At 44.3% G+C, this 72,089-nt stretch overlaps 1 protein-coding gene across 1 annotated transcript; it reads right to left on the bottom strand.

Moving 5' to 3' along the window:
• Positions 1 to 5,073: 5,073 nt before the first annotated feature.
• Positions 5,074 to 44,618, bottom strand: LOC139255776 (EF-hand calcium-binding domain-containing protein 6-like). Its single transcript, XM_070873988.1, has 17 exons — positions 44,300 to 44,618; positions 41,491 to 41,588; positions 33,004 to 33,104; positions 28,985 to 29,062; positions 27,958 to 28,131; positions 26,415 to 26,543; positions 26,115 to 26,266; positions 24,982 to 25,118; positions 23,444 to 23,640; positions 22,523 to 22,588; positions 18,827 to 18,937; positions 14,746 to 14,848; positions 13,258 to 13,382; positions 11,466 to 11,709; positions 8,923 to 9,092; positions 7,324 to 7,489; positions 5,074 to 5,292 (listed from the first exon to the last, which is right to left on the bottom strand). The coding sequence occupies exons 1-17, from the start codon at positions 44,616 to 44,618 to the stop codon at positions 5,074 to 5,076; spliced, it is 2,589 nt and encodes an 862-aa protein (XP_070730089.1).
• Between the last annotated feature and the right edge of the window lie 27,471 nt (positions 44,619 to 72,089).

A 72,089-nucleotide genomic window follows, 5' to 3' on the forward strand; every position in this document is an offset into this window, starting at 1 on the left:
ACCTCAGTAAAGCCCCAACACTGCACGAGGTAGGAAAAGCCATAAGGCAGCTTAAGAACAACAAGACTTCGGGAATGGATGGAATCCCTGCTGAGGCACTGAAGTATGGCCAAGGGGCACTACTGGCACGAATACATGACTTCATCTCTCTCATCTGGAGGGAGGAGAGCATGCCGGGAGATCTGAGAGATGCAGTGATCGTGACCATCTTTAAAAAAGGGGACAAGTCCAACTGTGGCAGCTACAGAGGAATCTCCCTGTTATCAGCCACTGGGAAGGTCGTCGCCAGAGTCCTCCTCAACCGTCTTCTCCTGGTGGCTGAGAAGCTCCTCCCGGAGTCACAGTACGGATTTCGTCCCGTATGGGGCACAACGGACGTGATCTTTGCAGCACGACAGCTGCAGGAAAAATGCAGGGAACAGCGCCAGCCCTTATACATGGCCTCCTTCGACCTTACAAAAGCCTTTGACACTGTCAACCGCGAGGGTCAATGGAGCGTCCTCCTCCGTTTCAGATGCCCCCAAAAGTTCGGCACCATCCTCCGCCTGCTCCACGACGAAATGCAGGCCGTGATCTTTACCAACGGATCCATTTCAGACCCAATCCATGTCCGGACTGGGGTCAAACAGGGCTGCTTCATCACCCCAACCCTCTTCTCAATCTACCTTGCTGCCATGCTCCACCTTACAGTTGACAAGCTCCCCGCTAGAGTGGAACTAAACTACAGGGAAGCTGTTTAACCTTTGCCGTCTCCAGGCCAGTTCCAAGACCACCCCAACCTCTGTCGTCGAGCTACAGTACACGGACGACGCCTATGTCTGCGCACATACAGAGACTGAACTCCAGGACATAATCGACATATTTACTGAGGCTTACGAAAGCATGGGCCTTACGCTAAACATCAGCAAGACAAAGGTCCTCCACCAGCCGGCCCTTATTGCTCAGCACTGTCCCCTCGTCATCAAGATCTATGGCGCGGCCCTGGACAACATGGACCACTTCCCATATCTCGGGAGCTTCCTATCAACATGAGCAGGCATTGACGACGAGATCCAACACTGCCTCCAGTTCGCCAGTGCAGCCTTCGGCCGCCTGAGGAAAAGAGTGTTTGAAGATTAGGCCCTCAAAACTGCCACCGTGTTCATTGTCTACAGGGCTATAATAATACCTAGCCTCCTGTATGGCTCAGAAACATGGACCATGTACAGTAGACACCTCAAGTCGCTGGAGAAATAGCACCAACGATGTCTCCGCAAGATCCTACAAATCCCCTGGGAGGAAAGACGCACCGACATTAGCGTCCTCGACCAGACCAACATCCCCAGCATTGAAGCACTGACCACACTTGATCAGCTCCGCTGGGCAGGCCACATAGTTCGCATGCCAGACACGAGACTCCCAAAGCAAGCGCTCTACTCGGAACTCCTTCACGGCAAACGAGCCAAAGGCGGGCAGCGGAAAAGTTACAAGGACACCCTCAAAGCCTCCCTGATAAAGTGCAACATCCCCACTGACACCTGGGAGTCCCTGGCCAAAGATCGCCCTAAGTGGAGAAAGCGCATCCAGGAGGGCGCAAGCACATCGGGTCTCGTTGCCAAGAGCAAGCAGAAATCAAGTGCAGGCAGCAGAAGGAGCGTGCAGCATAGAAACATAGAAACAAAGAAAATAGGTGCAGGAGTAGGCCATTCGGCCCTTCGAGCCTGCATCACCATTCAATAAGATCATGGCTGATCATCAGTACCCCTTTCCTGCTTTCTCGCCATACCCTTTGATCCCTTTAGCCGTAAGAGCCATATCTAACTCCCTCTTGAATATATCCAACTAACTGGCATCAACAACTCTCTGCAGTAGAGAATTCCACAGGTTAACAACTCTCTGAGTGACGAAGTTTCTCCTCATCTCGGTCCTAAATAGCTTACCTCTTATCCTTAGACTGTGTCCCCTGGTTCTGGACTTCCCCAACATTGGGAACATTCTTCCTGCATCTAACCTGTCTAAACCCGTCAGAATTTTATATGTTTCTATGAGATCCCCTCTCATCCTTCTAAATTCCAGTGAATACAGGCCCATTCGATCCAGTCTCTCTTCATATGTCAGTCCTGCCATCCCGGGAATCAGTCTGGTGAACCTTCGCTGCACTCCCTCAATAGCAAGAACGTCCGTCCTCAGATTAGGAGACCAAAACTGAACACAATATTCCAGGTGAGGCCTCACCAAGGCCTTGTACAACGGCAGCAAGACCTCCCTGCTCCTATACTCAAATCCCCTAGCTATGAAGGCCAACATGTCATTTGCCTTCTTCATCGCCTGCTGTACCTGCATCCCAACTTTCAATGATTGATGTACCATGACACCCAGGTCTCGTTGCAACTCCCCTTTTCCTAATCTGCCGCTATTCAGATAATATTCTGCCTTCGTGTTTTTGCCACCAAAGTGGATAACCTCACATTTATCCACATTATACTGCATCTGCCATGCATTTGCCCACTCACCCAACCTGTCCAAGTCAACCTGCAGCCTCTTAGCATCCTCCTCACAGCTCACACTGCCACCCAGCTGTCATCTGCAAACTTGGAGATATTACACTCAATTCCTTCATCTAAATCATTGATGTATATTGTAAATAGTTGTGGTCCCAGCACTGAGCCCTGTGGCACCCCACTAGTCACTGCCTGCCATTCTGAAAAGGACCCATTTATCCTGACTCTCTGCTTCCTGTCTGCCAACCAGTTCTCTATCCACGTCAATACATTACCCTCAATACCAGATGCTTTAATTTTGCACACCAATCTCTTGTTAAAAGCCTTTTGAAAGTCAAAATACACCACATCCACTGGTTCTCCCCTGTCCACTCTACAAGTTATATCCTCAAAAAATTCTAGAAGATTTGTCAAGCATGATTTCCCTTTCATAAATCCATGCTGACTTGCACCGATCCTGTCACTGCTTTCCAAATGCGCTGCTATTTCATCTCTAACAATTGATTCCAACATTTTCCCCACTACTGATGTCAGGCTAACCGGTCTATAATTACCTGTTTTCTCTCCCCCTCCTTTCTGGTGGTGGTGTTACATTAGCTACCCTCCAGTCCATAGGAACTGATCCAGAGTCGATAGACTGCTGGAAAATGATCACCAATGCATCCACTATTTCTAGGGCCACTTCCTTAAGTGCTCTGGGATGCAAACTATCAGGCCCGGGGGATTTATCGGCCTTCAACCCCAGCAAACCAGTTCCACCTACCCCTTCCCTCAATGACTATCTGCCCTACCTGTGATTCTCATATTGGACTTTTTAGCCACCAAAGAACTCATGTTAATAGTGGAAGGAAGTCTTTCTCGATTCCAAGGGACTACCTATGATGATGATGATGATGATGATGGGACCAGGGGGGACGATTCCCTACTTTGCGTGGCATGGGCACCTTTGCCGCTCGAGGTGCATCTCGGGCACTTGCCACAGTGGAGAGGCTGGGAATCCTAATGCAGCCTCCCGATATTTGGGGTTGGGAGGGAGGAGGGAGGGAGTGATGGACCCGATCCCATCTCTTGGTGAAAGGCGCCCGTTCAGCATTGAATAAGAAAATTGCTATTTTTTTCTTCAGTGCTCCAGACTAAAATGCTGGCCTGAACCTCCAGATGGGGCCATTTCCATCCTTTGGTAGCCAGGTCTGGCAGGTCTCACCAGATGTGCCATTGCTGATCCTACACGGAGTTCCTCTGAGGGCCAGGTTGCCAGAACTCCCAAAGTTAAGAGTCCCAGTCACAACCATCCTACCCAACGTATCCAGGTCCTGGCCTAATTTCCGGCACTGTCCTGCTGGGGTTGCGAAGAGAATGCATCGGAAGAGTCGAGGATTTTTGGCCCCAGGAAGATTATTCTTTCCTAAAGTGGGGCAAGGGTGAGGCTATATTGCACCAACAAAATACCTCAATATGCATCCTCTCCGCCATGCGCTATCACATGATCTACTTTCCCCCCATGTGCTGTCACATGATCCACCTTCCCCCTGCCATGAGCTGTCACATGATCCACCTTCCCCCTCCCCCATCTGCTGTCACATGATCCACCTTCCCCCCATGCGCTGTCACATGATCCACCTTCCCCCCATGCGCTGTCACATGATCCACCTTCCCCCTCCCCATGTGCTGTCACATGATCTACCTTCCCCTGCCATGTGCTGTCAAATGATCCACCTTCCCCCTGCCATGAGCTGTCACATGATCCACCTTCCCCCTCCCCCATCTGCTGTCACATGATCCACCTTCCCCCCATGCGCTGTCACATGATCCACCTTCCCCCCATGCGCTGTCACATGATCCACCTTCCCCCTCCCCATGTGCTGTCACATGATCTACCTTCCCCTGCCATGTGCTGTCAAATGATCCACCTTCCCCCCCATGCGCTGTCACATGATCTACTTTCCCCCCATGTGCTGTCACATGATCCACCTTCCCCCTGCCATGTGCTGTCACATGATCCACCTTCCCCCTGCCATGTGCTGTCACATGATCCACCTACCCCCCCCCATTCACTGTCACATGATCCACCCTCCCCACCATGAGCTGCCACATATACACTTTCGACGTTTCTCTTCAGCAGCACCGACTCACTTTAATTCAGAGCTGTCCTGAAGATTTCCTCCTTTGTCTTATCAACAAAAACAATTTTCTTCCTTTCAGCTGGGAAGGACTGCAACAGAGTTCTAATGAAGGGCAATCCCTGAAACAGTAATTTGTCACTTCATTCCTCAGATGTTGTACCTAACTGTTTCCTGCATTTTCTGCTGTGTGATATTCTCCATATTTACAATCCAAGAACCCTTAAATGTGAAATTCTTAATTTAAGAATGAAGTTAAGTGAAGATCTGCAGTCTGTGGTTGTCCAAATTAACTGACACATGAGCCTGGAAACTATGGTTGTCATAAACATTCATTGTCCCAGTTTTGGTATCATTTAATAAGATTAAAAATTCAAACCAAAATATAAACAGTACAAGACGATAATTTTTAATGCAGAGGAATACACCATAGTACTAACAAATCTGTATAAAGCAAGTAAAACAAGTGATATTCACGGTGCCTTGAAGGTTTTGTCGATTAGTTTTGAATACTTAATTTTGCCAACCATGTCCTGATCATATTTTGACATCACGTGATAAAATTCATCTTCATCCAAGACTATATTACAGAGTCGAAGAACAGATCGGAATTCAGGTAATGTGAGAAAGCCAGTGCTGTTACAATCCAGTTTTTTGCACACTCTGTCCAATGTATTCCAATTACCAGCCAACTATAGGAGGGGAAAAAGGAAAATGGAATCTTAGCAACAGACGGTGGATTCAATTCAGTGACAGCCAATATGACCAAATCAGTACATTTATCATCCAGTAAAAGCAGCAATTGAAATATGTTAGTGTATATCCTCACATTTGTATAATTGAATAAACCCAACTGGGATACATATCACCCTTATATGCTTCTCATTTCTATTTCCGCTTCAAACCCAGAAATTCAGTTTTAAAGCTACATAGAACATTATCAGACATATGTTAATATCAATTTACTTTATTATAATATTCTTATTGACACAATTGTTTTGTCACCTCACTCTCCAGGATTTTACTCCAAACCACTTAATCTAGCTGCCAGGGATGGACTGACCATATGGAAAAACAAAAATGGTTCCACAGCGCTGTCTTATCAGCGCCCTCCCCCACCTTTTTTTCTGAGAATTCGGTGCCCTTTCTGGAAAGCCAGTCCACCCTTGCTTGCTACTTCTGCCCCCACGTTCGATAGGCTCTTAAAAACCTATCCCTTCAGCCCCAGCTACCTCCTCCAAATTCCGGCTCTGTGTCCACCTCTTCATCTGCTCAGAGAATTTTGCCTACTTGAAGATCACTACATAAATCGTAAGTCGTTGTGATGCACTAATAAATAAAATGAAGAATCAAAATTGCTTCAAAAGAAATGGAGCTCATCAACATGAGGTTTGCAATGGTAATTTGAAACAAAGATATAAAATGCTAGAAAAAGACAGCATGCAATTCAAGATCTGAAAGAGAAATTTGTTCTGAAGAAGGGTCACACTAAAAATATCAACCTGTTTTTTTTTTAAATCACAAATTGATTGACCATATCTGAATTTTGTTTTTTTAAATTTCAGATCTCCAACATTTGCAGTTTTGCTTTTCATCTCTCCAAAGTACCTTCATGCTTTTACCTGTCTACAATGACACAAGACCACTGCAGATTCAGGTTAATGCAAGAGAAAACCAACCCCTTTTTAAAGCCAGCCTCAGGTAACCACTGGCTACATGGGTGCATGCAACCTGTAATGAGACTCGTAAAGACCAAGTAGTTTGCAGATTCTATCATCGATTTATGCTGAGTTATGAGATTTCAGTTGGGCAGTAGAGGAAGAACTACAATTGACTTCTTGCTTTCGCAAATGGACGGAACAAAATAAAATCTCAAATCACAATCTAGCAACACCTATTGAAGTTCCTCTGTGTGGATGTAAAGTGGGGACAGTGTTGCGCTCAGCTGTGTATTCCTCTCTTTCTCATGGCCAATAAATCTGCCAATGGGAAGAGTGACCACTTACTCAAAGTACTGTGAATCTCAACCACCTAGAGAACATACCCCAGTATGTAGCATTACATTCAGGTGAGACAAAGTGAAGGGAGAAAACACCATAAAAATAAATTAGTGAAATAAAATAGTAAGCTTGGGAGTAAAGGATTCTTCAGTCACTTCCAATACAGTGCTCACTAGAATATTGTACTGTCACTTTAGCAAACCTAATGGACAAAAGGGGTACTCAAGTAGTTTGATAAGCTTTTACAACACAACAATCACAGGCACCTAAATGAATGTTCCAAATTGCCTTCCATTTCACAAATTGGGGAATAAATGAAACCAATAAGGGGACTGCCCTTTAGGGAAGCAGCTGCCTTCTGCTCAACTGCTCCTCCAATTTTGAGTATATTGCTGAGATCGTAAACACACTGAGGTTACAATTGCAAGTGAGAAAATCTATCCTGCACCTTTCCATTCCATGGCATAACACATTAGCTCAGTCTCAACACATGATCAGAGTGATGAGCTTATCGGCTAGATGTGGCAGTCTTCTTGCATTTCGACTGTTGGCCAGTGTTCGCTACAATTTAGTAATTAAAACTGCATGGCTTCAACGCCAGGTAAATTGCAGCTTGAACCTGCCAATTGCTGTAAAACTGATACAAATACTTCGCTTGGCGCCAGGCAAAGCCCAATATTGGCTACAAAGTCGAGTGAAGGACTCTGCTAATCTTTCTATTACCTTCCTTCGTAGCTTCTCGGTGATAGTGCTCAGTCCTTTATGCATGGATTTTGTGTACGTTGCAAACTGTGGTTGTTGCTGCTTTTGGGTTAGAGCCTTTAAATTACCAAATCTGAGTGATTTCCTTCGATCATCAAATGGCTGAAGAAACTCGACATAAGAAATCCTAAACAAAATGCATGTCATTATCTTAAAGAAAATTCATCTCCAAATTATAACTATGCACAAGCTTAAAGCTTATTTTTGACTATGGTCTGCAATTGTGACCATTTCACTTAGTTTTAAAAAGGCAGTAGAGTGATAATGTAATCTGAGATGCAGTGGGTTATTTGCAATTGCAGATTTTGCAATCAATTAACCACCACAAATAATTTTTTTAAGTAGAAAAGTGACTTGTTGTCACACTCAAAGGAACGCTACAAACAGAACTGCGTGTGGCAAATATGGGAAGTAATTCAGCCCGCGATATTAGGAGGCTTTTAATCCACTCAACTTTAAGCCTTGAGATGTGCTCAGCAGGCTATGGAAAGCAGTTGGGTTTGTCTGGCTCTCCACTACGTTTGCCCAGGCAAAAGGAAGATTTGGCTTCCAGTGTCAACCACAAATGCGAAGAAAACATTCCCAGTTCACTCAGACATGGTGAACTCGAACCAACAGCAACATGGGCTGCACCTGATGCTTAACCAACACCTGCAGCAAAACTGGTGTGTTCTTGCAGAATTTTTGAATTTTTATCTTTGGGGAGCAATGCAATCGAAACCTTGCTTGCAAGAAAACTATATACACCTGTTTTGTTTACCTCCCCCTCATCCAGCTCTGTAGCTACACAGTTTAGGGCTAAATCTTAGACTTTTGGCACAAATATCTGTGTATTTCTGGTGGCCCTGATAACATCTTCCTGATGGCACTGCCTCAATTGTATGTTTTTTTAACAATTTGTCTTTGACGAGAAAGCGAAGTAATTTTTTTGCAGCATTGGCATGTCATCCTTTTGTCTCACCGTTTTTATCTTTCCTCCCCATTAGATCAGGACATGGCAAGCGCCAGGTTCACGTCCCTTTCTTTGGAGAAGTGCTGTCACTCTGGAAACTCTCTCTGCCATCAATGCTAGAGCCACGGTCATAAATTGGCTCTGTGTGAACCTTACATAGGATATGCAGCACAGAAACAGGCCATTCGGCCCAACCAGTCCATGCCGTCGTTTATGTTCCATTCGAGCCTTTTCCTGTCTTTCCTCATCTAACTCTATCAGCATAACCCTCTATTTCCTTTTCTCTCATATGTTTGTCCAGCCTCCCTTTGAACACACCTACACTATTTGCTTCAACCACTCCCTGTGCCTAGCGAGTTGCACACTCTCACCACTCTCTGCGTAGAGAAGTTTCTTTTGAATTTCCTATTGGATTTCTTGGTGACTATCTTATATGATGGTCTGTGCATGTAAACTCTCAACCTACTGCTCCATGGGATCAGACATGAATGCATCAAGGCCATTGTTTATTGGTGACTGTATTTCTTCATTAGATCTCTGTATCAATACAATCTGAATGTATTGGTGAGGAAATCCAATTCAAAAAGGACAACTGGACGCTAACTAACCTGTTGTTTCCATGGTCAAACTTGCTGGTGATCATCTCACAGGTCTGATCATTCAGTGCCACGCATAGGTCCATGAGGATGTCTTTGAACTCTTCCTTGCTAACGAAGCCAGTATTAAATTGGTCCAACTCATGAAAGTTTGTCTGAAGGTCATCCAGCAAGAGCTGAACCTACGATAAGATAGTAGCCCAGTAATCAATAAGAGTGGAAATCTGTGATACGATAACCAGCTGCACATACAAATACCGGGGAAGAATCTTTGAAGTCTGAATGAATGTCAGATTGGGGCAGTAGGAGTATTGCGTTTCTTAAAAAGAATGCTTTTTTTTTGGTTTCTACCTTTTTTTTACCCACCTACTTGTAATGAAAAGCAAATTAGTTTAGTGATATCATGGCTAGTTTTAATACACTTCTGTGAATTTCTGCTGTCCTGCCTGCCAATCACTTTATCTCATAAACCTATAGTGAATCATGTAGTATCTCAGCTGAACCGAAAAAGATTACAATTGGAATGAAATTGTGTTTTAAACAATGAACACATATTGGGCCATAATTTGCGGCCCCTACGGGTACGTACGAGGTCCGCACGTGCCCATAGGGGCCACACAAGTTCCGGGTTTAGGCATGCGAAGCGCGTGCGCTAAAACCCGGAACTTGCATTCCCGGGAAAAGAACCTCCATGGGCGGAGAGTTGAGCTATTCGCCCAACTTCTGCCTAGCGAATGCCCGTGAAATTCTTACTCAGTGTAAAAGCAGGCGCAAGGCCCGGTTTTACCAGCGTAAGACTTTTAAGGACAGAAAAGTTTTTAAAAATCAATAATTTATACACTTAAAATCCTGTTAAATAAGGGAAGTTTATTTTTAGACCTTTTAAAATATGTAAATTTATTTTTCAAAAAATTACATTTTTGTTTTAAATATTTAATTAAATGCCATTTTGATTAATTTTAAATATGTGATGTTTTAAAAAAAAATTATTTTAAGTGTACACAAAGGCTATTCCCTTTCATACTTAAGGTGATTCCGTACATACAGAATCCCCATAAGTACGAATGGGGATCCCCCTTCTTTCATTGGTTGGGCTGGCCCACGTGATCCCTTGGCATGTGCCCCTGGAATACGTGGACCTCTACGCAGGCCTATGCCCAAGAGCGCAAGTCTCCGACATCCGGGACTATCAAGTAAGTGCATAGATTTTTGCAGGTCGAAGGCATCCGCTCGCGGGAAGCCTCCAACCGCAATTTCAGGCCCATTGTATCATTGTGGACTCAATTTAAGAACTGCTCAACAAAGAGCAAGGTCTACATGGAAGCGCTTAAAAACCAAAATAATGTTTTTGTATATTAGCTATTTGAGATCCACAACTACAGTAGACTATACTTAGTCTGTGGTAGGAAATTTTATGTAAATATATATAAAGGCATGAGCATTCTTTCAACCATTATAGTCACAAGAAATAATCGTACCACACAGGAATCGATTTATCGCATGTGCACTAACTTTTCATCACACAATTCACTTAATGAGGGCCAGCAGAAAACCACGTTACCATTAATTATTCACTGTAAAACTTATTGAATCTGCTGATGACACTGATCTGCTTCTGCCGGTGGTGGAGGGCTTGAAATCTACCCCACTGTAACTGTCCAGGGAGAGCACATACGCAGTCAGTACATGAGATCAGCTACAGATAAATAAAAAGTTGTGTTTGTGATCCAAATTCATTATTTTCCAGGAAGGATGGTTGTGGAGTGAGAAGGTTGGATAAGTCTACAATTGGCATCAAAAGAGGGGGTCAAAGATTGCAATTTTAGGCATACATAATTTATGGATTGCCCCATATTTTAGTCATGTGCAATATTTGTATTTAAATGTTTTATATATCCCAATGCACTTTGCACAATGAATTTCTATTGAGATGTAATGATTGTGATGTGTAGGTTATTATGGTAGCCAATTTGCACCAGCAATATCCCACAAACAGCAATTGAATGAACTACCAATTAATCTGTTTTGTGTTCATATAAGTGTGTCATGTTGACCACAACACCAAGAGAAACTTCTTATGTGTCTTTGACTAGAACAGTGCCATAGGATATCTTACTTCCATCTAGAACGGCCATCGGAACAGAGAGGGGGCCTGGGCTTCGCACCTCATTGGCACTTCCATCAATGCCCCACTCTAGTACTGTATTGTCAGTTTTGTTAGCTTAATTCTTTGAGTGGAGCAGCTCAAACTCACAACCTTCTGGCTTGGAGGTGAAAACACTACTAACTGAAACTGGAGGGATGAAATGCAAACTCCAATTTTCAGCAAAAGGAGTTGCATCGTTATAAAAAGACAGATGTAGTTAGCTAAACAATAAAAATGGATACTGCACCCTGACTTGTGCCATATCCATTTTGTCCTACGTCCTATGCTGGTTTTGAGTGCACTCTAACTAAATATCTAATGTAATTGATAAATAAAATTACTGTGCACAAATTTATTACTGACTATAAAAGCAATGTACATTAATTTCTTTACTGAATTGTTACTCAACCTTAGCTTGCAGATTATTCTCAATGATCTCCGTGTCACAGTTCAACTTTCTAGATCGAATCAGAAAGTCACTGTCGCCTTTAACTGGTGGACATATTTTTGCATTTGGGAAACAAGCTGATTTAGGTGAGAATCCAAAGTGTCGAACAAATTCATAGAAATCCAAAGTGTTATCCAGACTGGTAATTAAAGTGCTCCAGACTTTTCTCACTTCATCTCTAGAGATTGGCGGGCAAATGTCAAACCTGTGTAAAACAAGGGGAAAGAAACCTGCTGTGACTATGAAATGTGCAATTCTATTAATTCTAACTGTTGTGTATGCAATGACTGTTAGACTGAGAACTGTTTAACTCCAAGAGCTATGACCTTGGCTCTGCTTTATTAAGGCCCAAAGTGACTAATATACAAAATGGCTGGCCTTTTATACTTGGGCTGCACACACGTGCGTGCAGCCCAATGGCCTCCAACAGTGACGCCACCTAGTGGCTAGTGATCCCAAAAGTACATATCCCCCTCTGAGATATTAACACAGTCTTCTACAAATTGAGACGGTCCAGTGTTTTACGCTCCCAGGTTGACCGTCTCAGTTCAACTCCAGCCTTGGGTGAGTGTTCAGTCTGTTGTGACTGGTGGCTGGGTGGCTGACCTGGTGGGAGTGGCAATGGCCATGTCAGGGATTGAAAGTCCATTTTCACTGAACATGTCAGTGATTCAAAGTCCCGATTCACTGATGACCACTGAGTCCTCTGATGACTGGGGGTAGGTTGGTTGGTCATCGATTGCCTGTTCCTCGACTGTTCCGGTTCGTCTGTGTGCTGCAGCTTTGTCTGATCCATATGTTTCCTGTATGTTTGCCTATTTTTCAGCTTGACAATAAATACTCTGTTGCCCTCCTTGGCCATGACATTACCAGCGATCCACTTGGGACCCTGACCATAATTCAGAACATATACAGGATCATTTACAGAAATATCGGGTGACACAGCTGTGTGATCATGATACCCTTGCTGACTTTGTCTTCTATATTCAACATGATTATTCGAGTCAGGGTGTACAAGAGATAGTTTGGTCTTAAGACGTCTCTTCATCATTAGTTCAGCAGGCAAGACTCCGGTAAGCGTGTGTGGTTTTGTCCTGTAACTCAGCAGTATGCATGACAGGCGGGTCTGCAGTGATCCTTGGGTTACTTGCTTCATACTCTGCTTTATGATTCGGACAGCATGTTCTGCTTGCCCATTGGATGCAGGTTTGAACGGTGCTGACCTTACATGTTTGATACCATTGAGTTTCATGAACTCTTGAAACTCCTGACTGGTGAAGCACGATCCATTGTCGCTAACAACGATGTCAGGCAGACCATGTGTTGAGAACATGACACTGAGATTCTCAATGGTAGCTATGGATGTGAAGATGACATGATTATACACTCTATCCACTTTGAATATGCATCCACCACAACTAAAAACATCTTCCCCAGGAAGGGACCTGCAAAGTCGATGTGGATCCTGGACCACGGTTTGGATGGCCACGACCACAGACTCAGTGGCGATTCCGCTGGTGCTTTTCTGAGCTGCATGAAAGTGTTACACTGATGCACACATGATTCCAGCTGAGAGTCAATTCCCGGCCACCATACATGAGACCTAATATACAAAATGGCTGGCCTTTTATACTTGGACTGCACACAAGTGCGTGCAGCCCAATGGCCTCCAACAGTGATGCCATCGAGTGGCTAGTGATCCCAAAAGTACACACATGACACTAACAAGAAAAGCAGGAAACATTTCCTTAACTGCTTCAGTAGCTGGTACATAGACTCGGGAGAAAGCCGTTTCGTGTTCATTTTATCTAGTTCATTAAAATCTTGTTCCACCACTCGGTATTGCTTCTTCAAGAGATCCTGTATAATTTTTGAGATCTAGAACAAAGGAAGAGTTAGAAGTGTTGGTGAATTAAAGTGGTGTTACAATTTGAGTTACTTGCCAACGTTCCTTATTCATACTCTGCTGAAATCAGCTTCCATAGGCAACCCTGTACTTCTCAGAAACCAATACTTAATCTTATGCCCTAAATATTGAGGTTGACGTTGCCACAGGAAAGGCATCCATCAACGTATGCATCAGAAATAACACAACCTGTACAGTGCATGCTCAAGATATCTTCAAACTGGAAGAAAACATCATGCAGCCAGATTATGTAGTTTAAGATAAAAATGAATAATTTGTGTTTATTAAGTAAAACTACAGAAGCAAAAGTGATTAGCAGATTAGATAGATATCAATACTTCGCTTAACTTTATCTGATCAATTCTAAACCAGAGTCAATTTTCTGAATGTACATTCCTGGCATAGAGCCTCATCTAACAGGAGCATATACTGGGAAATTGTGAGCACACTCCGCACAATTTTCCATCCATTAATAGCTTATGGATCTCATCTAACTAATAAAAAGGATTTGGATACTGGCCACACTGGATGGGTTTCCAGTCATAATAAACTTGATGAATAAGCTCTGAATCCATCCAAGTCCTTCTGTCTAAAGAAGGTAATAAACTTGGCGAATAAGCTCTGAATCCTACAAGGCTCAGAGACATGGACCAAATACAGTAGATATCTCAAAGCGCTGGAGAAGTACCACCAACGATGCCTCTGCAAGATCCTGCAAATCCACTGGGAGGATAGATGCACCAACGTCAGTGTTCTCGCGCAGGCCAACATCCCCAGCATCGAAGCACTGACCACACTCGACCAGCTCCATTGGACGGGCCACATCGCCCGCATGCCCAACACGAGACTCCCTAAGCAAGCGCTCTACTCGGAACTCCTACACGGCAGGCGAGCCCCAGGTGGGCAGAGGAAACATTCAAGGACACCCTCAAAGCCTCCTTGATAAGGTGCAACATCCCCACCGGCACCTGGGAATCTCTGGCCCAAGACCACCCAAAATGGAGGAAGAGCATCCGGGAGGGCGCTGAGCATCTCGAGTCTCGTCATCGAGAGCATGCAGAAATCAAGCGCAGACAGTGGAAGGAGCGTGCAGCAAACTAGCTCCCCACCCACCCTTTCCTTCAACCACTGTCTGCCCCACCTGTGACCGAGACTGTAATTCCCGTATTGGACTGTACAGCCATCTGAGAACTCACTTTTAGAATGGAAGCAAGTCTTCCTCGGTTCCGAGGGACTGCCTATGATGATGATGATGATGAAAGAAGATAATATAAAACTGGCACAGCACATCAAATACAAACATTTCAAGTGGAAAATAATAGCTATAAATTCTACCTGATCTGTTGTTCTTCCTAAACTATGTTCTTTGTTTGTTGGATGTTCCTTGCTGAGGTTTGTCATCATAGACTTGTCACCCAAAAGACTCTTTGCACCTTTACTATTAAACAATCAAGACAAATGTCACTTACTACTTGATCTGTTACCGAATTTAAAAAGTTAGTGATAATCACACATAGTTATATAATATTTGTTTACTCATCTCAGAATTAACATGGGAATTCATAAAATATTACTGTTTGCTTTATTTTTCCTCACCAATTTTCCTGATACCAGTGGCTCCAGAGATACAGTCCCAATGGTGTCAGTCGCCCTATGCAAAGGATATACTTCAAGCTTAAACCAATGTTAATGTTAGCAGACAGTAGGGAACATCTGTGTCCAATATTCCCACTCGTGCACTTGCATCAAAGGTTGCTGGATAGCAGTCAGGAGTGGGAATCCTTTCTGATCAGAGAAGGTTCACTAGGTTGATTCCGGAGATGAAGGGGTTGACTTATGAAGAAAGGTTGAGTAGGTTGGGGTTCAGAAGAATGAGAGGTGACCTTAGCGAAATATAAAAGATAATGAGGGGGCTCGACAAGGTGGATGCAGAGAGGTTATTTCCACTAATAGGGGAAACTAAAACTAGGGGACATAGTCTCAGAATAAGGGGCCGCCCATTTAAAACTGAGATGAGGAGGAATTTCTTCTCTCAGAGGGTTGTAAATCTATGGAATTCTCTGCCTCAGAGAGCTGTGGAAGCTGGGTCACTGAATATATTTAAGGCAAAAGATAGACAGATTTTTGAGCGATAGGAGAATAAAGGATTATTATGGGGAGCAGGCAGGGAAGTGGAGCTGAGTCCATGATCAGATCAACCATGATCATATTAAATGGCAGAGCAAGCTTGAGGGGCCAGGTGGCCTGCTCCTAGTTCTGATGTTCCGCTCCTAACCCAGGCTTGCTTAGGCTGATTCTAACAGATCTACTATCATTCAGGATGATATTAGATAACTCAGTACAGACCAGGAGATTGAACCTGGGATTTACCTGGTCTTGCAGCTACCCAGTGCCTTAGCCAGCTGAGCTATCAGTGAAGTTTACACCTGAAGAAGTAATAATCCAGGGGAAAGACCAAATAACTCATGACTGGTTAAGTCATTCATGAGTTATGATAGCCATCTAAATGAGTTAAATAAATTATAAGAGCGGTTGTTCTCATCATCCAACACGATTGATCACCATCAACAAAATAGTGAACATAATTCCACTCTTATTTCTTCAGCATACAAAAAACTAAGTGTGACTACATAATAAGCAACTCCTCCGCAGTCTTGTGTGGAGTATTTTTATAATATACTCAACTGTGATTCCATGAGATTATCACATCTAAAGTACATTGTGTAACCTACTGCATCTAGTTTTAATAATTAGAACTCACCTTTTAGATCTTTCGTGTGTGTGTTTGTGGGGGGGGGGGGGGGGTATCAATTAAAATGCACATCTTGACTGATTTCCGTAACTACCAACCACTCTACAGTATGGCAAGTCAGTACTACTGTGTAGCCATCCTATTGTAGGAGGTAGGATTAATGCACAGGGATTTAGTGACTCTACATTTTAAAGAAAAATCTGGTGACATTTAGTGAAATCTGTGGAACATTTTTTCCTGAGCCACACATAGATAATCCATATGTTAATAATCAGAACAAGCACATGTGGCATTTGAACAATGACTACATTCATTCAGTAAACCAGCAATGCAAAAATTAAGATATTATTCAAAACAATCTAATTCTGATTTTGTATTGTATTTCTTTTTAATTTAGACACTGTAGATTACAATGGGTTTTATGGAATGCTGAAATTCAATTAATTTTATAGAGCTGGTACCTTGTGGACATCCACCAGTCTGTGCAATACACACGCACACACATATATACATTTAAAACTTAATTAAATAGATCTGTCTACTAGTGGTATACTAGCCATGGTTTAGAATTCAAAATTGGTCAGGACTCAACATTCCATGCACATTTATATTCTCATTGTTTAAATAGGGCATTTTGTAAAAAATTTTTTTTTTTCCACCAATTCTCAGTCAAAACAAATGTCAAACATACTTAAAGTACATCTTAAAATAGAAGTTGTTAGTAATTTTATTGATTTGAACCTTCACCAAACTATGTTGGAATAGCACTCCCTCCTTGATTCTCAATTTGTTCCATTTTCATCTAAGATAAAAAGTAAGACTTCAAATCACAACTAGCAGTAGTTTTAATAATGAGGAATTTCTACTTCCTGGTTACACAACACAACTTTGCAGAATATGAATCTTTTTCAGCCAAAATGGTGGCAGGGCTCCTCATCTGCACAGCTTGGAGAATGAAATGTTCTGTACTTGGAGGGGGGGGGTGGTGACTCGAAACCAGCTAATTGCTCAAATAAATAGATATTCTACCACGATGAGTTTGACAACATAACATAAAAAGAAAGATTAGGTCAGACTCCAGCCAAGCGAGGTCATCAGCACTTATCAAGCTAAATTGCCGCACCACTGTCCTTCAGGCATTTACCACTGTGTGTCATATTTTAAGACATTTTGTGTGATATTTGGCTATTAGACATGTCATATTCTAGCTTTTTTGGTCTATTAATATATTTTGTGACTAGACCAATCTTATAAAATATGTGCTTTAAAACCATGGCTTTCTGTATTAAAATGTAGTTCACCTGCAGTAAGATAAATAATGAAGCTTTGTACAAAATAACTGCTAATTTTAACCTTTTTTGCCAGGTGTAGAATGCATGTCTGCTACTAATGTTGGCATTAGAATTTCCATATATCACATTATGTAATTATTACCCTGAGATCCGATGTCTACAAAGATTATATTTAATATAACTTTTTCAAGTTTATGTTAGTTTTCTTTGGGGGGAAAATACTTTATTGCTCGGATTTTGCGGCAAGAATAACAGCGATGCTAATAATGCTCACTATTACTGATGAGTAAATCGGACAGTAACTTCCGATGACCACACGTGCGCATTTAATTGCGGAAATCCGGATGTTGCTGTCAGAGATACCCACTGCTCCACGAGCTAAACTATACCAGTACCTTGGCGATAGACTCAGCATTGAAATCCATGTAAGGGTATGAAGTTGCTGCACTTATCCACTAAACACGCCAGAAAAAGTTAGGGCTGGTGCATTCAGGTGTAAATGAATTGTAACGGCATGGTAAGTCTTAATTATTGCCAAACATCCACTCCTGAACTGAAAATTTTATTTTACACGCGTGGAGTCTCATTCCTTCAGAATTTAATTATTGTTGGGAATATTCAAAAAAATGTAAATTTTTTTAAAACTTTTTCTTTCTGTCTCTTTTATCTGTTTCTTTCCCTCTCTATTTTGCTTTTGGGTATGATTTTATAATGAATTAAATATTCTAATTTATACTTCCTGCTTTAAACTCTGCGTGGCTCAATGAGGATTCTTCAATCTGATTGGTCGAAAAGTCATGCAGTTTCTCTTGCTGACACAGGTCCTCGAGCCCCTGTAGAGGGCGCCATGCTGGAACAAACACCTGATGACAGCAAGTTGCTGCTCAAAAGCCCACAAAGTCTGCAGGCAACTGTAAGCGTAATGCAAGGAGAGCGCTATTCATTCACCCTGGACTGCAAAATCTGGGCCATCACATCACTTTTTCATATCTGCAAAGCAGCTGTGGTGAACCAAACGTGCAGCATTACTGAGTTCTCCAATCTCTTGAAGTGCACACCTCCATATCTATCCACCTATAGAGAAGGTGAACATCTAGATTAACAATGAGAGCCTCTATTTTATGAATATTCATATATGCAATGTCAAAAATGAATTATGAATGGCAGTTAACCCGACGGCCTCCATGACTTATTTATCCTTGCCAATTCAGAGCTCGGTAGGTTGTTATGGAAGAATCGACTGGTGGCTGTCAGGAACCACATTATTCGAGGATGTTTTCAACTAAGGACTGTCTCATCATACTACCTCAATCTCAAAATGGCTCCATCGGACCTACGCCCCAACAGCACACCACAGCGAAGACCTACTTACCAGCTGTCAAACATGGACATGAACTCAAGGTATTTTACATTGCCTTGGGCATCAAGTGGTATCCTCTCCTTCAGATAACTCACTTCTTCATCAAACATGTTAATGCCAAACCTTGCAGGAAAGACAAAAATCAGATAATATCCATAACCTTGCATTACTGATATAAGGTGCAATTTTATCCTCTTTAGAAAACATTAATTTCAGTAGAATACTGCAAATAATGCTATAAATGTTTAAAAGCACAGTGTGCTACTGACTTGCACAGAAATTCAGCTGCACTGGATTATTTCACCTACCTGTGGACTAAGAGAAATATCAAAATAATTAACTCATCCTCTGTTGGTCTATTCTACAATATTTCAGAACAATTTGGCTGCCACGAAAAATTATTTTTTTGTTTCAACATACTGTGGAAAATTATATGTTGCAATCCTTAGCATGCACAAAGAATGTTTCTGTCTCTAATATAGGAAGCTCATTATATGCCAGCCCAGAATTCTAAAAATATGTATATTTCTGAGGGATAACTTTTCTGTGGGAGATATCCCTAACTCTCTCAGGAATTTCCCCTTTTTGCGCATGTCACTGAGCCCAATCCCACTACTCCACAACCACCTGGTACAGTGATTCGATCAAAGGAGGAATAGAAGAGTCCTCCTGATGATAAATACAAACAATTTAATCAATTGGGTTTCTCCACAGTGCATGTGGTTTAAAAATTACATAATTATATTTAAAATCAAACTATCAAAGCATACAAACAACTAGAAAATACTCAAACAAGGTCAAGTGCTTTTAAGGCACTTACACAATAGATGGCTTTTTTTGTTAAACCTTTATCATTTGAACTTCAAAATCATTCTGAATGCAAGTTGTTTAAGCAAAATGGCTCGAGTGATTATAATGAGAGCTTGGGGCCGAAATTCAGCTCCCCAGTAAGGTCCGTTACCGCCCATTTGCGGTGGAGTCGAGCAGCTGCCGATTTCTGGTCGAATGGACGCCGCAAGCCAAATTCAGCTCGGGGGGTGTTCTGGCGGTCCCCACTCCCACCATGCTGCTGCCGAGCGGCTGTGAGTGCATCACCAGTACGCGCACTGCCGGCACCCCCCACCTCCCGCGAAATTTAGCCATAAAAATCTTATTGCCGCCGAGCAGTGCCCCTTCCGACAGCTTTTTCTGTTGGTGCACTTTTGATTCCCTCCATAAACCCTGGTTGCGCGATGGCTATTAAAGGTGAGGGCCCAATGCCGCGGCCGCCATTTTATTTTTTTTGCCGCCCGACTTCTATGTTGACTATTTTGCCCCCCTGGTTTGGCCGGGCCGCCAACAGGTAGCATGGCACGGCCAAAACCCTCCCTGGTGGTCCAGTGTCCGATCGCAACTGATGGCTGATTCTCTCCCCTTTAATGGATGCGAGATACATGGTGACGCAGATGCGCAATGACATCACCATCGCTCCACTGCTGAGTGACAGCGGTGGAGAATACGTCCCGCCTCCACTTCCGACCCTCACTAGCGCTTACCGCCGCACTTCCGTCCTCTTCATGACCGGCTTCCTGGCCAATTCAAAAAAAGGACCAAGAGCTGAATTTCGCGAAAGAGCTCTTCCAAAACGGTGGTAAAAATTCTTAAAAAAACAGTAGGTGCGCCAGCTTTCAAGCGGGACTGAATTTCGGCCCCATTGTGTCTAACTGAAGCAGATATCTGGTATCAGAAATTGTATGCACAATATTGGAGTATTTAATCCAGGAATTTCCTTGGAATCAATTTGGAAAAAAACAACCAAATATTATTTTATTTTGAACTGTTTTACTATATTGTTATGACAATGATGTCTATTATTCACATACTCTTCATGCCGTTTTACAAATCAGCTCAGCACAGTGTATTTCATCGATAATTCGAACTGCTGTTTAATTAACAAAGGATGTAGCACATATTAATTTCACTTCTTTAACAGTACATTTTAGCTGTCTATAGATCTGCTAATTATATCAATATTGTTACATCTGCCTCCCTTTTAAAAAATCGTACTAGCCCCTACATACCTGTGTGACCTTTAGTTTTTCAAATTATCTGTCCTATGGACTCTGAGTGAGACTGCAATAAATGGGTTCACGGGTATTATTTTATACTGTAGGATTGGATGCATTATAAATGGTTTGAGACAATCCAGACATATTGTCCCCAATATTTATGGGGAGGGAGTAGAGGGGGGGTGGGGGGGGGGGGGAGGTGCAAGATTTGCGTCCGTGAAACCCAGAAGAATGGATTTCCCTCAGGTCCTGCCAAATTTAACGGCAGGACCTGATTACCATTTTTGAAATCCGTTTCCCAGCCATAGCAGGCCAGTTCGAGATGCTGGCTGGCAGTGGGAGCATAGGCCTGCAGCATCAGGCTTCAGCCGGGGAGCATAGCGGAGGGAGGAAGAAGTCATGGTTCGGGGGAGACATCGATGGGGAGGGGGGGGGGGGCGGGGCGGCCGGTGAGATCAGGTGACGAGGGGAGAAGATCGCGGAAGGGGCCCAGAGAAATCGTAAGAGGAGGGAAGACGATCACAGAGGGCTGGAGGAGGGGAGACCATTGCAGAGGGACCAGGGAAGAATATTGCGGAGGGTTGGAGAGATCGTGGAGGAGGGGAGACCCTTGCAGAGGAACCAGGGGAGAAGATTGTGGAGGGCCAGAGAGATCGTGGAGGAGCGGAGAAGATTGCATAGGGACCAGGGGATTGGGGGAGGAGGGGAGAAGATTGTGGAAGGGGTCTAGAGAGATGACAGCGGGCCAGAGAAATCGGGGCAGGAGTCAAGAAGATTGCAGAGGGCCTGTGGAGGTCATGGAGGGGGGATGGGGGTGGGTGTCGGGAGGAGATCGTGAGCTGTGGAGGACGTTGGGAGGGCATCAGATAGCGGGAGTGGGGGGGTGGGGTGGGGTGGGGGGAGGGGTGTATTGTCTGATCATTGGGGAGATTAACAGGTAAGTTTGGGAAGCTCAGGAGAAGTGCTCCTGCTGCTGCTGGTCCACAATCAGTGCTGGAAAGACGTTTACGTATGCCATGCAGCAGTCGTCGCCTCCCTTTAGCTGTCGGGTTTCCCGAGGCCTGGGAACCTGGCCGACCAGTGTTAAAGCTGGAACAGGGAAAGAAATCCAAGGCACGCAGCCTCATTAAAATATTTAAATGAGCAACCCGCCTTCTGGGAACGGGTTGCCCGTCCCGCCATCCCGCCTCCGTTAAAACCGGACGTAGACAGGTTCAAGGCAGATTTGAAATTATTTACATTTTTACTTCACACCTGAAATGAACCCACCCGTTTTTGGGGGTTAAAATCCGCACCCCCCCCCGCACCCCGAATTGTACCCAATACTGTTAAGCTGTCTCTGTATTATGCAGGGGTTTTGGATTATCAGGTGTAAATCTGTAGCAAGTAGTTTGCCTGCCAATAACTGTGCACAAATTGGAACTATTAACTTGCTTTAAGTTGCTTTGCTCAACTGTATGCAAAATGGAGTTTGCGAGAGTGTGATAACCAATGGATTTCACCATTGTAAGTACAGAACCCTTTCCATAAACCTTGTCACACTACCATTAGTTCAAAAAGAAATTCTGATTTTTATATATGTTATTGGCTACCTAATATCACAGATGGTTGACTGTATTGATTATCCATGAACTATCCATGAAATAATTTTAAAATTTACCTGCTTTTTAGGATTGCCCAGAAGGCTTCTTGGCTGATCACATCCAATTTCTGGTTGTCAATTTTACTGCAAAGCAAGATAATACCAAAATGTTATCTGGTTATAATGGTACATGTTGTGTATATTTCTAATGGTTCATGTAATGTATGTGAAATTGTGCAGATTTATGATGTCACTACTCAGCTAGTAGCGCTCTCTCCTAAGTCAGAAGGTTGGAATCTAGACTGACACTTCAGTGCAGTATTGAGGGAGTGCTGCATTGTAAGGGATTCCATCCGTTGGATGAGATGTTAAACTAACATCTGCCTATTCAGGTGGATGTAAAAGATCCTATGGCACTATTCAAAGAAGCCCAGGCCAACATTCATTCCTCAACCAACACCATCAAAACAAATTAGCTGGTCATTTAACGCATTGCTGTTTCAGGATCTTGCTGTGTGCAATATTTGCCTATAACAACAGTGATTGTACTTAGAAGTTCATAAGTGGCCATGAAGCATTTTGGGATGCCATGAAGATGTTATAGATGCGACATAAATTCTTTCCATCTTATCAGTTAATGACAATTATCAGGTGCTTAAAATCTAAGGCACTTACTGAAAAATCCCCAAAAGGGAAAGGAACTCATAATGCAAGAGATTCATTAGCCTCGCCTCCAAAGCAGTTACTGAGGAACGAGAGCCAAAGCTTCTGAGTTTGTTAAATCTGTGTAGGACAATGAAGAACTATTACAAAGATTAAATTAAAGGCAGGAATTCATCTTGGAATCATTTTATAGGAATTATAGCATAAATGTACTGCATTAATTCTATAGTCAAGACAATCACTGTAGCATCAGTTCTCTACCACAGGTACTAAATGAAAAAACAATTTAAAAACAAAATACATGTTTCTGTTTGCCGGAGTTGTCAGCTACCTCACCTGTGATTTTCATCAGTTATAATCCTGTGAGGCACTCCATTTCCACTTCTATCTTGAAAATTGTGAAGAAATTCCATGTAGCTCACATTTGGTGCATCTTCTTGAACACCACAACGTACAAGGAAAATATTTAGCTGGTCTTCTTTAAGTCGAAGGTTGAATTTTTTCAGGACACGTAAAAAGTTTTCTCTGGTTACCTTGATGTAAAATAAAATCCTGGCAGTGGTTTAACTGGCTTTAGATGCTGACAGTCTTTTAGCATGATGCCCAATGCATGTTTTTATTAATTGGTGTGTGTGTTTACTAAGGTGATTGACAACATGTTGTGAATACACTTCAAACCAGTTAGCATCTCCATTTATCCTGTAATATACAGTTTACCATTGAATTCATATTTCCTCCCCCAGCCCTCATTTTCATGTTATTGCATAAATGTTTATGTATTTTAAAATGCTGACTTCACTGGAAAGTAAGATCAAGTGGAGTGCAAAACGGGCACCCACTCTAATTGTGTTGATTTTCCGCTGGACGAGTTAGGTTAAAATGACCCCCTTAGCTTTTGGACATAACTTGTATACTACAATAGTACAGTACTTAACTTTTAAAACCTCTTAAAAGTGGCCTTTGTTTTGATACAGTTTTTGGAAAGACTCAAACTCCTCTTTTCTAATGCTAATGAGAGCAATACCATTGACGACATCCATCTCCCTAAAATAAGCTGCACAATGGGTCAGACACCATACAGATGTTTCTCTCCAGTGCGCTGACGTGCAACCTCACCCTAAGCTTTTGCAAAATGCACAAGCAGCACCATTAGACTATTACCATTAACCCACTCACCAGACTCTGACTTTGTGGCCTGTCAAAGCCGAATCAGTAAATTAGTGTCTCATTTCTGGGAGTGTATTTACATTGTGGATGAATTACACTGGGAACGGAGTCAAGGCTCCACAGAATTATGTTCTTCTGTCCTATATTTACTGTTTGAACAGTATCCCTTCAGTCTAGGCTGGATTCCAGCCCGGTTTCCATTGTGCCACTCAATCCCTTAATTTGGTCATATATTTTCTTTTCAAAACTGGACTTTCATTAAATAGTATCAAAAGTGTACCGTCTTCATGAAAAATCATGATATGATGACATGTCAATGATATGACAATGAGTTTCAACACATGTCATATGCTTTCAAGCAAATGGAAAATGTTTACCAAACACTTCTTATGAAGATAGTGCCCGTTAATTGTCTCCACTATATAACACTATGAAGTTAGTCTACAGTCTGTTCCAATGTTACGTGAAAATTGGCCATCCAGCCTATTGGCACATTCCCCAAAAAACTGAAAAGAAGCCTGGACAAAAGCAAACTTGTTTCGTGCATTGGAACATTGAGGTTTTTTAGCTCCTACTCCCCAATACTGACGTACATAATTCCTTCTGAATAGAACACATACAGAAACCAAAGTAGAGAATCGCTCGAGAATAGAATGTAATTTTGAGCAATCATTTAATGTCAATAGGTCCTAAGAACACAAAGTTACCTTTCCAGAATTGTCTTGGTCATAGTAATAGAAATCAGTCAGCATACACTTGAAACCCTCTCGAAATTTTTCCTTTAACCAGTTTTCTATGTCTAGTGTTAGTTTTCTCTCCTTTTCTGCTTTTGTTTGGTTTCTTCCTGCAGTTGAACGTGGAAAATTATCCACCATGGTAAACAGAACACAAAATCCAGCTTGGGAAAGAAGCTGAGTCCCCTAAATTTGGTGCATACATCAGTACATCTTGAAATTAAAGCGAAACGTGTTTACCTATAATTTTTAAATGAGCAAAAATGGATGGAAACTTATTAATTTATCGTGTAGTTTCATTTTGTTGTGTATGGGCTGGATGGAAAATGAAAGGATGCTCATTTAATTTATTTTTGGATTTCACGTCAACCAAGCAAAGCTCCCAGCCTCCAAGCGTTCTTACGCAGACACAAACAAAAATGGGACAAAGTCAGTTGTAATTTTGAGGTACTGGAGTATGATTTTATAACATGCATTTTGTTTTACTTCTAATTCTTATTTGGAGACAAAGGGGGAGATTTTAGCTCCCGCCATTGGCAGAAATGGGGCGGTAGCCAAGTTAGAATGGAGGTGGTTGTCTTACCCTGTTCTCTGTTGTCATATTTCTCGGGGCCTTCCGCTGGGCGGGTGAGGCACCCACATGTATCAGGCAGGAGCCTCATTTATCTGTGAAAATCAGGGTCCTATTACATACATAGGACCCCAAAGGCATTAACTCCCGACTGAGCTGTGGAGGCTCTTCTTGGTAAAACCTGGCAGAACTGCAGAAGAATAGAAATTGTTTCTATGAGGCCAGGAGGAGCTCCTCCAGGCTCTACAAGAATAACATGGGCCTCAGCCACCCTGGGCTGCCCCACTCCCAATTGCAAATCCCCCTTCCCACGGACCTACCTTTTTACCACCCTGGAGCTGGAAAACTGCCTCAGGACACCCATTTATGCCCGCAGCCCACTGCATATTTGTTAATGAGACCTGACCCTCAAAATGTACTAGACCTCCAGTCAGCGATGTTGGGCGACCATCCACCGCACTCCACCAATCACCTGCCCGATAGTTAAAATCTACCCCGTGGTCTCATGAAGGATAGAGAAAGCATCTATACATACGTGGCTGATCTTCTGTTAACCTGAATCTGGTTATCTTGCCAAGTGCTGAGGGGGCCGATTTCCATCCTTCTCCATGATCACTTTTAGTTTGGAAACCCAATGCTCTCATTAAGCTGACAGCTTTAATAATTCCAAGGTCATCTGGGTCATACCTGGAGGTGGGATGAGTAAAGGATTTCTGGGCTTTAATCACATTGGAGGGAAGAATTAGCTAAGTCCTGTGGAATCACAATAATGCAATCAAACCATTTGCTATGAAGTATTTGCATATTAATATTAGTCATTCATAATATTCTGTACCTTTTCAACAGTTTTCTGAATTCTTCACGTTCCATTTCTATTCCGAGTTGATCCAAAACATTTTGAAACATGATTGGAAGCATTCTGCCATTATCCATCTTTGTAAAAAGATCTCTGAGTTCCAATGGCCTAGAATTAAGGCAAAATGGGTGTGTTATGCAAATTTATACATTTGTACATTAAAATAAACATTTATTTAAATTAGAGTAAAATGTGACAGGATGCTGAAACACACAGCAAACTGAGATGCAGGTATGACCTTTCATTACTGCTGAATTTCCCTTCTGAGCTGCACTGTAGTCCAGAGACCTGGTGCATCATAATGAGAATCATTGCATGGCCCCATTACACACATGCTAACAATCAGCTTAACGCTGACATTGACAGAGGCCTTGGAGCAGGCCACCCATCCTCTTGGCTTCAGAAATGCCGGGCTTAGAAAGAACTCCGTAGGTAAAAAGCGAGGTAAATAGAGGAATGACCTAACCAGCAGACTCTGCCCCTATCAAGTTTTAACACCACTGGAGCTTGAATTCAATGCATTTAATGTCTCTGCTTCTTTATAAGAAAGAATGTTCTATAAAATGGGTGTTTATACTTTATTGACATATCACACTGCATCGTCAAAAATACTAATTAAGCTTAGCAACATTGCTTGCTTGTGCATATATCTTAGGAAGCTATTTCAATGATACTGAATTTCTACAGTGTGATCAATGGATGCAACATTTTCTGAATAATACAACCACCGTGTTTATGAACGCATGATCCAATTGACCCCCAGAGTGGAATACCATCACATGCTCTGGACCAATTTGTGGCTTTGTTTCTGTATATATCCAATTATTCCTGTCCTCTAGCTGCCAATAAGCTCACACTAACTTCTGAAAGTAGAATTTGAGTAATTATTTGACTTGCAGCAGCTATTGCAGGAACAGAAAGGAAGGAGGCGAACAGCATGAACATGGGACAAAATGCCATTTGGTAAACATCACTGTCCAGTTCCTAAGGATTTCACATGGTGTGAGTTCAGCATCCTGTATTGCTGTGCTGGGTCACTTTACAATACGGTGCATACATTTATATTACAGAACCCCTTGGACAAAGTTATAGTTATGCAGTCTTACCACTTGTTGGGTATAAAAGTTATACAAACACACCAATTAAACATCCCACTGCCAATTAAAAATAGACAACACCAAAAGTAGAGATCATTAATGAGGCATACTTTTTAGTGAAGGCAATAGACAAAAATATTTTCTTCAAGTTTAAAGCAAATCATTAAAAAGCTTCATTTTCTGTTTGTTGTAAGTGTTATATATGTATACTTGTATTTACTCTGTGCAGCCACCAGAGGGCTCATCCCCTGGAGTCCCAAGGGATCCCATAATCCCTTGGGAGCACACGTATTTAAGGAGGCTTCACAGGTTGGAGAGGCACTCTGGAGACCTGCAATGAAAGACTACGGTCACACTTTACTTTGAGCTCACAGTGTTCAGTCTGACTCTTTCTCCATACACAACAATAAGGACATAGACGTTACCTCTCCCTAACCATTGCTTTCAGTTGTATATGAACTTGGGTTGCACTCATACTTTTGCCTTCATGGGGTCTTTTTACAGGATCCATCCAAGCTGGATAACCCTTGGTCTCTTGCTCTTTGAAGTGCGAATAAAATTTTTCAAATGTAATGACTGGCGTTTCATTAAGTCTAAGCCTGTAATGAGACAATTGATAAATATTGAACTGTACTCATCAGTAAAAGAGCTGAACAATATATTAGTGGGTCATGTAGTGGACAGGAACACTACTATTTGAATTCCAATTAAGGCGTATGTTCACATCCTAGGCTTGCCCTGGAGGGTAGGTTAGCAATGCTGTGCATGTTTATCAGGCAGTGTGTGAATCGGAGGGAAGGTAGGTAAACAAAAGAAAGGGCGCAAATCAACAAATTAACACATTGAGCTGCAGTTCGCAGAATGACCTGTGTCACTGTCCCAAAAAAAGATATTTCTTCAACATTTGTTATTTCTACTTTCTCACCATAAATATAACAAATACATTTTAGAATCATCATGTTGGGAGGAAACTAAAAGCACCAAGAGTGTCCCCCTTCATGGGAGATGCCAAATGGAGGTTAACATTCCAATATTGATTTAAAAAAATCAAATTGGCTCCATGGAAAATTATGGAAATATATATGGTTGACGTTCATCATTTCTAAATTGAATCCCACTAGCAGAAGTTTTAAGATGGTAAGTAAGGTACATTCCACATATCCAGCAACCCAAACTAAAATAAAGTTTAATAAAGTTAAAAAAAAAGTTAATTATACTGGCATCATATTTTGTATCAAACATGATTATATGCAAATAAAAATGACAATACGTGGTTAAATATACAATTTATCCCACTTATTATCAATATTTATGCAATTCATTTGAGTAATCTTGTCTAGTCACTAGTGAAGTAAAACCAGTATGCAACAGCCCACTATTGAGTATCCTATATGGAATATGTCCAACATCTAGAGTACTACTTAATCATTCAAAATATATTTTAGAACATACCTGACCAAAAGATGATAGAACTGCTTTGTAGCAATGAATCGTCTCAGAAATCTAGTTAGAACTGTCAATAATACTTCCCTGAAGCATAGAAAAATGAGTAAAAACATTGTTCCATCATGTGCTGAACCGTTTATGTTCATAAACAATCATTCTCAGCTAGAACGGTGAATTGCACTGGATTAGACATCTCTATACTAAGCTAACCACTATTGTGCGTTTGGTTACATTTATCCTATTCAAATAATTATATGATGGGCCAGAAATTGCTGCAATGGTGGATCTGACGTTTTTTCATGCTCACCACTGACATCGCATGCTATTGGTGGTGCTGGGACTTGGACCTGACAATGGCGCAGCGATGTCAATGTCACATCTGAGACCTTGTGAACGTCATGCCCAATGGTTTATCTCCTTGACCAATGAAAGAAAAGGATAGAAAAGGAAACAAAATGAAAAACTGAGAAGGAAATAGGGTGAATTAAGGTCAAACAAAATGACTGAAAGGGGAATAAAGAGGGGGAAAGGAAAAGAGTGGATTAAAGCAGAGAGAGAGAGATAAAAAGAGATAGAAAGGAAAAGAAAGAAAAGTATTCAAAAGAACAAGCAGAAGAGGAGGACATTGTAACCCAGTTGTGTTTGACAATTGTTGTATTGGTCCTTGAGAGGTTAATGTGTGAATGGCATGGTAGGTGTATGAAATGTGCAAACATTCTTGAACCATGGAGTATAGAACCAGCATGATCAGGAGCAGCGGAACACCCAGTAGATATACCATTGTACTGTTTTCATAGGAACATAGGACTTGATAGACGAATAAAGACCAAGGTCTATCTAGTTCGTCTACCATCATCCTGGTAGTCGCATTAAAAAATTATAATGGAGTTGTTGACTAATCATAGCAATCAATCCCTAACAATTAGTCTACAGCAGACACAGAAATGACATGAGGAAAACCTCCCAGTGGTGGAGAGGTTTAAGAACCATAGTTCCTAAGTCAACTTTTTCCTCTCAAGCATTCTACGCTGACCACAAATTATTTCTCAAATTACTCAGTTATTTTCTGAAAGAAACCAATCTAATTTTCATTTGAATGAGCGACCGTCTTCAGAGTGTCAGCTTTGCATCCTGAAAATGATTTCTGTCTGACACTAACAGGAGTGTGGATGGCAAGACTGGCACAAAAATACTGGCAAGACTGATAAAAAGTATTTAAAAAACCTCTCGGAACAATTCACTACCTGCTGGAGTGAGACTCCACCACTTCATTGGTCCCTTTATGGGCCTTCAAGGTTGAGTGTCTTTTAATTTACATCATTAAAAGTGTCCTCTGCGACATTAATTACCAGCTTTAAGTGGCTGCGGCAGGAATAATTTGAAACCGTGTCATTAATTAATTAAATTCGATGGGGAGCCTCATGACAAGATGTGACTTTTAATCGGCTTTGGCAAGGCCAACGGCAAATATTCCAACAATTTGCAGAGAATCAGAACTCAAGGCACATCTCTTTAATCCACAAATTGCTGCATTTTTATCAAATGATGCAACTTTCCAACAACTGCTGTCCCGATGCATGTTTTCTACTCATTGAAAAATCTTGGAGTAGGCAGGAATTCCCTGAGTGTCTAAAACACAATAAATTTATGTGAACCTTTCTTACTCTAACCCCTTAGAAACAATTTAATGTGGATAAATGCATTGATGTGTCATCATACAGAGCAGGAGTGTAGCTCTGTACAAAGAATTGAACAGGGATATTTGGGGCAATTCCTGGACTTAGAGCAAGGGACAGAGGGGATCCTATGCTATACCAAAAAGAATTGAAGGGGAGCATACGTGATTTGGCTGAAGGTTAGTATGTATAAAATTCAACTTTCACCAATGTGTGCATTTAACAAAGTATATTTATTTAACTTTTTTTGATCATCTGCTCAGTACTTGTAAACCCTAGTCATTCCTTGCTCTGTCAGTTGATCTTAGTTAGCAAGTTCGCTGATGGGAACACCACAAATGGACTCAATGTTCCAGGCTAAGTAAAAACCTCAGCCAGAGACCCCACTCCTGATCAATGTTCCCTCTTATTTTTTTTTCTGCCTGCATGGGCCCTTTAACCGGCTGCGCGGCCCGTTCAAATCTTCGCACATGCACGGTTATGTCCGTTGAAAATCCGGCGAGTGGCCTGAACGGGACATCCAGACAGGAAATGTTGCTCCTGATCAATGTCCAGTGATCTCTGTGGGAATACGCAAGCCGGTGGTCACCGCTCGAGAAAAAGATCGAGCTTGGCTGTGAGGCTCCCCATGGTAAAATAGCTGCTGATGTTCAAGCGTTGATTTTCCGATACAAGTGCAGTTTACTCCTGAAAGGTTATAAATAGGTGCAAAGCTCACCTAAAGTGTGATGTGCTGATTGCATGCAATTTTCTGTGGTCAGATCATTATCATAATTACTCACAGCTCCAGCTGCAGAGTTAGATTTGTGAAAAGAAGTAACCTTGTGACGGGACCAGAAAACGACACCAAAAGTAGGTGACATTTAGAAGGATGCAGACAATTAAAGGGAAATGGAAGAATGAGGGGCTCTGTCCTGTTCCTGCTTTTTTCCCCCTTCACAAAGTTCAGATATAGGAGGATTCCCATTGGGAAACACATTGCTGCCATTATTAGCTCTGTTGGAAAAATAGAAGCAGCAAACAATGTCCTCAAAAGCTCCTAAATAACCTAAATGCCAGTAAAAACAAAAGTACAGAAATGGCCTCAAAACTACACTCTGAAGTTTCTTGCTATACAGTACCTTTTACCTGCCTTATAGGAATATCTGAGACCTCCGTTTCACTTAGCATGCATTAATGATTGGAAATTACATGCAAGATAAAATGACTCCCTCTCCACTCCCCCACTTCAGCATCATAATGAAGCACCCACCCATTTCAGATGAAAGCGGCTTGTTCCTATTTATTTGACCCTGGAAAGGAATGTAATGCGCAAAATCAGCAGGGCCTCAGTATAACTGATCAGATTCACCCAATTTACACCTGTTAAGAAGGCAAGGACGAACAGGGAATCCGTGTTTCATATTTACAAATCCTGACAGCACTATCAGGGGAATGCAGATGAGGCCTGTCTTTGCTGCCTCTATTTCACAAGGGTGGCTGTCACTGAACTATGCCATGTCATCGATGGTAACCTGTAGACAACTTCTACCACAGAGACAGCACTTCTTGTGGGAATGAAGGGCAGTACTGTGTTATTGAGGGCGAAAAAACATAAAGTGCAGAACTATTTAAATAAAACTGAAAGTTGTGTTGAGGTTCATGCTATTTGTCTCCAGAAATCTGGCAAATTTGTTTGCCATGAGAAGCAGTGGACTGTGTATTAGACACACAAATGGCAACATCTGATTTTATTGCATGAAGTGTCAGCGAATGGCTCAGTGGGTAGCACACTTGCTTCTGAGTCAGAAGGTTGTGGGTTCAAGTCCCACTCCAGGGACTTGAGCACATAAATCTAGGCTGACACTCCAGTGCAGTGCTGGGGGAGTGCTGCACTGTCGGAGGTGCCATCTTTCGGATGAGATGTTAAACCGAGGCCCCGTCTGCTCTCTCAGGTGGATGCACAAATCTCATGGCACTATTTAGAAGAAGAGCAGAGGAGTTATCCCTGGTATCCTGGCTAATATTTATCCCTCAATCTACATAACAAAAACAGATTATCTGATCATTATCATATTGCTGTTTGTGGGAGCTTGGTGTGTGCAAATTGGATGCTGCGTTTCCCACATTGCAACAGTGACTATACTTCATAAGCTGTAATGAAATGTCCAGTGGTCATGAAAGGCGCTATATAAATGCAAGTCCTTTGTTTTATGACTTTGCAGCCAGTGAGGCTCCACACCACCAGTAATTTACCTTTAGTTATATGAACTGAAACCTGACTTGCACTGTTTAAATGATACCACAATAATGCTTGCCTAAGTTTTAAAATAATTTAGATCACAGTAAAGAAAAGGCATTGTGCTTCACCTTGTCACATGACCTCTGCCAGTAGGGTCATTTGCTTGGAAAAGCTGCTTTAGAGTGTAGAATCCACCGGATCTGATTTTTTCATGCAGAAAATATTGAAGCTGGAAAACCAATAAGGAGAAGTACATCAGATCCAACAAAGTGCCACATGTAAACCTTATTCAGTGATATACTTTCTCCCAACACTCTTTACTTTTGCTCACAGGAAAAGACAGCTCTATAAGCAAACCCACATCACCTCTGATCTGAAATTTGCTATCTTTCACATACCATGAATGTGATACCATGACACAGGACTTACAGTTATGCTTTTTAACAGTATTAAGCATTGAAGCCCACTTAATGGGCCCAAATTTGGCCCACCCATTTTTTCGGCGCACTCACGTGAGATGCGTCGACTTCCTAGGATAAAACGACGCCAAAAAGTTGTCCCCGCATTCTGGCCACTCTATGGCCTCTCCCGTGGCTTGGCGTAGCGTGGCAATTCAATTAGGGGGCAGAGCTAGGGCCCTGCGCTCAAAAGAGTGCCAGCAGCTCAACGCATGCGCACTGGAGGTTTTGCGCATGCGCAGTAGCTCCTCTGCAGCATGGGACCCGATGTCCTGTCCCTATACCAGGCTGAGTGGCCTCACAAGAGAAGTCAGAGGTCCCTCGGAGGAAAAGTCCACCAGTCCCTCGGCGGAGAAGTCCACCAGTCCCTTGGAAGAGAAACATAGAAACATAGAAAATAAGTGCAGGAGTAAGCCATTCGGCCCTTCGAGCCTGCACCACCATTCAATATGATCATGGCTGATCATGCAACTTCAGTACCACGTTCCTACTTTTTCTCCATACCCCTTGATCCCTTTAGCCGTAAGGGCCACATCTAACTCCCTTTTGAATATATCTAACGAACTGGCCTCAACAACTTTCTGTGGTAGAGAATTCCACAGGTTCACAATTCTCTGAGTGAAGAAGTTTCTCCTCATCTCGGTCCTAAATGGCTTACCCCTTATCCTTAGACTGTGACCCCTGGTTCTGGACTTCCCCAACATCGGGAACATTCTTCCTGCATCTAACCTGTCTAGTCCTGTCAGAATTTTATATGTTTCTATGAGATCCCCTCTCATTCTTCTAAATTCCAATGAATATAAGCCTAGTCTATCCAATCTTTCTACATATGTCAGTCCTGCCATCCCGGGAATCAGTCTGGTGAACCTTCGCTACACTCGCTCAATAGCAAGAATGTCCTTCCTCAGATTAGGAGACCAAAACTGTAGACAATATTCAAGGTGTGGCCTCATCAAGGCCCTGTACAACTGCAGTAAGACCTCCCTGCTCCTATACTCAAATCCTCGAGCTATGAAGGCCAACATGTCATTTGCCTTCTTCACCGCCTGCTGTACCTGCATGCCAACTTTCAATGACTGATGTACCATGACACCCTGGTCTCGTTGCACCTCCCCTTTTCCTAATCTGTCACAATCAGATAATATTCCGCCTCCCTGTTTTTGCCACCAAAGTGGATAACCTCACATTTATCCACATTATACTGCATCTGCCATGCATTTTCCCACTCACCAAACCTGTCCAAGTCACCCTGCAGCCTCTTAGCATCCTCCTCACAGCTCACACTGCCACTCAGCTTAATGTCATCTGCAAACTTGGAGATATTACATTCAATTCCTTTATCTAAATCATTAATGTATATTGTAAATAGCTGGGGCCCCAGCACTGAACCTTGCAGCACCCCACTAGTCACTGCCTGCCATTCTGAAAAGGACCTGTTTATTCCTACTCTTTGCTTCCTGTCTGCCAATCAGTTCTCTATCCACGTCAGTACATTACCCTCAATACCATGTGCTTTAATTTTGCACACCAATCTCTTGTGTGGACCTTGTCAAAAGACTTTTGAAAGTCCAAATACACCACATCCACTGGTTCTCCCTTGTCCACTCTACTAGTTACATTCTCAAAAAATTCGAGAAGATTTGTCAAGCATGATTTCCCTTTCATAAATCCATGCTGACTTGGACCGATCCTGTCACTGCGTTCCAAGTACTTTGCTATTACATCTTTAATAACTGATTCCACCAGTCCCTCGGAGAGAGAAGCCAGCAGTCTCTCGGAGGAGAAGTCCACCAGTCCCTCTGAGTTGACTCCTGCAGCCTCCATGTTCTGTGAGCCCAGCCTGCTGTGTGTTGTGTGTGGCCAGATCCCTGCGCTCTCTCTCCCCCCAGCTGTCCCACCCACCCGCACCTATCCCCAATAGAGTGGCCTCTTGCACCAACGCTGACTTCCCGGGCCGATTTATGAAGGTAGGACTTAAGTTTTATTTTTTTTAAATTTAATTTTAATGTATTATTGATGGTTTTTATGCTCCTTGAATGTTGTTGTGAAGGTGTTTAGTGCTTTGCCAGGTCCTCTCCGCTTCCCTCCCCCCCCACCCCCCACCCCCACCTATCTCTGGCTATGTGCGCTGATTACTTAACTCTCCACAAGGGTTGTCTGTGCGGGCCACAAGTGGCCACATACGCTGGCCTAAGTTAGCTTGGAGCAACTATTAGCTGTCCAAACTGATTTAAATGGCCAAAACAGACTTAGGTGGCTGGTAACGCCTCCTTTTGAAAAAAAAACTAAACTTAAAAAAACTCCGAACTAACTCACTTACACTGGCGCAAATTAAATGTGCAGAATGGGTATTTTTAAGATACTTCAAAAAAATCAAGTTGCTCCAAAAAAAACGGAGCAACTCCTGGGCAAATTTGGGCCCTGTATTCCTGCCCACACTGAAAAGCAGAAAACACCACATTATCAGATGGTACCATTCAGGCTGGAACTAATAGACAACTTATTCACAGGAATGTGATTACACAGAGGCAAAGTAATATAGTAAATAATCAGCAGTATAACATTTGATCTGCACAATGCTTAAGCTGTTCCAAAATAAAATAAGAGAGTCCAGAACCTTAGTGTCCTTTTCAGGACTGGTCATGTTGTAAATCACGTGATAATATGTATGTGCAATTTGTTGATTTATCAGTAACAGTTGAAAAATTGTTCATATTTTTGAGCTGTAATGGATACCTGAAAATGGAACATTTACTCTAGCTATCAAATTAGATTAAAAACAATAAACATTAAAATCTATAATGCTTTATTTTGAGCCAAGGTGACAGGGACTGCCCTTGATATCAAGGCAGCATTTGACCAAGTGTGGCATTAAGGATCATTAGTAAAATTGAAGTCAATGGGAATCAGGGGGAAAACTCTCCACTGACTGGAGTCATACCTAGCACAAAGGAAGATAGTTGTGGTTGTTGGAGGTCAATCATCCTAGCCCCAGGACATCACTGCAGTAGTTCTTCAGGGGAGTTCCTAGGCCCAACCATCTTCAGCTGCTTCATCAATGACCTATTCTCCATCAAAAGGTCAGAAGTGGGGATGTTCACTGATGATTGCACAGTGTTCAGTTCCATTCGCAACTTCTCAGAAAATGAAGCAGTCCATGCCTGCATGCAGCAAGACCTGGACAACATTCAGGCTTGGGCTGATGAGTGGCGAGTAACATTTGCACCACACAAGTGCCAGGCAATGACCATCTCCAACAAGCGAGAGTCTAACCACGTCCCCTTGATATTCAACAGCATTACCATTGCCAAATTCCCCACCATCAACATCCTAGGGGTCACCATTGACCAGAAACTTAACTGGACCAGCCACAAATACTCTGGCAACTTGAGCAGGTCAGAGGCTGGATATTCTGTGGATAGAGGATTGGCTAACTAACAGAGAACAGAGAGTCGGGATAAATGGTTCATTCTCTGGTTGGCAACCAGTAATTAGTGGGATGCCACAGGGATCAGTGCTGGGACCCCAACTATTTACAATCTATATTAACGACTTGGAAGAAGGGACTGAGTGTAACGTAGCCAAGTTTACTGACGATACAAAGATGGGAGGAAAAGCAATGTGTGAGGAGGACACAAAAAATCTGCACAAGGACATAGACAGGCAAAGTGAGTGGGCAAAAATTTGGCAGATGGAGTATAATGTTGGAAAGTGTGAGGTCATGCACTTTGGCAGAAAAAAATCAAAGAGCAAGTTATTATTTAAATGGAGAAAGATTGCAAAATGCCGCAGTACAGCGGGACATGGGGGTAATTGTGCATGAAACACAGAAGGATAGTATGCAGGTACAGCAAGTGATCAGGAAGGCCAATGGTATATTGGCCTTTATTGCAAAGGGGATGGAGTATAAAAGCAGGGAAGTCTTGCTCTAGTTATACAAGGTATTGGTGAGGCCACACCTGAAATACTGCGTGCAGTTTTGGTTTCCATATTACAAAAGAATATACTTGCTTTGGAGGCAGTTCAGAGAAGGTTCACTAGATTAATTCCGGGGATTGGGGGGTTGACTTATGAGGAAAGGTTGAGTAGGTTGGGCCTCTACGCCTTGGAATTCAGAAGAATGAGAGGTGATCTTATCGAAACGTATAAGATTATGAGGGGGTTTTACAGGGTGGATGCGGAGAGGATGTTTCCACTGATGGGGGAGACCAGATCTTAGAATAAGGGGCCGCCCATTTAAAACAGAGATGAGGAGGAATTTCTTCTCTCAGAGGGTTGTAAATCTGTGGAATTCGCTGCCTCAGAGAGCTGTGGAAACTGGGACATTGAATAAATTTGACAGAAATAGACAGTTTCTTAAACGATAAGGGGTTATGGGGAGCGGGCGGGGAAGTGGAGCTGAGTCCATGATCAGATCAGCCATGATCTTATTGAATGGTGGAGCAGGCTCGAGGGGCCGTATGGTCTACTTCTGTTCCTATTTCTTATTTTCTTATGTTCTTATGAGTGTCTCACCTCCTGAATCCCTAATGCCTTTCCACCATCTACAAGGCACAAGTCAGGAGTGTGATGGAATACTCTCCACTTGCCTGGATGAGTGCAGCGTCAGCAACACTCAAGTAGCTCAACGATATCCAGGACAAAGTAGCCAGTTTGATTGGCACCCCATCTACCACCTTCAACATTCACTCCCTGCACCACCGGCGCACCGTGGCTGCAGTGTGTACCATCTATAAGATGGTACTTGCCACAGCTTCTTCAGCAGCACCTCCCAAATCCGCAACCTTTACCACCTAGAAGAACAAGGGGAGCAGGCGCATGGGAGCACCATCACCTTCATCGTCGCTGGGTAAAAATCCTGGAACTACCTCCCTAACAGCACTGTGGGAATACCTTCACCACACGGACTGCAGCGGTTCAAGAAGGCAGCTCGCTACCATCTTCTTAAAGGCAATTAGGGATGGACAATAAATGCTGGCCTTGCCCACAAAGACATCCACATCCCAGAACGTAAAAAAAAACACATTTTGATTAGGTTCAGTTAATTGTTTTGAGTTTATATGAATTCACATTCAGGTACAGACTATGCAAACCTGACTTAAGCAAATTCCTGGTAAAAATAAGCAAATTGTTGCAAATGACCAATCTGTTCCTAGAATAGCTGATCATCATCACCATAGGCAGTCCCTCAGAATCGAGGAAGACTTGCTTCCACTCTTAGCATGAGTTCTTAGGTGGCTGTACAGTCCAATATGAGAACCACAGTCTCTAACAGGTGGGACAGACAGTGGTTGAAGGAAACGGTAGGCGGAGAGTCCGGTTTGCCGCACGCTCTTTCTGCTCCTGCGCATAAGTTCTGCATGCTCTCGGCGACGAGACTCAAGGAGCTCGGCGCCCTCCCGATGCACTTCCTCCACTTAGGGCGGTCTTTGGCCAGGGGCTCCCAGGTGTCAGTGGGGATGTCGCATTTTATCAGGGAGGCTTTGAGGGTGTCCTTGTAACGTTTCCTCTGCCCGCCTTTGGCTCATTGGTGTGGACAAGTTCCGAGTAGAGCGCTTGCTTTGGGAGTCTCGTCTCTGACATGCAAACTAGGTGACCTGCCCAGCGGAGCTGATCAAGTATGGTCATTGCTTCAATGCTGGGGATGTTGGCCTGGACGAAGACGCCAACGTTGGTGCATCTGTCCTCCCAGGGGATTTGTAGGGTCTTGCGGAGACATCGTTGGTGGCATTTCTCCAGCAAATTGAGGTGTCTACTGTACATGGTCCACGTCTCTGAGCCATACAGGAGGGCAGGTATTACTACGACCATGAGCTTGGTGACAGTTTTGAGGGCCTGGTCTTCAAACACTCTTTTCCTCAGGTGGCCAAAGGCTGCACTGGCGCACTGCAGGCGGTGTTGGATCTCAACGTCAATGTCTGCTCTTGTTGATAGGAGGCTCCCGAGGTATGGGAAGTGTTCCATGTTGTCCAGGGAAGAACATAAGAACACAAGAAATAGGAGCAGGAGTAGGCCATTTGGCTTTTTGAACTTGCTCAGCTATTCAACAAGATTGTGACTGATCCTCTAGTTCAACTCCATCTTCCTGCACTATACCCATATCCCTTGATTCCCTTAATGTCCAAGAATGTATTGATCTTTGTCTTCAATATATAGTTAGTCCTGTGGCCCCCCCCCATAACATGCCATCATTTTGTCTGTCCCAAATTGTTTAAAATAATATTTCATTGTCTGTAGAGACAGTTATGCAGCCTTAATAATAGCACTGGCTTCATATTCAGAAGGTCACCATGGCTTTGAACCATAAGAATGCATGTCACTTGAAGCCACCTGCTGTTCAGAGCTTTCCAGCCAGATGGAATGCCTTAAGATAGCTGCACCATTGCATCATTGGGTAAGGACAGCTGGGATCTCTATTCCACACAGCTGCCTATTGCCCAGCCTGAAAGTGAGGTCTCTGTTGAAAAGGCCCAGCCTCCACCATTTGACAGAAAAGGTATCCGCTCCCCTGATGGCTTAAGTGCTTAAATGCGCAGCGTGGTGTGGTACTGGGCTATGCAGTGAGGTCCCTGGTTTAATCCTTCATCTTTCCTGATCTCAGCTGGGGCAGCAGTGTAAATGCTGCTTTTTGCCTCAGTGATTCTAAGCTACTGAGAGGAAAGAAATCAGTTAGAGACCCTGCTCTTGATCGATACCCAGTGACCCCTCCTGGAAGTAAATGCAACAAGGCTGTAAATCTGAAATAAAAATAGAAAATCCTGGGCTGTCATTGCCATGGCCATCTTCCCTTTGTATCTTTCAGTAGATGGGATTAACTTTACCAAGTGTGGGGGCTGAATCAGATTTTGTGTGGAAGGAAAAATGATTAAATGCAACAAGGGCACAGTATATTAAACACATATTGAAAAGAAAATCTGTCTGAGATTCTGAAAAAAAAATGTAATGTAATGAATAGTTATAAAGAACCACATTAATTCACAGCTCATCGTCACATTGTCACAAATATTCTAAAAGGTATCAAAAGCGTTAGAAACACTTCCATCTATTAGGAATATGTAACCAGTTCAGCTCAATAGGAAATTTATTTGAACAGCAAAAATCATTAAAATCAGCAGGAAACTTGGAATCAATCCTGTTTTTTTCTGATGATTTCAGTTCACTTCAAAGAAAAAAACAATGATTCCGTTATACGTCAGATCCTTGACTGAAATACCACGTGACTGAAGTTTTGTGCTTTGTGACATCCCTAAATTTAAGAATCCCTTTTGCAGCTCAGATGTTTTCAGTGAGAGGTTCTCTGTTTGAATGATGTTGTAATTATCAATATGATGCTCAATCTTTCTGAAATTAAGTAATATTTTGGAACCATTCTTAATTCAATTCTGACTTTTTTTCGCACCGCACTAACAGTAACACTGGGGTGAAACACACTAGACGCATGCTCTCATCAATTTTGCAGCACTAAATTTGATTTGCACCTGATTTGAAATCTGCCCAGAAAGCTTTCTTCATTAGTGCGGAGTGAAGTACAGCAGATCAAGGTTGGGCATCCATGGTAATTGAGTTAGCGCCGAGGACACTGCTGGTGAATGTATACTGGGCCACTGCATTCTGCACATGACTCCTTAGGCATTTAGGTGAAGGTCTCATCTATCACATCCTGCCTATGACTCTCATTGTCTTGTTGTTTCAGTGGCAATCTCTTCCAAATCATTGGAACCCAGTCTCATTTTAAGATAATTTTCACATATCAACATGACACTGTCACACAGAATATGTAAAAACACTGTGGGTCACCCTAGAAGCTTGGATAGAAGATTCAGTGTTGTGTTATTTGAACGAGGATTTTGTGAAATGGATATCTGCATAATTTTCTGATCCCCATTTGCCAGTTCCATGCTGACCAGATATTTTCCCTACTGCTCCTTTAAGCACATCTGTGCCTAAATTTGATGGGCCAGGACTAAATTCTACATTCAGTGTAGTCATTTGATTTTATAAAGTAAAATTCAAACTGTGCTTTAATTGCTTATCTTACTGCAGTTTGTCCCAATCATTCAACATTTGCATTTGTTATTGCCTGTAAACTTTCCTGTACATCAGGCAATAGCAGAACACTAAATGTATATAATCTTAAAAAGCTACCAGATCCCTCACCTCATCAATTTGCAGTCTCATCTGCGTCCCAGGCCTTGACGAGATAATTGTCTCAACGTCCTGATCAGCCATTCTGGGGTCGTTGGCCCACTGTTTTTCTAATAAACAAAAAATCCATATCGTTATCACTTACAAGTGACAAAATTACAGATTTATGAGCTCAATTCCATCCATGCAGTTTCTGATCAATAACATTTAAATTTTGTTCTAAATTTTAAGCTTTCTATATATGGTTACTCTCTTGTGCAGTTTTTTCCTTAATTAGTTGTCATTTTCATCAAGCATTTGAAAAATATCTGCTTTTTCTTTCAAGATTTGCCCTCTCCCCACCCGTAAATGATTAATTCTTGACCCAAAGGGTGCATAGGCAATTAACCAATACCACTCTGCCAGCAGCCATTAGAGATGTACAAAAATGGCTCATAGTGACTCAATCACCAATTTTTCTTTCCTTCCCAATGTGAAAGAGCTAAATCCTTTGCGCAGGGGAGTAGCCATGGATGGGCCTGGGTGAATCACCAGATTAGCATCCAGGTGCACTCAAATTTGTGTAAAGACCACTCAGGCAAAATGCAGCAACAGTAGAGGAGTCTAGCGTATTACTGTGTAAAACTGACAGCAACTTCTGGGGTCCCCACATGCGCAGTTATGTGCGTAAATCTGGAAGTTGCTGTCAGTGATATTCTCCTTTGTCAGCTGTGGCTCAGTGGGAAGCACTCTCACCTCTGGGTCAGAAGGTTGTGGGTTCAAGTCCCACTCCAGGGACGAGCACATAAATCTAGGCTGACACTCCAGTGCAATACTGAGGGAGTGTTGCGCTGTTTGAGGTGTCGTCAAGTGAACGTAAAAGATCCCACGGCACTATTTCGACGAGCAGGGGAGTTATCCCTGGTGTCCTGGTCAATATTTATCCCTCAATCAACATAACAAAAACGGATTATCTGATCAATATCACAATGCTGTTTGTGGGAGCTTGCTTGTGTGCAAATTGCTGCTGCGTTTCCTACGTTACAACAGTACTTCATTGGCTATAAAGTGCTTCGAGACGTCCGGTGGCCGTGAAAGGCGCTATATAAATCCAGTCTTTCTTTTCCTTCTCCACAGGGTGTGTTGTTGCAGTCTTCCCAGATGGAATCATTTAGAAATCACTGATTTGTTGTGAAATTCAGTTAGTTACACACTATTCTCACTATAAGGAGCAATGATAAAGTTAAGCCTTGTTCAATCAGGAGTAACTGAGTTTTTAACGGTGTACAAAGTCATAATTACTGCTGAACAACCTCTCTGGCCTTGAAAAACTAATTTTACAAGTGTGGAGTCTCATTCTGTCAGAAGAATATTTAACATTTTTAATAAAATATATATATGTTAAGATTTTGTTCTGATATTTATGTTTCTCACTTAAACCCATGTGTAGGTCCCTCTTTATTTAACTTTCTGTACGATGATTTAAATGTGATTCATATTCCCTGCAATTACTTCCTGCTTTGCTGCCTGTCAGAATTCTTCAATTTGATTGGATATTCAACCTGCTTGCTGACTGCTGCCACAGGTCTCCTGTAGAAGGCGCCAAATTCAAACTGACATCAAAAATGAGGAAGTCTATGCTCTAGACCCTGTTGAATCTTTTTGTGGGCAGCTTTTTTTGAGGTCAGCGGTGAGTGCCGTTACCTCATCACAGTCCACAAAATCTGGGACAATATAAATAGTTTGCGATTGTGTCAAACCCTTGATCATTGAACCATCCACCTTAAGTTAGGGCCCACTCAAATTTACATTCCTAGCTAATCCACTGCTTCATGACACTAAGGTACAAATCTACATTGTAACATTCAATTACATTTTGCACTATCAACTCATTGCAGACTATCATTTTCGAATAATATGAGTGATACCGTGATGCAGTATTTTAGGACACTAATGCTCAGTGCTATACAGGAGCAGTGTACATAAGTTCAATTTTAATGGTTGGATAATTGTATGTAGCATCTGCCCAATTTTCGATAAGCGGCTTTTGGTGGTTGAAGTTCTTTGCTAGCACTGCAGGCGCAGAATATCAGCTCTCTGAAACCAAAGTTATACTGAGACCTTCCACGTTGATATACAGCCAAATCTGTTTCGTATCTACACAAACATGTTATTGTAACTACCCCCTAACTTATATTTTGAGAGAGACTTAGGAGATGGTAACTAGAGGTGCAGAGGGATTGTAATGAGTGGGTAATAAAGTTATATGCTGCAGTGCTGCTTTCTCCATTGAGTCTGGTTTATAGGCTCCCATTATAGTGAATGCATTAAATTCCCTCTCCCTAAAATTAATGCTAGAAAGCACAACCTACTGCTGACCACTCTAAGATTCCTGAATGCACTGTGGTGTTCCTACTTAATTTAGTTGAAGAGGAAGTGCCAGCTAAACTCAGACTGAGGAATATCAGCCAACACCAGCAGAGAATCTTGACAGCATTTCATTTTAAAATTGTTCTGTAAATGGATCATTCCTAGTGGTCCGTGCAGGAGTTCAGAAAAAGGTGAGTGGGGGGAATCACCATGTGCAGGAAGCAATGTCTCTCTGGAGAATTTGAAAACTTGACATTACAATCTGAATTTCAATGCTTCCCTGACTAATATTTTCTGAGAGATTATCCCATCCACCTCATGCATTCTTCTTGTTACTAAATGGTATATAATTCAAAGGTACTTAAAGGGCACAACTGAGCATAGTCACTTTATCTCTTTATATATTACGAGTCCATGGTGCACATTTAACCCAAGGTACCTACTTGTACACGCATTGAATATTGTCACTTACTGAGATTTATCCAACGATCCAGCTTTCTCCAGTTGTCCAGTTCATCCATTCTGTGCTCTTTGAATGCATTTTCTAAAGCAGACCTGTATTCACTCCTTCTGGTTGAAGCGTTGTGACTAAATTTTGATGCTATCCCATTATTTGCAAGTTCCTGAGAAGCAGACCTTTCACTACACAGCCCTCTGCTCGACAGCCTGGAAACTCCCAGCACTGAAATAGTTTCAGGATTGCCCAGCCTCGACAGAGGATGTTGTACTTCAGGAAACCTGGATGGCAATCCTAAATGTGAAGCTGGTCTAGTAATGCTTACCTGAGCCATTTTGGTTATCTTTATCTGAACAAATACTAAATCACCATGATTAGAAAAGCATTCCTCTCCTTGCAGCAAATGGGGACTCTAGCCACAGCAACAACTTTGCGTTGCTACAGGCAACCTCAATTCTATACCTCTGAAAGGAATTAGTTGCAGGGGAGCTCTGACTGAATGACTGTCTCTTAAAGGGTTGCACTAAATTAAACATAGGTCTGCTATTACTGAACTAATGTTGTGTCATTAGCAGAGAACTCAGTAGTTTGTGGCTATGTGTCACATCTTTGACGTTCTTTGAACAAAAGCATTTGTTTATTAATTACTCGTCCCTTTTGTATTTGAATACTACTGTTTCTGCTACTTTTATGAATGTCTGAATTTACACTGTAGTAATGATTTTAAGCCCATTTATAATTGTCCTTTCTGATGAGTTTTCCTTTTAATAGTATTACTCTTGAAGGACCACCACAGTATCTCTTCCTGCAAAACTCTGCTGCCTATACCCTATCCCACACCAGGCCCCGTTCGCCATCACCCTTGGTGCTTGACGAGCTACATTGGCTCCCGGTCTCCCAGTGCCTTAAATTAAATTCCTCCTATGGCCTCGCCCTTCCCTATCTCTGTAACTTACTCCAGTACTACTTCCCTCCAAGAACACTGCATTCTTCCAACTCCCTATGCTCTAGAATTCCATCCCTAAACCTTTCTGCAACCTCACCTCCACCTCCTTCTTTAAGACCTGCTTTAAAACCAACCTCTTTGACCAAGCTTTTGGTGACCTTGATCATCATCCCTATCATCATCATAGGCAGTCCCTCGGAATCGAGGAAGACTTGCTTCCACTCCTGAAGTGAGTTCTTTGGTGGCTGAACAGTCCAATACGAGAGCCACAGACTCTGTCACAGGTGGGACAGATAGTCGTTGAGGGAAGGGGTGGGTGGGACTGGTTTGCCGCACGCTCTTTCCGCTGCCAGCGCGATTTCTGCACGCTCTCGGCGTTGAGACTCGAAATGCTCAATGCCCTCCCAGATGCACTTTCTCCACTTAGGGCGGTCTTTGGCCAGAGACTCCCAGGTGTCAGTGGGAATGTAGCACTTTATCAGGGAAGCTTTGAGGGTGTCCTTGTAACGTTTCTGTTGTGTATCTGTAAAGCATGCACTCCCATGTTCCGCCACCAGGGAGCTCATCCCCTGAAGTCCCAAGGGATCCCAGCATCCCTTGGGAGCACTGTATATAAGCCGGCCCCTAAGGCCTGTTCCTCACTCTGGAGTGTCTTAATAAAGACTGCGGTCACTGTTACTTTAACCTCCCTGTGTGCAGTCTCATCTGTGTTAGGAACACAATAACTGGCGACGAGTATACGAATCCAACGCAAAGATGCAGCAAACTGTGGGCATCCTGGAGAAGTTCTCGGAGGGTGAGGACTGGGAAGCCTATGTCGAATGGCTAGACCAGTACTTTGTAGCCAACGAGCTGGACGGAGAAGGAAGTGCTACAAAAAGGAGAGCGGTCCTCCTCACGGTCTGCGGGGCACCGACCTACAGCCTCATGAAGAATCTTCTGGCTCTGGTGAAACCCATAGATAAGTCATATGAGGAGCTGTGTACACTGGTTTGGGAGCACCTTAACCCAAGGGAGAGCGTGCTGAATGCATGGTATCGGTTCCATACGTGCCAGCGATCTGAAGGTCAGGAAGTGGCGATCTACGTCGCCGAGCTAAGGTGACTTGCATGACAATGTGAGTTTCATGGCTACCTGGAGCAGATGCTCAGAGACTTTTTTGTACTGGGCATTGGCCATGAGACCATCCTACGAAAACGTTTGACTGTAGAGACACCGACCCTCAGTAAGGCCATTGCGATAGCACAGGCGTTTATGTCCACCAGTGATAACACTAAACAAATCTCTCAGCACACAAGTGCTAGCAATGTTCATAAATTAACTGCAACTGTGTTTGCAAGCAGAAATGAACAGGGCAGAAACTACGAGCCTGCAACTGCCAGCAGGCCTCACGTGACCCAGATGACTCAGAGTCCGCAACAAAGGATGAATGCAAGGCAATTCACACCTTGTTGTGGAGGCTTCCATTCAGCCTATTCATGCCGCTTCAAAGGGTATGTTTGCAAGAGCTGTGGAACAATGGGGCACCTGCAAAACCTGCTAACCACCACGTGGCAGAGGAAGATCGGTCTATGGTGGATCAAAGCAATTTCAAGCCTCAGAGAGAGGAAGCAGTGTCATGTATGTAACCACAATGTAATACCACTGTATTACTGTATACACTCAACCTAGATGCACACCTTGACCACAAGGGATGAACTTGTGGGAGACGCTCCTTACCTGATCACACAGGTATAAAAAGGGAGGTCCCACGCAGGGGTATCGTCTTTGGAGTCCTGAGAATAAAGAGTTAAGATCACAGAGTGACCTTGTCCCCAGAATGTGCCTCGTGTGGTTTCATACTGTAGAGTAAGGACTTTACATTGGCGACGAGAAACGGGAATTCACGACCCACGAGAATGGCCACCGGTAGCCGAGAGGAACGGTACTGTGTTGGGGAAGGCTGGGACGATTTTGTCAAGAGGCTTCAGCAAAGCTTCGTTATGAAAGAATGGCTGGGGGATGCAACGACCGACAAGCGAAGAGCTCATCTTTTGACCAGCTACGGATCAAAGACTTACGCGCTTATGAAGGACTTACTAGCACCCGAAAAGCCGGCGGACCAAACTTTGAAGAACTTAGCAAATTGATCGGGGAGCACCTCAAACCGGCAAGTAGCATACATATGATTCTACACCCAACGACGCCATGAAGGACAGAGCATACCGGACTTCGTAGCGGACCTCCGGCGTTTGGCCAGCCTCTGTAAGTTCACAGACGCCTGCAGTGGGGAGATGCTAAGGGACTTCTTTATCGAGAGCATCGGTCATGCGGGAATTTTCCGCAAGTTAATTGAGACCAAGGATTTGACCTTGGAAGCGGTGGCGTTGATGGCTCAAACTTTCATGGCGGGGGAGGAAGAGACGAAAATAATACACGCGCGCAATTCTGCCTCTAACGCGGCGATGGATCAGGGAGTCAACATCATCAATGCGACTCAGAGCCCCGCAGGCAGGCAGGGACAGTCCGACACTCCCCAGGCAGCAATAGACCCCAGAGTAGGACTTCAACAGAAGCAATGGCAGGCTGAACAGACATTCACTCCATCACAAGGAATAATGCAGCCTGGGATGGGGCCACTGACACCCACCAATAGGGTACTTAAGAGCAGTCAAAGGGACAGTCAGCACGGAATGCCTGGCCATAGTCCCTTTGTTCCCAACAATGGAAACTTTAACTCATGCTGGAGGTGTGGGGGAAAACACTCAGCTAGATCTTGCAGATTTCAACAGTTTGTCTGCAGGAACTGCAATCCCAGTGGCCACTTAGCTCGAATGTGCAGGAATATATGAGGCGGATGGACCAGAAGAGGGTTCTTTGAGGCAGGATGACTTTTGGGGCAAATTGATGGACGCCAAGGTTCAGCGGGTCCATGTGGCGAATACTCACATTTCATACACCAAAACGTCACCAATGATGATGAGGGTTTTATTAAACGGTATCCCAGTACACATGGAGCTTGACACTGGGGCCAGCCAGTCACTCATGAGCGTTCAGCAATTTGAGAAGCTATGGCCACTTAAAGCCAGTAGACCCAAATTAGCACGTATTGAGACACAATTACGGACTTACACTAAAGAAATCATTCCGGTGCTAGGCAGTGCAATGTTGGCTGTCACACACAATGGGTTAGTGAATCGGCTACTGCTTTGGATTGTCCCGGGCAATGGTCCCGCACTGTTGGGGAGGAGCTGGTTAACTGAGATGAACTGGAAATGGGGGGATGTTCACGCAATGTCATCTGTGGAGTGAAGTTCGTGCTCACAAGTCCTACAACAATTCGATTCACTATTCTAACCTGGCGTTGGGACTTTCAAAGACACTAAAGTAAGGATACACATCACCCCGGACGCCAGGCCAGTGCACCACAAAGCCAGAGCGGTGCCGTATGTGATGTGGGAAACGATCGAGAGTGAATTGGACCGGCTGTTGAGAGAGGGCATCATCTTGCCTGTTGAATTCAGCGACTGGGCGAGCCCTATCGTTCCCGTCCTAAAAGCGGATGGCTCAGTCAGGATCTGTAGCGACTACAAGGCCACCATCAATCGGGTGTCCCTACAAGATCAATACCCGCTCCCGAGAGCGGAGGACCTCTTCGCCACGCTGGCAGGCGGCAAGCTGTTCACTAAGTTGGACCTCACTTCAGCCTATATGACCCAGGAACTGGCCGACAAACCTAAACCACTGACCACCATCACCACACACAAGGGACTGTTCGTTTATAACAGGTGCCCGTTTGGCATTCGATCAGCGGTCGCGATTTTTCAACGAAACATGGAAAGCCTGCTTAAATCCATTCCTGGAATGATCGTATTCCAGGACGACATCCTCATCATGGGTCGAGACACCGAGGAACACCTCCACAAGGAGGTTCTACGCCGACTGGACCGGGTAGGCTTGCGACTCAAGAAGTTTAAATGTGTGTTCTTAGCTCCTGAGGTTGAGTTTCTGGGCAGGAGGGTTGCTGCAGATGGGATTCGGCCCACCGAATCCAAAACAGAGGCGATTCGACGAGCACCCAGGCCCTGCAACACATTGGAGTTGCGTTCATTCCTGGGACTGTTGAACTATTTCGGGAACTTTCTGCCGAACTTGAGCACGTTGTTGGAGCCGCTACACGCGCTCCTGCGTAAGGGTTGCGATTGGTTTTGGGGAGACTGTGAGGAACGGGCTTTTGATCGGGCACGTAACCTACTTTGTTCAAACAAGTTGTTAACCCTGTACGACCCCTGTAAAAAATTGGTTCTGACATGTGATGCAACGTCCTATGGGTTTGGGTGCATGTTGCAGCAGGGCAATGCTGAGGGTCAACTACAACCTGTGGCTTATGCCTCCAGGTCGCTCTCTCAAGCAGAACGGGGATATGGGATGGTCGAGAAGGAAGCACTTGTATGGGTCTATGGTGTAAAAAAAATGCATCAGTACCTATTTGGTAGGAAGTTTGAATTAGAGACGGACCACAAGCCATTAACATCCCTGTTGTCAGACAGCAAGGCTATCAATGCCAACGCATCAGCTTGCATACAGCGATGGGCTCTCACGCTGGCTGCGTATGACTACTCCATCCGGCACCGGCCCGACACTGAAAATTGCGCTGATGCGCTCAGCAGGCTTCCACTGGCCACCACTGAGGGGACAGCGGAGCAAGCGCTGAGATGGTCATGGCTGTCGATGCCTTTGACAGTGCAGGCTCCCCCATCACAGCCCGCCAGATCAAAATCTGGACTAACAGAGATCCCCTCCTATCTCTGATTAGGAAATGTGTCCTGACTGGGGATGGGCGCCCGCACACGGAGCATGCCCTGAGGTGATCAGACCGTTCCACAGACGGGTGGATGAGCTCTTCATCCAAGCCGACTGCCTGCTATGGGACAGCCGGGTAGTTATGCCCCAGAAGGGCAGGGAGGCATTCATCAGGGAACTTCACAGCGAGCACCCAGGCATTGTGCTGATGAAGGCGATTGCCCGGTCACACGTTTGGTGGCCTGGAATTGATTCAGACCTGGAACACTGTGTTTGCAGGTGCACGATGTGTGCCCAGCTAGGTAATGCCCCCAGGGAGGCCCTGCTCAGCCCGTGGCCCTGGCCCACCAGGCCATGGTCACACATTCATGTTGACTACGCGGGCCCGTTCATGGGTAAGATGTTCCTTATTGTGGTAGATGCATACTTGAAATGGATCGAGTGCATCATTCTGAATTCATGCACATCATCCACCACCATGGAAAGCCTACGTGCGATCTTTGCAACCCATGACTTGCCGGACATCCTGATTAGTGATAATGGCCCATGTTTCACAAGCTACGAATTCCGAGAGTTTATGTCGGGCAATGGCATCAACCACATCAGGACTGCGCCGTTCAAGCCGGCCTCCAATAGCCAGGTGGAACGTGCGGTCCAAATCATTAAGCAAGGTATGCTCAGGATTCAATGCCGCCTGTCGCGTCTCCTGCTGGTCTATAGATCCTGACCACACTCGCTCACGGGGGTCCCGCCCGCAGAGCTACTAATGAAACAGACACTCAAAACTCGGTTGTTCCTCATTCACCCAGTCCTGAGGGCAAGCGCAAGTCACAAAACGAGTACCATAACCGTAATTCGAGAGGGAGATGAATAGAAATAAATGATCCCGTATTCGTCCTCAATCACGCCATGGGGCCCAACTGGCTTGAGGGCACTGTAGTTGACAAAGAGGGGAATAGGGTCATCGTGGTAAAACTCAACAATGGCCAGATATGCCGTAAGCATCTGGACCAAGTAAATAAAGGCTCAACATCGACACGGAGGAATCTGAAGAAGACCACGAGATGGAACTCACAACACCGCCAGTGAATGAGCAACAAGAGCAATCAGAAGAATGCACAGTCCCTGCGGTCAGCCCGGACAGGCCGGAATCACCACAGGGGACAGACACTCACATCAGTGTCCAACAACCAGAGCCCCAACTGCGGCGCTCCACAAGGGAGCATAGACCACCCGAAAGACTAAACCTATGATCCCAATAAGACTTTGGGGAGGAGGTGATGTCATGTATGTAACCACAATGTAACACCATTGTATTACTGTATACACTCAACCTAGATGCACACCTTGACCACAAGGGGTGAACTTGTGGGAGACACTCCTTACCTGATCACACAGGTATAAAAAGGGAGGTCCCACGCAGGGTCATCGTCTTTGGAGTCCTGTGAATAAAGAGTTACGGTCACAGAGTGACCTTGTCCCCAAAATGTGCCTCGTGTGGTTTCATACTGTAGAGTAAGGACTTTACAGGCAGATGCTGAAGTACACGGGGTTCACACATTTTTGACAAAATGTCCACCTATAATTCTAAACATAAAATTGAATGGCTTACCCGTAGCCATGGAACTGGACACTGGCGCTAGCCAATCCATCATGAGTAAAAAGATGTTTGAGGGACTGTGGTGCAACAAGGCATTCAGACCAGCCCTGAGCCCCATCCAAACAAAACTGAGAACGTACACCAAAGAGCTCATCACTGTCCTGGGCAGCGCCATGGTCAAGGTCACCTACGAGGGCACGGTGCACGAACTGCCACTCTGGATTGTCCCGGGCGATGGCCCCACACTGCTTGGAAGGAGCTGGCTGGGCAAAATCCGCTGGAACTGGGATGACATCCGAGCGCTATCACATGTTGATGAGGCCTCATGTTCCCAGGTTCTTAACAAATTTCCTTCCCTTTTTGAGCCAGGCATTGGAAACTTTTTCGGGGTGAAGGTGCAGATGCACTTGGTCCCAGAGGCACGACCCATTCACCACAAGGCGCGAGCGGTACCTCACATGATGAGGGAGAGAGTGGAAATCGCGCTGGACAGACTGCAACGCGAGGGCATCATCTCCCCAGTGGAATTCAGTGAGTGGGCCAGCCCGATTGTTACAATACTCAAAAGTGATGGCACGGTCAGGATTTGCGGCGATTGTAAAATAACTATTAATCGTTTCTCGCTACAGGACCAATACCCACTACCTAAGGCAGACGACCTATTTGCGACGCTGGCAGGAGGCAAGACGTTCACGAAGCTCAACCTGACTTCGGCCGACATGACGCAGGAGCTGAAGGAGTCTTCGAAGGGCCTCACCTGCATCAACACGCACAAGGGACTGTTCATCTACAACAGATGCCCGTTTGGAATTCGGTCGGCTGCAGCGATCTTCCAGAGAAACATGGAGAGCCGACTCAAGTCAGTACCACACACGGTGGTCTTTCAGGACGACATATTAGTCACAGGTCGGGACACTGTCGAGCACCTACAAAACCTGGAGAAGGTCCTCCAGCGTTTGGATCGCGTAGGGTTGCGGCTGAAGAGGTCGAAATGCATCTTCATGGCAACAGAAGTGGAGTTTTTGGGGAGAAGGATTGCGGCGGACGGCATTCAGCCCATAGACACCAAAACAGAGGCTATCAGGAACGCGCCTTGGCCACAGAATGTCACGGAGCTGCGGTCGTTCTTGGGACTCCTCAACTATTTTGGTAACTTCCTACCAGGGTTAAGCACCCTCTTAGAGTCCCTACATGTGTTATTGCATAAAGGTGAGAACTGGGTATGGGGGAAAAAAGCAAGTAATTGCTTTTGAGAAAACCAGAAACATTTTATGCTCCAACAAGCTGCTTGTATTGTATAATCCGTGTAAAAGACTCGTGCTAGCATGTGATGCGTTGTTGTACGGAGTCGGGTGTGTATTACAACAAGCTAACATTGCGGGGAAGTTGAAACCTGTCGCCTATGCCTCCAGGAGCTTGTCTAAGGCCTAGAGGGCCTACAGCATGATTGAGAAAGAGGCATTAGCGTGGGTGTTTGCGGTAAAGAAAATTTATCAGTACCTCTTTGGTCTCAAATTTGAGCTGGAAACCGATCACAAGCCCCTTATATCCCTGTTCGCTGAAAACAAGGGGATAAATATTAATGCCTCAGCCCGCATACAAAGGTGGGCACTCGCGCAATCAGCATATAACTATACCATCCGCCACAGGTCAGGCACCGAGAACTGTGCGGATGCTCTCAGTCGGCTACCATTGACCACCACGGGGGTGGAAATGGCGCAGTCTGCAAAGTTGTTGATGGTGGCGCAGCCCGCAGACTTGTTGATGGTCATGGAAGTGTTTGAAAATGATAAATCACCTGTCACTGCCCGCCAGATTAGGATTTGGACCAGCCAAGATCCTCTGCTGTCCCTAGTAAAAAAACTGTGTACTGCATGGGAGCTGGGCCAGCATCCCTGTTGAAATGCAAAAGCTAATCAAGCCATTCCAGCGGCGAAAGGACGAGCTGTCTATTCAGGCAGACTGCCTATTGTGGGTTAACCGCGTAGTGCTACCAAAAAAGGGCAGGGAGACGTTCATCTCGGATCTCCACAGCACACACCCGGGTATAGTAATGATGAAAGCGATAGCCAGATCCCACGTGTGGTGGCCCGATATCGACTGTGACTTAGAGTCCTGTGTACGGCAATGCAGCGTGGGTGCTCAGTTGAGCAACGCGCCCAGAGAGGCACCACTAAGTTTGTGGTCCTGGCCCTCCAGATCATGGTCGAGGATCCATGTCGACTATGCGGGCCCGTTTCTCGGTAAAATGTTCCTGGTGGTGGCAGATGCTTTTTCAAAATGGATTGAATGTGAAATAATGTCGGCAAGCACTGCCACCGCCACCATTGAAAGCCTGAGGGCCATGTTTGCCACCCACGGCCTGCCTGACACACTGGTCAGTGACAACGGGCCATGTTTCACCAGTGTCGAATTTAAAGAATTCATGACCCGTAATGGGATCAAACATGTCACCTCGGCCCCGTTTAAACCAGCATCCAATGGACAGGCAGAACGGGCAATACAAACAATCAAACAGAGCCTTAAACAAGTCACAGAAGGCTCACTCCAAACCCGTCTGTCCCGAGTACTGCTCAGCTACCGCATGAGACCCCACTCGCTCACAGGGGTGCCCCCGGCTGAGCTACTCATGAAAAGGACACTTAAAACCAGACTCTCGCTGGTTCACCCCAACCTGCATGATCAGGTAGAGAGCAGGCAGCAGCAACAAAATGTAAACGATGGTCGCGCCACTGTGTCATGGGAAATTGATCTGAATGACCCTGTGTATGTGCTAAACTATGGACATGGTCCCAAGTGGATCGCGGGCACGGTGATAGCTAAAGAAAGGAATAGGGTGTTTGTTGTCAAACTAGGCAATGGACAAATTTGCAGAAAGCACACTGGACCAAACGAGGCTGCGGTTCACAGACTGCCCTGAACAACCCACAGCAGACACCACCTTTTTCGAGCCCACAACATACACCCAAAGGATCAACGACACCACGCCGGACCAGGAAATCGAACCCATCACGCCCAACATGCCAGCAAGGCCAGGCTCACCCAACAGCCCTGCAGGGCCAACAACACGCCAGCCCAGCGAGGGCACAGCCAACACACCAGAACAGACATTTGTACCGAGGAGGTCCACCAGGGAAAGAAAGGCTCCCGACCGCCTTACCTTGTAAATAGTTCTCACTTTGACTTTGGGGGGGGGACGGGGGGGGGAGTGATGTTGTATCTGTAAAGTATGCACCCCCATGTTCCGCCACCAGGGAGCGCATCCCCTGAAGTCCCAAGGGATCCCAGCATCCCTGGGAGCACTGTGTATGAGCCGGCCTCTAAGGCCTGTTCCTCACTCTGGAGTGTCTTAATAAAGACTGAGGTCACTGTTACTTTAACCTCCCTATGCGCAGTCTCATCTGTGTTAGGAACACAATAGTTTCCGCTGCCCACCTTTGGCTCGTTTGCCGTGAAGGAGCTCTGCATAGAGCACTTGCTTTGGGAGTCTCGTGTCACCCTCATAATATCCTTTTCTTTGCCTTGTTGTCCATTTTTTTCTGATTGCTCTTCTGTGAAAGTGCCGAGGGACATTTTTCTATGTTAATGGTGCTAAATAAATGCAAATGTTGTTGTTCAACTATTGTGAATTTAAAAAAATGCTAGCATGAATCAATTTTCACTTAGGACAGTTTCAGGAAGCACAATTTGTACATTTATGTCATTGGCTTCTCTTCATCCTCGCTTTTGGCTATGTATTTTGCAGGAACCTAAACATAAAAATTAAAAGTAACCAGGTACACCAACTGGGATTCCCAGGATTGATCACTGGTATAAAATTAATCATCTTGATAGCAAGAAGAAAATGCCTTAAAATTTCAGCTTATTTAGGTTCTATCTATATGTTCAGAAAAAAACCTTTTTGCAACAAATATGGGGAACGCTTAAGGTGACTAGTTTTCAAATGTGCAAAGCTGGGCCATAAAATACGCGTTTCAGATCACAGCTGCAGTTTGGTTTTCAGCCAGCCAGTACAGTACTTCATTTACCTTGTCTGACTATAACTCAAGTTCTGTTGCCTAGACGGGAGCTCGGTGTGTGTATTCTTGCACAAATGCACAGAACTCCTCACCCAACAGTTACATTTAAAATGTTTAGACAGTGCAGGTGGCAGTGTCCACATTGTCTAAAGAGTGAAATTAATTGTAGGTTGATTTAAAAAGTGTCCAAGGGAGCCCCTGGGCCTTTATACGCAGTTTGACATCGCACTGGAGTTGGACTCCATAGTGTCAAACTGAAACAATGTGGTACTCTGCCCACCTGTGCCTCTCTTACTGCTTTGTTCTGGGATTCGGTCAGTGCCTATCTCTGGATTTGCATGTCAACTTGAAGTGAAAACTAAAGTTGTGCTTTCAGCATCTGAAAAATCATTTTGAAGACAAATTCCAAGGGCTTGGGGATGAACTATTTCACTTGACAGTCTACCATCATCATCATAGGCAGTCCCTCAAAATCGAGGAAGACTTGCTTCCACTCCAAGAGTGAGTTCTCAGGTGACTGAACAGTTCAATACGGGAATTACAGTCTCTGTCACAGGTGGGACAGACAGTGGTTGGAGGAAAGGGTGGGTGGGGAGCCTGGTTTGCCGCACGCTCCTTCTGCTGCCTGCGCTTGATTTCTGCATGCTCTCGGCGATGAGACTCGAGGTGCTCAGTGCCTCCCGGATGCTCTTCCTCCACTTAGGGCATCTACCAGTCGACCAACATGAAACTAATCCCCCCCTCCAACTTTTCTTCACGTTCAGAGAGCGAGATGGTCATCTTTAGGACATAGGTGAATTATTTTGAAACTATTTTGTGGAACTTTTTTCTTTTAAAGAAATAGTGGATAAATATTTGGAGCAGAGAAAGATACAGGTCTATCAACAAAGAGCAGGACAATAGAATTAGTTTGGGATTGTTCTCGCAAGGAGCCAGCACACAGAAAAAGGGACAAATGGCCTCCTTCTACGCTTTAAACATTCATGGTTCTAAGTAAATTATCTAGGCAGCAGGAGAAACTAACTAAATTGGAAAGTTCTAGCCAAGACAAAGACCTCTGATCAGCTCACTACATCTATTAATGTAAACGTTAGCCACAATCCGTCTGCTTTACAAATGTTACAAGGTGATGCTTCACAGTTGGGTTCATTTAGTAAATTAAGATCTGGTTTCTGGTTGTGACCAAGGCAACCTCACCAACTATTGTTGAGGAAGCATCTTAGTTGATTTTTAAATAAGGTAGCTAGAGCTAATTCTATTCACCAGAGCTATAATTATGTTCTGTGTTTACATTTGGTCTGGTAGATCAGTATACAAAGCAATTATAGGCACAAAGGCCTACAATAACCTAGTATATTAGTTTCACCATTCACCAACTCGGCACTGATTGGATTGCAGAAATGTCCCTCGAAGTTATTTTTGCATTTAAATCTTTAAAAGACAATTGCTCAACGTAAAATAACAGTTTTATTCTATTACAAGTTAATAAATGAACATCATTCTCTTGCAATTGTTATAAAAATTATTTCCTTACTTTTCAAAAAAAAAATTTGAAAAGACTTGCAAGGGCTAGAATTTCCTCACAACCCACCAGCGCCTGATTGCAGGAAGAATATTCCCGATGTTGGGGAAGTCCAGAACCAGGGGACACAATCTAAGGATAAGGGGTGGGCCATTTAGGACTGAGATGAGGAGAAACTTCTTCACTCAGAAAGTTGTTAACCTGTGGAATTCTCTTCCACAAAGAGTTGTTGATGCCAGTTCACTGGATAAGTGAAAAAGAAGGGCGGTAAGAGAAGGGATAACCAGCCGTGGATAACCAAGGAAATAAAGGAGAGTATCAAATTAAAAACCAATGCGTATAAGGTGGCCAAGGTTAGTGGGAAACTAGAAGATTGGGAAAATTTTAAACGACAGCAAAGTATGACTAAGAAAGCAATAAAGAAAGGAAAGATAGATTACGAAAGTAAACTTGCGCAAAACATAAAAACAGATAGTAAAAGCTTTCACCGATATATAAAAAGGAAAAGAGTGACTAAAGTAAATGTTGGTCCTTTAGAAGATGAGAAGGGGGATTTAGTAATGGGAAATGTGGAAATGGCTGAGACCTTAAACAATTATTTTGCTTCGGTCTTCACAGTGGAAGACACAAAAACCATGCCAAAAATTGCTGGTCACGGGAATGTGGGAAGGGAGGAGCTTGAGACAATCACTATCACTAGGGAGGTATTGCTGGACAGGCTAATGGGACTCAAGGTAGACAAGTCCCCTGGTCCTGATGAAATGCATCCCAGGGTATTAAAAGAGATGGCGGAAGTTATAGCAGATGCATTGGTTATAATCTACCAAAATTCTCTGGGGAGGTACCAGTGGATTGGAAAGCAGCTAATGTAACGCCTCTGTTTAAAAAAGGGGTCAGACAAAAGGCAGGTAACTATAGGCCGGTTAGTTTAACATCTGTAGTGGGGAAAATGCTTGAAGCTATCATTAAGGAAGAAATAGCGGGACATCTAGATAGGAATAGTGCAATCAAGCAGACGCAACATGGATTCATGAAGGGGAAATCATGTTTAACTAATTTACTGGAATTCTTTGAAGATATAACGAGCATGGTGGATAGAGGTGTACCGATGGATGTGGTGTATTTAGATTTCCAAAAGGCATTCGATAAGGTGCCACACAAAAGGTTACTGCAGAAGATAAAGGTACGCGGAGTCAGCGGAAATGTATTAGCATTGATAGAGGATTGGCTGGCTAACAGAAAGCAGAGAGTTGGGATAAATGGGTCCTTTTCAGGTTGGAAATCGGTGGTTAGTGGTGTGCCACAGGGATCGGTGCTGGGACCACAACTGTTTACAATATACATAGATGAACTGGAGGAGGGGACAGAGTGTAGTGTAACAAAATTTGCAGATGACACAAAGATTAGTGGGGAAGCGGGTTGTGTAGAGGACACAGAGAAGCTGCAAAGAGATTTAGATAGGTTAAGCGAATGGGCTGAGGTTTGGCAGATGGAATACAATGTTGGAAAATGTGAGGTCATCCACCTTGGAAAAAAAAACAGTAAAAGGGAATATTATTTGAATGGGGAGAAATTACAACATGCTGCGGTGCAGAGGGACCTGGGGGTCCTTGTGCATGAATCCCAAAAAGTTAGTTTGCAGGTACAGCAGGTAATCAGGAAGGCGAATGGAATGTTGGCCTTCATTGCGAGAGGGATGGAATACAAAAGCAGGGAGGTCCTGCTGCAACTGTACAGGGTATTGGTGAGGCCGCACCTGGAGTACTGCATGCAGTTTTGGTCACCTTACTTAAGGAAGGATATACTAGCTTTGGAGGGGGTACAGAGACGATTCACTAGGCTGATTCCGGAGATGAGGGGGTTACCTTATGATGATAGATTGAATAGACTGGATCTTTACTCGTTGGAGTTCAGAAGGATGAGGGGTGATCTTATAGAAACATTTAAAATAATGAAAGGGATAGACAAGATAAAGGCAGAGAGGTTGTTTCCACTGGTCGGGAAGACTAGAACTAGGGGGCACAGCCTCAAAATACGGGGGAGCCAATTTAAAACCGAGTTGAGAAGGAATTTCTTCTCCCAGAGGGTTGTGAATCTGTGGAATTCTCTGCCCAGGGAAGCAGTTGAGGCTAGCTCATTGAATGTATTCAAATCACAGATAGATAAATTTTTAACCAATAAGGGAATTAAAGGTTATGGGGAGCGGGCGGGGAAGTGGAGCTGAGTCCACGGCCAGATCAGCCATGATCTTGTTGAATGGCGGAGCAGGCTCGAGGGGCTAGATGGCCTGCTCCTGTTCCTAATTCTTATGTTCTTATGTTCTTATATATTCAAGAGGGAGTTAGATATGGCCCTTATGGTTAAGGGGATCAAGGGGTATGGAGAGAAAGCAGGAAAGGGGTACTGAAGGAATGATCAGCCATGATCTTATTGAATGGTGGTGCAGGCTCGAAGGGCCGAATGGCCTACTCCTGCACCTATTTTTCTATGTTTCTATGTTTCAAAAGACCGCTAAGATTCCCAAGATTATCGCTGACGAAAACTTCCCCCCAAGAAAGAGAAAAAGCCACCCAGCGAAAAAAAATGGGCGTTGCACCCCGATTCTCAGCGAAAAAGTGGAATTTAGGGTCGATTGGGCAGTTCTTAAAGAAAGTGGGCGATAAGTTTTTAAAAATCACTAAAAACTTACCCCTGAGGCTGCGGGTTGGGCCTAGAAGCAGAAAAACACGAAAAATATTTTTTTTAAAAACAGTACATAAAAAATCATTAAAATATTCTCAAGACCCTTTTAACCTAAATCACAACAGAATTTTAAAATAATGAGTAAAAAACCAATTACTAACCTTTTTCTTGCAGAGCTACTCACCGACCGCCCAGCTCCGCTGATTCTCGTGGGCGTTTTTTTTCATACTTACCTACGGCTCACCGCTGAGCCAAATATCGCGCCATGGCGATCTGAGGACGGTGCTTGCCGGCAGTCCGCTCCCCAGCGGTACCTCGAAACCGCTGGCATAACTCAGGTGGGCAATTTCTCGCCGACCTGGTTATCGCCCACAATGGCCAATACCGCCCAGAAACCGGGTGGCAAGTCAATGGAAATTCTAGCCCAATCATTAATTATTTTGAAAGCTTATCACATCTCTCAAATATCCTAAATGGTCCACATACAATTAATTACTTTATGTAAGCAAATGTGAGGGCCAATTTGAACACAACAAGATTGAACAGCAGCTAGATGAATGACCAGCTAGCCAGTTTATAATGATGTTGGTTGAGGGAGGATTGTTGGCCAAGATACCAGGGGAATTTCTTGCTCCTCTTTAAATAGTGTCATGAAATCTTTATCAGGACCTCAGGATCAGGCAGATATGACCTCGATTTAACACCTGATTTGAAGCCAGCACCACTGATTGTGACACTATCGTATGGACAGTATAGCTTCTGTGCTCAAGTTCTACCATGGGACCTGAACCTAAAATGCATACCCTATTCCCAGGAGAGAGGGCAGAGAAGAAACTTTGCCAATCCCTTCAATTATGCTGTTATGAGATCGAAAAGAACAACTTGCAGTGGACTCTCCCCTCAGTCTTTCCAATGTCCCTCCAGGGAATCACCTAGTTTTTATTTGAGGCTGAACCACACTGTTCGCAACCCTGGTGTCATATTTGACCCTGAAATGAGCTATCGACCACATATCTGCAGCATAACTAAAACCGCCCATTTCCACCTCCGTAACATCGCCCGTCTCCGCCCTTGCCTCAGCTCATGCGCTGCTTAAGCCCTCATCCATGCCTTTGTTACCTCTAGATTTGACTATTCCAATGCACTCCTGGCTGGCCTCCCACATTCTATCCTACGTCAACTAGAAGTGATCCAAAACTCAGCTGCCCATGTCCTAACTCGCACCAGGTCCCACTCACCCACCACCCCTGTGCTTGCTGACCTACATTAGTTTCTGGTTAAGCAACGCCTCGATTTCAAAATTCTCATCCTTATTTTCAAATCCCTCTATGGTCTTGCCCCTCCCTAGCTCTGTAAACTCCTCCAGCCCCAAACCCGCCCCCCCCCCCCACCCCTCCACCCCACACCCCCGAGATGTCTCCGCTCCTCTAATTCTGCCCGCCTGAGCATCCCCAATTATAATTGCTCAACCATTGGTGGTCGTGCCTAGGCCCTAAGCTCTGGAATTCCCTGCCCAAATCTCTCCGCCTCTCTACCTCGGTTTCCTCCTTCAAGATACTCCTTAAAACATACCTCTTTGACCAAGCTTTTGGTCACCTGCACTAATTTCTACTTATGTGGCTCGGTGTCAAATTTTTATCGCATAATACTCCTGTGAAGTGCATTGGGTTGTTTCACTACGCTAAAGGCACTATATAAATACAAGTTGTTGCTGCTTCTGAGATCGGGAACCAATGTGAGATGATACTACTCCACCTGGTATTCCAATATACGACTATGAATCTATCTGTAAAAGCAATTATCCAGAAGATTACTCCGTGGTCTGAATTAAAACAAAGATGATGATCTAAGGATTACATACAGATGATAATGGTGTTCGGAGTGGGACGGGTCACACAACACTGATTGAAATAGTTCACCGGGTGTTGTCTTAGAAGAAAACATTGAACGAGTATTTGCTCCATCAACCCTGGAGCTCTTCTTTGAAGAAGTTGATGGTCCTCCTCCTGGCTACCTTGCTTTTCTCAGATAGCACTGGGGTGACAATCTCTCTGTGAAATAGCAAATGCTGAGACACAGGAAACATAGAAACATAGAAATATAGAAAATAGGTGCAGGAGTAGGCCATTCGGCCCTTCGAGCCTGCACCACCATTCAATAAGATCATGGCTGATCGTTCCTTCTGTACCCCTTTCCTGCTTTCCTTCCATACCCCTTGATCCCTTTAGCCGTAAGGGCCATATCTAACTCCCTCTTGAATATATTCAATGAACTGTCACCAACAACTCTCCGCGGCAGGGAATTCCACAGATTAACAACTCCCTGAGTGAAGAAGTTTCTCCTCATCTCAGTCCTAAATGGCCTGCCCCTTATCCTAAGACTGTGTCCCCTGGTTCTGGACTTCCCCAACATCGGGAACATTCTACCCGCATCTAACCTGTCCAATCCCATCAGAATTTTATATGTTTCTATGAGATCCCCTCTCATCCTTCTAAATTCCAGTGTATAAAGGCCCAGTCTCTCCTCATATGTCAGTCCTGCCATCCCTGGAATCAGTCTGGTGAACCTTCGCTGCACTCCCTCAATAGCAAGAACGTCCTTCCTCAGGTTAGGAGACCAAAACTGAACACAATATTCCAGGTGAGGCCTCACCAAGGCCCTGTACAACTGCAGTAAGACCTCCCTGCTCCTATACTCAAATCCTCTTGCTATGAAGGCCAACATACCATTTGCCTTCTTCACCGCCTGCTGTACCTGCATGCCAGCTTTCAATGACTGATGAACCATGACACCCAGGTCTCGTTGTACCTCCCCTTTTCCTAATCTACCGCCATTCAGATAATATTCTGCCTTCGTGTTTTTGCCACCAAAGTGGATAACCTCACATTTATCCACATTATACTGTATCTGCCATGTATTTGTCCATTCGCCTAACCTGTCTAAGTCACCCTGCAGCCTCTTAGCGTCCTCCTCACAGCTCACACCGCCACCCAGTTTAGTGTCATCTGCAAACTTGGAGATATTACATTCAATTCCTTCATCTATGAATACAAATGAAACACAATGAATATAGAGATTTTCAACAAAAAAGCAAGAAGCAGTCTGACACTTAGAAGAACATAAGAAATAGGAGCAGAAGCAGGCCATACATAGAAACATAGAAAATAGGTGCAGGAGTAGACCATTCGGCCCTTCGAGCCTGCACCACCATTCAATATGATCATGGCTGATCATGCAACTTCAATACCCCATTCCTGCTTTCTCTCCATACCCCTTGATCCCTTTAGCATAAGGGCCACATCTAACTCCCTCTTGAATATATCTAACCAACTGGCCTCAACAACTTTCTGTGGTAGAGAATTACACAGGTCCACAGGCATACGGCCCCTCAAGCCTGCTCTGCTATTCAATAAGATTATGGCTGATCTGAACTTGGCCTCAACTCCACTTTCCTGCCTGTTCCCCATAACCCTTGACTCCTCTCTTGCCTCCAACTTCCAATCCTTACTCTGAAGAATGGCCTATGTTCTGTGCCTTATAGTGCTCCACCCTCGTTTCCCCTAGTACCTATCTCCTTCTAGCTGACATAGAGCAACTTCATACGCAGGATAGATTAAATTCAATTTATATTTTTGTTTTGCAATTGTCTTCATTCACATGCTGGAACGTATATATAGAGGCAAAATTTGGGGACTTTCAATTATCTGCCAATTTCCATCATCCATTACAATGAGTAAATAGTTTTTTTAAATAACACCCAAATCTTTGACTATTGTCTTGCTGCATAAGTACCTCCCAGTCAAAATGTTTAAAGGGCAGCCATGACCAAAGCAAGGATTGACTTTTACAAATTATGTTAAAGAACCAGCCAAAGCCTATATTGATGAGAGCTCTACATTTCAGTTCTTTTGAATATATGAAACCCACGAAAAGCCTAAGATCACAATGTTCACAGTGATGCAGTAAGAATGTACTCGAGACCTGAATACAGTATGACTTTAACTGAAACTAACCAGCAGGGGGTGCTCAATGCTGCAATATATATTCCAAAAGAGACCGAAACAGTGACTCTGCTATATGTCAGCTTCACAAGTAATATTAAACACACCAATTGTTGCGTCGTGATAGCAAGCATGTTTGTCATAAACGACTACGCTCTGGAATTTTGGTGACTAGTTTATTTTTAAATCCCAATTAAAAGCCACTCTGTTTGAGAACACAAGAAATTGCTAAAAGAGGCTATTGTGTTTATGAGCAAATCTTGTTCACAGACATTTTAATTAAGAGCAAATATCTTTGCTTGAAAACAAATTGCACTGCACCAAGCTTCTTCCTTGTAAATAAAAATGTACGTCAAAAATGTCTTCATTTTGCAGTTGCCGGTTGCTTTAATGTAGTCAGATATGCAATGCGGTTCAGGTCAGGAGTCCCATAGGGGGGAAAAGATGGCTTCAGAAAACAACTAGATCCTCAAAAAGTGATATTATTATCTTGGGAATATCTTACTTAATGGCCCCGAGCATACTGATCACCATAAATTACCTGGGCAATCAATCTTTTATCAAAAGCATCAATTCAATTTATAATATAAATCCAATGTTTTGTGAAAGTCATTTCATTGATTATATACTATTTCCTCAACTGGAACACATTCCCAGACACAAAAAAACATTCCCATCATGACCATTAAGCGGAAACCAGAGTCTGATTAAGTCCCAGGGCCACACACTCAGTTTCTTGCTTCTACATACGTTGCGTCAAGCACTGAGATTTGCCAGGTCCAAACACCCTTTGTAAAGTCTGAAATATCTATGAGCAATATTCCCATATTCAACTACTTACCTTTTAAGTTGCTGCATCCGTTTAAAATCAACCATCGCCCGTTATAAGGAGCCTGCATTGCCAACATCAGGTCCGTTACATGCTGGGAGCTTGCCTCGTCTGTATAACATAAGATGGGGCCAAGGCAATACCTCTTTAGAGAATCTCCCATAATTAAAGGTCTTATCACCAAGAATAAAATTATTTTGAAAAAGGAGCCCAAAGATCAGTAACGGGAACTATCACTAATTTAGTGAGAGATGCAGCTTTGTGTAGGTTGGGGTGGAGGAGAAACTTTACAAACACAATTGGACACAAAACAGATGACCCTCACTATCATTTTAAAGAGCAACTAAGTATTGTTATGTATTGTCCAGGTACATTAAATGTATAATATAAGTACAATGGTGCACCACAGAGGGCGCTGTGGTGGGATACCTGAAAGTACCTGCACGAGGCAGCATAAAAGGCTGCCCACCACACCTGAGAGGCACCCTGGAGCTAAACAATAAAGGACCAAGGTCACTGCAGTTATTACAACACCAGGCCGTGTGGAGTCAGTGATTTGTGTGCTACATACACCACATTGGCAACGAGGACACGGACGAACTTCATGCAACCATGGCTACTCTGGGCTCGCTAAAGGACTTTACCGTGGACAATGATTGGGAGGCCTTTACGGAAAGGCTCGAGTACTACTTCACAGATAACGACCTGATGGGGAGCACGGACGCACTGAGAAGCGTAAGGCGATATTGCTTTCCAGTTGTGGCGATGAGGTTTACTGTCTCGTCAGGGATTTGCTGGCACCCGCGGGCGCCAGGGACAAGTCATATGAGGAGCTGGTCGCACTCATTCGTGACCAGTTGAAACCAAAGGAGAGTATCCTCACGGCCAGACAAACATCACTGCAGACCTGAGGGCCAGGATGTCACCAAATACGCTGCGGACCTCAGGAGACTCGCGGCGCAGTGTGATTTTGGCACACACCTTGACGAGGCGGTTGCGGGACATTTTTGTTATGGGGATTGGCCATGAGGGCCTCCTTCACAAGCTGCTAGCACTGAATCCTGAAAAAAGCCATCACCATCAGCCAGGCATATATGACCTCGACTAGCAGCACCAAGCAAATGATCCACACAGTCTCGAACCCGGCAGGCACAGTCCACAGGATAGCGCCCAGCACGGACAAAACTGCAGAATGTGGCTCTGCCCAGGGCAGAGAGCACGGACCTCGGGGTCCTGGAACTCAGAGTCCGCTGAGGGGGGCCAATCAAGCAGCACCATGCTGGCGCTGCGGAGGAAGCCATGGGGCTCACCGGTGCAGGTTTGCGGAGTACACGTGAAATACCTGCCACACGAAAGGCCACTTTCAGCATATGTGTAAAAGAAATCGGACTCACCATGTGGCTGAGGAGATGGGGGATGATCCACTGTTCAGCGAGGAGCAGGCAGAAGAAGATGAGGTGTTGGGACTGTATACGTGCACCGACGATTCGCCCACAGTGATTATGGAAGTCAAAATTAACGGAGTCCCAGTGAGTATGGAAGTGGACACGGGATCGGGTCCGTCGTTGATGAGTCAGAGAACTTTTGAAAAACTTTGGGTCAATCCGGCTGCACGACCCAAGCTGGTCCCGGTCACGGCGAAGCTGCATACTTACACCAAGGAACTGATACCTGTTCTCGGCAGAGCGGATGTACAGGTATCTCATGGGGGCGAGACGCTTGTGGGTTATTGCAGGCGACGGGCCGACATTACTCAGCAGGAGATGGATGGAGGAAGTCCTTGGGAGCTGGGAAGACTTCATTCCTCCACAGACTGCTGCTCCCCGGGCTCCCAAAGAGCAGTCTTGTAGGTGTGGACCGATTGCTGGGGTGCAGGCCAGCGGGACGCTGCAGGCGATGAGCGGGAGGTCCATCGATAGTCAACAAACCGGGGGGGCCCATGCAGAGAAAAAGTCGGGCGGCAGTAGAGACTACAGCGGTGGCCGGAACGGCAGGAAAGGAGGCTACAGCGGCGGCTGGAACGGCAAGAGGAGGCTACAGCAGCGGCCGGAACGGCAGGAGAGGAGGCTACAGTGGCGGCCGGAACGGCAGGAGAGGAGGCTACAGCAGCGGCCGGAACGGCAGGAGAGGAGGCTACAGCGGCGGCCGGAACGGCAGGAGAGGAGGCTACAGCAGCGGCCGGAACAGAGGAGGCTACAGCGGCGGCCGGAACGGCAGGAGAGGAGGCTACAGCGGCGGCCGGAACGGCAGGAGAGGAGGCTACAGCGGCGGCCGGAACGGCAGGAGAGGAGACTACAGCGGCGGCCGGAACGGCAGGAGAGGAGGCTACAGCAGCGGCCGGAACGGCAGGAGAGGAGGCTACAGCGGCGGCTGGAACGGCAGGAGAGGAGGCTACAGCGGTGGCCGGAACGGCAGGAGAGGAGGCTACAGCGGCGGCTGGAACGGCAGGAGAGGAGGCTACAGCGGCGGCTGGAACGGCAGGAGAGGAGGCTACAGCGGTGGCCGGAACGGCAGGAGAGGAGGCTACAGCAGCGGCCGGAACGGCAGGAGAGGAGACTACAGCGGCGGCCGGAACGGCAGGAGAGGAGGCTACAGCGGTGGCCGGAACGGCAGGAGAGGAGGCTACAGCGGTGGCCGGAACGGCAGGAGAGGAGGCTACAGCGGTGGCCGGAACGGCAGGAGAGGAGGCTACAGCAGCGGCCGGAACAGTGGAGGCTACAGCGGCGGCCGGAACGGCAGGAGAGGAGGCTACAGCGGTGGCCGGAACGGCAGGAGAGGAGGCTACAGCAGCGGCCGGAACGGCAGGAGAGGAGGCTACAGCGGTGGCCGGAACGGCAGGAGAGGAGGCTACAAAGGCAGCAGGTATGACCCAGGAGAGCATGACAAGTTTCATTTCTAAGATCTTTCCAGACGGGCTTCTTTCTCCGCACGTATAATCGCACAATCGATCCAGCCTCCTTAAAGGCTTCCACTGCTTTGCTATGTGTTACTTCCCCGACATCTACAACAACTACCCGAAGGACGCAATCATTCCACCGCAGTCCCTCCTACCATGATTGTTGTAATGAGAAGGCTCGGATCATCACCAACGTGCGGATTATCGGTGCTACCTGCAATGCTGGAGCCGAGGCCAGAATTTCCCCCCTTCAAGCGTGATTTTATACTTTCTTTCTTCTTTGCCAGCGAGCTCAAGATGGCGGCGGGCCTCGTGGCAGCAGTGCGCGGCAGACAAAGGCCAGCAGAGCGATTAAATGGCGGAGCCCAAGGAAGTGGGGAAAATGCTTGAAGCTATCATTAAGGAAGAAATAGCGGGACATCTAGCTAGGAATAGCGCAATCAAGCAGACACAACATGGATTCATGAAGGGGAAATCATGTTTAACTAATTTACTAGAATTCTTTGAGGATATAACGAGCATGGTGGATAGAAGTGTACCGATGGATGTGGTGTATTTAGATTTCCAAAAGGCATTCGATAAGGTGCCACACAAAAGGTTACTGCAGAAGATAAAGGTACACGGAGTCAGAGGAAATGTATTAGCATAGATAGAGAATTGGCTGGCTAACGGAAAGCAGAGAGTCGGGATAAATGGGTCCTTTTCGGGTTGGAAATTGGTAGTTAGTGGTGTGCCACAGGGATTGGTGCTGGGACCACAACTGTTTACAATATACATAGATGACCTGGAAGAGGGGACAGAGTGTAGTGTAACAAAATTTGCAGATGACACAAAGATTAGTGGGAAAGCGGGTTGTGTCGAGGACACAGAGAGGCTGCAAAGAGATTTAGATAGGTTAAGCGAATGGGCTAAGGTTTGGCAGATGAAATACAAGGTAGGAAAATGTGAGGTCATCCACCTTGGGAAACAAAACAGTGAAAGGGAATATTATTTGAATGGCGAGAAATTACAACATGCTGCGGTGCAGAGGGACCTGGGGTCCTTGTGCATGAATCCCAAAAAGTTAGTTTGCAGGTGCAGCAGGTAATCAGGAAGGCAAATGTAATGTTGGCCTTCATTGTGAGAGGGATGGAGTACAAAAGCAGGGAGGTCCTGCTGCAACTGTATAGGGTATTGGTGAGGCCTCACCTGGAGTACTGTGTGCAGTTTTGGTCACCTTACTTAAGGAAGGATATACTGGCTTTGGAGGGGGTACAGAGATGATTCACTAGGCTGATTCCGGAGATGAGGGGATTACCTTATGATGATAGATTGAATAGACTGGGTCTTTACTCATTGGAGTTCAGAAGGATGAGGGGTGATCTTATAGAAATATTTAAAATAATGAAAGGGATAGACAAGATTGAGGCAGAGAGGTTGTTTCCACTGATCGGGGAGACTAGAACTAGGGGGCACAGCCTCAAAATACGGGGGAGCCAATTTAAAACCGAGTTGAGAAGGAATTTCTTCTCCCAGAGGGTTGTGAATCTGTGGAATTCTCTGCCCAGGGAAGCAGTTGAGGCAAGCTCATTGAATGTATTCAAATCACAGATAGATAGATTTTTAACCAATAAGGGAATTAAGGGTTATGGGGAGCGGGCAGGTAAGTGGAGCTGAGTCCACGGCCAGATCAGCCATGATCTTGTTGAATGGCGGAGCAGGCTCGAGGGGCTAGATGGCCTACTCTTGTTCCTAATTCTTATATTCTTATCTTATAAAGCCTCGTGGGAACCACAAGATGGCATCTTAAAGGGGTAATGCACCTGGGAGCCTTAAAAGGGCCCTACACTATTGGTGGTTCCCACAAAGAGACTTTTTAAGGTAAGAGCGAGTCTAGAGGAGTAATGAGACTGGTATGATGATGTCATAGGATAAGAGTTAAATTTTTTTGTTGATGCTGGTTGGTTACTGTGTTTAAAAGGTTGAAACGAGGGATATGAAGGATTTACAATACTGAATGGGTACTGTGTTTAAATATGATGGATACGAATGATTTACGGAAAGAGTCATATCACGGGGTACAAGTAAAACAAGTAAAAGGGTTAATGGACCCGTGACTAATAATGCAAGGGTTCAGCGGCTGCAGATGAACCGCTAAGGCGACTACTGAGCACAGAGGCAACGCACCAGTTGCGATACCCCATCTCAGCGCAGCCCAGTAAAAAGGGGACAGTATACTGCCACCGTACCTTACCCGGCGGAGCTGGGATTAAACAACTGTTCAGTGCACCTGCAATCTTTTGACATACCAGCTGTACCACATATTGTATGTACCATACAAGTGTACCGTCTATGTATACCTGTTTTCTGTTGGAGGTTATACCCGACACTTCATCACCCTTGCGAGGACTGCAAACACCACATGCTTGCACCGAATAATCTCTGCATGGGATGGTCATGGACCCACACTCACTAACCCACCAGGACGAACAAGGCCGAGGTTACCGGCAATGGCTTTTGGAACTGTGGGGGCGTGGGAGGGGGGTGGGGTGGGGGGGGGGAGTAAGATGTTATGTATTGTCTAGGTACATTAAATATATAATATAAGTACAATGGTGCACCACAGAGAGCGCTGTGGTGGGAGACCTGAAAGTACCTGCAAGAGGTAATATAAAAGGCTGCCCAGCACACCTGAGAGGCACTCTGGAGCTAAACAATAAAGGACCAAGGTCACTGCAGTTATTACAACACCAGACCGTGTGGAGTCAGTGATTTGTGTGCTACATATACCACAAGTATCACGTGAGAAATTTAATGAAATATTTGTTATTAAGGTAAACATTGAGGGATCAATAGGATAGCACCCCTCTCCAAATCAGACTTCAGTTACAGCCAATATTTTTTGAGGCGACTTTTCCCATCACAGTACAGCTCTATGTTAATGCCATTGGCGACAAGCTGGTCTAGTTAATTCCAAATGATCATGTTCTTCTATAAACTTGAAAAGCTAAGCTAGCCCCATTAAAATGTAGACAGATTTCAGATAGTGAAAATTCAGCCTTAGCATTTCTAGATTTCTGGAGCAAATTTCCAACATCAAGAACTTGTTTCTAAATTTGCTGACGAGATTAGGGAAATGTAATGTTGGAGCGAGAGTAAGGATGGGACAAAGCCAAGTAAAATAGTTGTGTTAGATTCCACTGTTACAAGGGTAGATATGACTGTATATTTCTTGACAAGAGTGCGAAACCAGTTCAGAAGAGGATTGCTGCACATTGACGCAAGTGATGTAGAGAGAATAATGATGAAGGTACAGTAGTAAGAGTAAGCTAGAAATCTTTAATGGAGGAACTTAGACCCATGATCAATTTTGGGGTATAACTATTTGAGCATAACTTTAAATCAAGTGCCCCCTTTTGGTAAGGCTACTAGAATCCACCAATTTCCAAATAAAACTTTAAAGGAAACGTTAATCAAATTAAAATTTGGTTCAATTTTGAGGTACATGCAGTGTCTTGGGAGGCAGGTGCAACATTAATATCAACCATCTGATTGGTTGAGTGCTGGCCTAACCGAGATATCCAGAATTGGTTTCAAGTTTCAGTCTGTCACTCTTAAAAGGATTCACCATAAATAAAGCAGCTACATGATGCATGGACATTATCACAGCCATACTTGTGTATGTCTCTCTGACAAATTTCCACTTTGCATCTCAGCTACTCGGTTTGCAGGCGAAGGCTGTACAAATTGGAGAAGGCCTCACTAACTTCAAGTTACTGAGTGGGCAGCAGAGAACAATGTTGCTGATGGAGAAGAGGCCAATCAGTTTGTACTTTCCTTCTCAAGCTCTTCCCTATTCACTAATTCAATGCCCCCAAAGCAGACATGCATGTACAATACCATGATTCATTGAGTTGTGTTAATGTTGCTTTGTCGATTTTAGATTTCACTAGGTGCATCCCAGGAACAAGAGCCAAAGCTCAATGAGCCAAATACGGCCAGCATCATGTAGCCTCCAGTGGCAACACATTTCTACCTCCACAAATATTATTCTCCATCACTTCCAAGAGGCTACCAATGATATATAGCATCCTTATTTATGTCTGCCACAAGGGAAGCGAGCTATAGCCCACATCACCTACCCTTATTGTATCCTTCATGCTCCTGTGTTGATACTTACAAACAAACTGAACATTCATGGAGTGTTAGCCTTTGAGGCTCATGAAGATGTAATGGTTTTGCGCTGGACTCCATAAGGTAAAATGGATATCATCAATGCTATGCTTTGGGTAATCCTGTGATTTGGAAAATAAACTGTAGCAACCTTTCATGCTTTTGCCAGTTCTCCATGGTGAAAGACATTTAAACAAAGCATCAGTGACTTGAAAGTTCCATCTGCGAGCTGAAAATTGATTGATGTTGATTATGTCCCGAGTGGTACTCTGGAATTAATCTAAAGCAAAAAGCTTTAGTGTTGTGATGACCCTGACAGTGTTGGGAGGTGTTTTGCTGGAGTTCTCATTCCAGCATGCAATACAACTGTGCCGTT

The sequence above is a fragment of the Pristiophorus japonicus genome, chromosome 3 (assembly GCF_044704955.1).
Source record: "Pristiophorus japonicus isolate sPriJap1 chromosome 3, sPriJap1.hap1, whole genome shotgun sequence".
NCBI lineage: Eukaryota > Metazoa > Chordata > Chondrichthyes > Pristiophoridae > Pristiophorus > Pristiophorus japonicus.

Bases quoted from the DNA above. Each gene is read 5' to 3' on its own strand.
- LOC139255776 (XM_070873988.1), bottom strand. From the start codon at position 44,618: ATGGCTCAGGTAAGCATTACTAGACCAGCTTCACATTTAGGATTGCCA. The intron at 13,383-14,745 runs GTAGAATTTATA...CCTTTGTTCTAG, and splicing joins TAGGAAGAACAACAGATCAG to ATCTCAAAAATTATACAGGA. The intron at 5,293-7,323 runs GTAATAGAAAGA...CCCCTCCTATAG, and splicing joins CCGAGAAGCTACGAAGGAAG to TTGGCTGGTAATTGGAATAC.